The sequence below is a fragment of the Diceros bicornis genome, chromosome 7 (genome assembly GCF_020826845.1).
Source record: "Diceros bicornis minor isolate mBicDic1 chromosome 7, mDicBic1.mat.cur, whole genome shotgun sequence".
NCBI lineage: Eukaryota > Metazoa > Chordata > Mammalia > Perissodactyla > Rhinocerotidae > Diceros > Diceros bicornis.
In genome coordinates, this window is record NC_080746.1 from 61,080,666 (window position 1) to 61,152,754 (window position 72,089).

General features: G+C 35.7%; 3 protein-coding genes and 2 pseudogenes across 3 annotated transcripts; 2 read left to right on the forward strand and 3 right to left on the reverse strand.

Annotated features, from left to right (window-relative positions):
* The first annotated feature begins 9,014 nt into the window (after positions 1–9,014).
* LOC131409051 (olfactory receptor 51I2-like) lies at positions 9,015–11,540 on the forward strand. Its single transcript, XM_058546252.1, is given in 3 exon segments — positions 9,015–9,038; positions 10,547–11,022; positions 11,024–11,540. Coding segments are annotated over 3 exon segments (1,017 nt in total).
* A 5,231-nt stretch (positions 11,541–16,771) lies between these two features.
* LOC131409052 (olfactory receptor 51E1-like) lies at positions 16,772–28,517 on the reverse strand (annotated as a pseudogene).
* Positions 28,518–33,962: 5,445 nt separating this feature from the next.
* Positions 33,963–34,847, forward strand: LOC131408016 (olfactory receptor 52A1-like). Its single transcript, XM_058544588.1, has one exon. It carries the CDS (start codon positions 33,963–33,965, stop codon positions 34,845–34,847), a length of 885 nt encoding a protein of 294 aa, XP_058400571.1.
* An 11,545-nt stretch (positions 34,848–46,392) lies between these two features.
* Positions 46,393–47,337, reverse strand: LOC131408017 (olfactory receptor 52P1-like). Its single transcript, XM_058544589.1, has one exon. The coding sequence runs from the start codon at positions 47,335–47,337 to the stop codon at positions 46,393–46,395; it is 945 nt and encodes a 314-aa protein (XP_058400572.1).
* A 7,406-nt stretch (positions 47,338–54,743) lies between these two features.
* LOC131408018 (olfactory receptor 52M1-like) lies at positions 54,744–55,688 on the reverse strand (annotated as a pseudogene).
* Between the last annotated feature and the right edge of the window lie 16,401 nt (positions 55,689–72,089).

Here is a 72,089-nt window from a genome sequence, read left to right on the forward strand (position 1 = left end):
ATAGATAACAAACTAACAACAAAAAAACTGATTTGCAAAACACATGCAAGAATTAAATAAGTTAATGAACATTTCTTTAAGTTCACTCTGTGTATAGTACTCTGCTAAAGAAGGAATCAAATATAAACCAAAAATATCTTCTAGTTCAAGGATCTCCTAAACTTGTGAGAATCATGAAACATGGACACAAATAACCCCCCATCAAGTCAGATCAGGATAAGAATAATGGGAGATATTCAGTCACATAGGTAAAACACAGAAGAAAGATTACCTTTAACTAGAGGATGGTGCAAAGATTCACAGAGTTGCTGTCATTAGATCTTTTTATCAAAAAACTTTAGGGGTCAGCCCTGGTGGCCTAGTGGTTAATTTTGGTGCCTTCTGCTTCCGCTGCCTGCATTCAGTTCCTGGGCATGTACCTACACTGCTCTGTTAGTAGCCACGCTGTGCTGCCAGCCCACATACTGAAAAAAAAAAAAGAAAGAAATAGAGCAAGATTGGCACAGATGTTAGTTCAGGGCGAATCTTCCTCAGCAAAAAAACAAAATAATACTTGAGGCTTTCAAGAGACTAATTGGAAAGAATAAGCAAGACAAGTAAAAAGCTAAAATAAGAAATGTAAATAACTTCAAAAATCGAGTTGTTTAGCATATTGACATGAGACATGAGAAATATGACCACACAAGAAGATTGTACCTTAAAGATTCAGAGTTTTAACAGTCAAGCTGAAGGCTTTGGGTTTAGTTTTCTATACTAAGAATCAGTTTATTATTCAACAACATTTACTGAGTCTCTAATATTTACCAAAGTTTAAAGAGAAGATAATATGGTCAAAATTTTAGATTTATCTTTTCAGAGAATTTTTTACTGATGGGTAATATGTATATATTTTGTTCTTTATTTCTCAATAACACACCTATATGTTTCCTAATTATATATTTTATATTATTCTTCACCAATATGTCTTAATTTCTATGTTGGTTATGAGTGTATCTTCAGCATCTAGTATAAACATTTTTTTGAGTAAAATATGGTTTAAAAGACACCAAGATGGATTGAAGAGAAGAAAGACAACTACCTAGAGTTGCTCTAAGAAGCTTTTACAGCAGACCAAAGCAGACCAGGAACATGGCCTTAACTGTGAAAACAGTGAATAGAAAAGAAATGTGTTTAAAAAAATAAACAAAATAGAGAATTCTAGTTGATCAGTTAGATGAGGGATAAATGAAAGGCAATAAAATATTTGAGATGTACTGTCTGGAAAAAACAGTGATGTCACTAAGCAATATAAGGAATAGTATAGGAGATGCAGAATTCAGAGAAAGTTAATGTAATTGTTTTGAAACTATTAATATATCACATGTCTATGGTACTGCTAAGGAAATAAATTTGACAGACTGTCTCAAATCTGCATAATGCACTGGAAAGAGAAGGGGACTAACTATGAGGCACAACCTGAGCTGTAGCCTCAACCGACTAGGAACATGGTAGAGACATTTCACCACTCTGAACTGTCTATCCATATAGGTTGTAATGGAATTAGTACATAGCTATGTTCTCTTCTAGATAGTTAAATCTAAAATTCAGTCATGGACCTGGGGCTCAAAGCAAAAAAAAAGGCAAAATATATATACATCAGGCTGTGCATTTTAGCTCTACTGTAAGTCTATCTATTAGATTCAAAAAAAGAAAAAAGAAAAGAAGAATTCTGCGTATTAAATCTTTTCCTTAGCTGTATCTGCAACACATAGTCTATTTGATCACAGTGACAGCCTTCAATCACCTAGGTTTGCTAATCCAAAGGACACGTTTTAGTTCTCATATTACTTATATTATTAAACTAATATTTTTGAGCATTTATCATGAGCTATATCCTGTGTTAACCACTTTGTATAATTTAATTCTCACAAAATACTATTTACTTATAATAATAACCCAGCAAAATGGCTACTAGTATGTTCTCCACTTCACACATTAGGAAACTATGGCATGAGCAGGCGACTAACTAGTCAAAAGTCACACAGCTAACCTAGCAGAGATTCAAACTCAGCTCACCTTGCTCTAAAACCCAATGCTTTTAATACACTTTTTTCATTTGCTACACAGGAAGCAAGCCTTTCTTTAAACTTGATTCTATTTGGTTTCCTTTTTCTTATTATATTATTGTCTTTCTACTACATTTTCACAGTTCTGAGTATTTTTTCCAGTGTTATTCTTCTTATTATTACTATTTCCAGTGTTGTTGTTGTTATTATTATTATTATTATTCAGTGCCATTCTCAATTGTCGTGCGGAAAGTATTATGTGAAATTGAAGTATTAGACCTTCACTAGTGTCTAGTACAATTTCAAGGATTTAGTCAGAGTGAAGTCTGATTACAGATTGCAAAATGTTGGATGTGTAACAGCTGAAAACAGCAGTGGTAAGCAACTCCTGAGAAGGCTGGAACTGCAGGAAAGAAAAACAGTACCAGAAGGATCAAAAGGTACTGGGAAGTTTTCTTTTGAATGAAAGTGAACATGTTGGTTTAGGTCAGAGGAGTTTGGTAGTCAAGAAGAATTTGAAGCAAAAAAGTGAATAATTTTTGGAATTAAGTCTCCATCATGACAAAAGACAGTTCAATCAGGTTATTATATGGATGCTCTGCTTCTTCCTTGGAGGAAAAGAAAAAGTCATAAAAATACTAAGGGGTACATGGAAGATTTTCAAGAGACTCTTATTTAATCCAGATCTTTATAATAAAATAAAAGGCAATGCTTATTAGCGTTGGCGCCAAAGCTCATGTGAAAAAAAAAGAGACACCCAGAAGAGATATCATTGAGAAAAAGGTGTCAGACACACGCAGTCCAACAAGACTCATGGGTTTGCTACTTACCAAGAAGCAAGTTTCACTAAATGCTCTCCTTTGAAGTTTTTTCCTCCTTCTTCCCAACCACTTAGATATCTCTCTTTTTCATACCCTTGGATTCTGATTTATGTCACATTTTATCATTTCCATTTTCTTTACCACTTTAACTCCACTCTGCCCCAAATAGATAAATATTCTGCCCTCCAAAAATGAAAAAAAAAAAAACAGTAAGTAAAAGCCTCCTGATATTCCAGCTCTTGCTGTCCTGTGAAACCGGCTTTTACACCCACTACACCTGCCTTTTGTCTTAACTCTTTCTCGGTTTTAGACAAAATGAGGTAAACACGTTCTGCCCTAAATTGCTCCAAAAAGACTTTTAACCAGCAAGCTGAAAGTAAATGAAGAAAACCACACAGAAACCTGTGAGGTAGAACCTAAAAAAACTCAGTGATCTCTCTTCACCTATAGGAAATCTTACCTGAGACTGATTATATTTGGGCAACAAAACCCCAGGCCTTTTTCTTCTGCTGAACCCCATTTGTGAATCATCTCAACTTTCACAATCTGAAATAATTCTTTCTCATAGAGATTGTCTGTTTCAAGAGCCATAAACCACCCTTCAATGAACGCTTCATTGGCTCAAAAGGGCATGGTGTGGTCAGGTAGCCAGACATTCCAATTAATAAGGTGACAAATACAATTTCACAAACACCAGACATGCCTCCACCCTTAGCCTGGATCTGCTTAAGCCATAGCCCTGGTCAGGTGCCATAACATCAGCATATATGGCAGAAGAAAAGTCACTGGTCCTTTCCTCTGTGCCAGGAATGCATCTAATCTGAAACCTGAGACACTTGGGGCACCCACTAAATGCAACAGTCACCTACTGTCCCATATGGAATAGCAGGGTCTTGTTACCTTCTCTATTCTGCAACTGTAGACTCAACTGACGCCCCACAAGATAGGCTGTCTCTTCTTGGTCTAGGTTTCAATGCTGGTCTACGTTTCAACACTTCATGTGGGCGCATGAATTTTGTATTGCATTTTTAAAATCAAATTGTTTATACCATCAGAGCCCCACACAAATAAAATATACTTTCCTATCGACTTTTATATCTGGGAGAGGCCCTAATGAAGACTATCATTAGGGGGTTTATACTAGCCTCCAGTGAGAACCAGGAATTCCCTGGACAGGATAATTCTTCTGTATAGTAAGGCCAGATACATTGTGTGATCTGCTTGGCTCCTGCTCTGCTGGCATTGAATATTCTCAGATAAAAGATAAGGCTGTTGAGATGCCAGATTAAGGTTTAATTAAGCATAGAGAAAGCTCTGAGTCAATGACACAAATTTTTTTATTATCCTTGGACAAAAGACACAAACTACGGAAAATTCCATAGTGGATGCATTTAAGGATCCAAGGAAGCATCAGGCAGTAAAAACAGTATTTTATTTTTTCTTTCAGTGTCATAAAATGTTTAGATGGAAAAAGTTTCAATATAGGAATTCAACTTTGAGTTGATTGAATATATTCATAGTAAGACTGTATAAGATAAACACAAGTCCCTTTTTTAACTCAAGGGACTTGATTTACCCTTAAAAAGAAGATTATTTCACGAAAACCTCCACTTGCTTTTGCATACTTATGTGCTGCCATCAACAGTGACCAAGATGAGAACAGTATTATAAAATTTGAAAGAAAAAAAGGCTCTTTGTAACTATTTGACACGTAGTTGAACATTTTTAACACTATTAAATATAGGAATTTAGCTTATAATAAAATTGATATTAAGCTCTTAAATAACTTGCTAAATTGGTAAACTGTTTGAAAAGACTTGTGTATAAATTAAGATTTTAATTTACAACTTAAACAAAAATGAGAATTAGATGCAGTTACAGGGACAGAATAAACCTAAGAAGCAGAACATAATGGCTATGAAAGCTGGTTTTGAAGCCAGACTGCTTGAGTTAATATTCCTTTACCATCATCAGTTAATAAGATACTTAACTTACCTAGCCCTCAGATTTCTTTTCTGTAAGGTAGAAATTATACTAGTACAAATTCCATGAGGATAAAATGAGAAAAACAATGCAAAAAATTATAACAGTGTCTGATACTTAAAAATCACCAATTGATTTTTACTATCAATATTAATATAATTTCTGAACACAAAAGTTAACTATAAAATCAGTGGACTGTGTTGGAGTTTAGTTTTATAACTATTGAAAACCCCTTTCACTTCATGATATAAATCCGTCTGGGAAGGGTTACACTTCAACAGCAATGAGCCATTTAGAACTCAGATTTAGCTTATAAATTCTAATCTTGTCTAAAAACAGCCAGGGCTTTCTAAATAAATGGGTGATTTTAGGGCTAGTTTAGGGAAAGTACAAGATTACATGGACTATCTTGTTGTGACAAAAAGCAAGGGAGTGTACAAATAATGAGGGGCATATGTCAAACTATGGGGAAGCCAATGAGGGAATTCCACTGTCCAAATCTGGTTCAAATAAATAGAAAAAATAATGGTATTCATTGGTAATAAAACAGAATAAAACGGTAATGGAAAATAGGATACTTACATATTATTTTATTACATCTTGAAAAAATAAAATATTCATTATAAAATCAATCTTTCCTTTGTGTGTTTTTTACCTTTTCATCTCTTGCTTTATGAAAGATTTGTTTATTTCAAATATATGTTGATACATTGTTCTTTATAGTGTCTTATGACCATTTCTTCCATTTCATTTCTTGTATTGATTAAACTTTTTAAACATTCGTTTCTCTTCACAACAGAATCTTCAGAATGTCTTAATCCTCAGAAATATTTTGCTTTTGTTTTAGAATTTATGTTCTTCATAAAATTGCTTTCTGTGTTATAAAATCTGTCTTGCATTATTTCCTTATTCTATTTGCCCTCTTAATCTAACCCACCTTGAAAATCTCTTTCAATGACACTAAATATTACTGTTCTTTCAACAATCTGGGGTATTTTTCTTAAAATTTCTAAGGCATTTTCTTCGTGCCATGTTTCTTAAATGTAGGCATTTCTCTTTGTTCTAACATCATTCCCTTCACTATAGTCCATCTTTGAGTGATCCCCTTTTCTCTAATGCGATTTCAACCATTTATAAGCTACCACTTCTGTGTTAATGGTGGATAAAATTTAATTCCAGAAATGATACAGAATTAAGTCTCATATATCTCTGGTAAATGTGCCACAGCCATGCCAACTTGGCATGCTACTCTACTCTGAATTGGTTCTTCCTTATTGTCTCCTTTACTATATACACATATACATACACAGATTAGAATATACATATATATATATAGATATAATCACAGATATACATATTCATTCAAGATAACACTTTCTACCTTTTCATAAACTTTTCTTTGTTTGATATATTACTCTCACTCTGAATGAGCTTGATACATGATGACTCCCACATCTATAATTCCAATTGAAATCTCTTTCCTAAGCTAAATACAAATAAAGTTACCAAATGTATCTCTCCATTTGTCTTCATATGTCCATTTCAGACTCAACATCACTTTCACGTCTCTATTTAATTTTTTCACATATGGAACACACTTATAACAACTGTTTTAATGTCCTTGTCTGCTATTTCTAAAATCTATGTCAGTTCTGGGTCAATTTCTATTGATTGACTTTTCTCTTCACTATGGATCATATTTTCCTACTTTTTTGCTTTCATATTTTTGATCAGATGGTAGACATTATGAATTTTACCTTGAGTATAAATATAATTTATATTTAATGTAAATTATTCCTAAGTACAATTATTCACATACCTGTTAATAGCCTTCAGCTTTGTTCTCATATTATATCTAAATTACTTGAAAACAGTTTGATCCTTAAGGATTTGCTTTAAAAATTTATTAGGTATGACCAGAGAGCATTTACCCTAGGACTAATTACTAATTACTGCCCACTAAGTAACATCCTCAACGCCCTGTGAACTATAAGTTACTCCAATCTGTCTGGGAACAGACATTTATTCAGGCCATGTGTGAGCACTGGGCCTGTTTCCTCTCATTCTTTTGGATGGTTGTTTCTTTGGCCTCAGATGGTGTCCTTACACACATGCACCAATTAGTACTCTGATGAATATTTTAGCGGGCCCTTTGCAGATATCCAAGGCCGTCTCTTTGTGTAGTTCTTTTTTCTCCAGTACTCTGTCTCATGAACTCTAAACACCTTGGTCTCCTTGGGTTCTCAACAATGGTTCCTCAACTCAGGGAGTTCACAGGTTCTGTCTGGGTTTCTGCTAGCTTTACGGTGGCCTGGAAACTATCTCAAAGTAGTGACCTGGGGCAATTGCAAGATTTATTGTGTGTGTTTCCCTGTCTCTCAGGGATTACAGTCCTTTGTTGCCAGATATTGATTGTCTTGAAAATTGTTGTTTCATACAGTTGTCTAATCACTTTGGTTGTGTTAGACTGAAAAGTAAATTCAATCCCTCTTAATCCGTTTTGTCCAAAAGCAGAAGTTCCTGTCACCAATGATCAACTATATGTTGAATGTCTTCTAAATATTAAGTATCATCCTAGGCATCCTAGGATAAAGTATGAAATAAATTCAAAATTTTTAGCGGAGAGGAAATGTTATAACCACAGGAAAGACATAATAAAATCTTAAAAGGAAAGGAAATGACTTACAACTAACAGCTCTACAGGAAGAAAAGGAAGATAAAACTAAAATTATAATAAGGCCACTCTACCTCAGACTAGCATAAGTGATGCTATATCTCTCAAAAAACTATCAGCATTACATGTTGTGAAACAATATAGTAATGGACACTCATAATAATGGTAAAGAAAGAAATAGTTTCCAATTCTCAGATTCTCAAAAAGAAAGTAGAGAATTACATTTCAAAATGACTTGCCTAAAAAATGATCCAAACTAAGTCTGGATACTTAAGACTCACTTATCAGGAAAAATCACTTCTAAAGAAGAGCTTATCATGTTTGTGGCGAACAGTCAAGATACAACTGTCTTCATGCTTGAATGTATGATTAATTATAAGGACTCTGGAGTATTGAGAAAAGCAAGTTTGGCATGGCCTGCTTCCAAGTAATTTGTTTTGAGAGGTGTAGTGTGTAGAATATTGAAACCACTATCTCATGAGAATATTTTGATAATCTCCCTCTGGCACTTTCCATCTAAGATTCTCTATTTGTTACAATAAATAACTCTGGTGCCAGGCAGATACATCTATGACAGGTTTCTAACATCTCATAAGAAACCGTCCACTCTCTGTCTGTGCCAAGGAGACTGAGACTAAAACAGAATTGTGCAGCTGAACTTCTTGTCAATCTGTACTGAACGTTTCTGGTTTCATGGTAAGAAGTTTGCACAACACATAAAAATGAATGTTGAATTTATTTTCTTTAAAAGAACAAAGACGCAGCTTCATCTTTAGGAGCTGCTTAACCGAAGATTTCCATAGATTCAGAATGAAAGTCATGGAAGTTCAGTGTCCTTAGAAAAGGAATAAAAAGGAGAGTTGGGAAAAGCTGTGAGTACAGACACCTACTTGAGGAACCAAGAAAAGTATTATGGAGTTCAAGGTTAATTGATGGGGATTCATAATACATAAGTCAGAGACCAAGGTTTTGTTTTGGGCTCCGGGGAAGACTGGAGAGATAATGTGTCTTAAAATGATTTTTTAGGAGGTTGAAAGTGGGACATACTTACTAGGAGAAGTAAATTTATTTTGGATCTCCAAGAATAGTCTATGAAATATCTTTCTGGCTAGGATGGGTAATCCACCACAGACAAATTGAAATCCAGTACTCATTGGTCAGTGCCAAAAACAGAAGGGAAAGACGAGTATAAAGGAGAGGAGACTGAATTCCAAGAGATTATGGAAGATAGTTGAAGCAAAGGGAGGACTGCTGGCTATATGTGTATATATGAACCTGTGGTATATGAATTTGTGTATGTTTAAATGAGGTGCATAGTGTGTTGGGGACAGTACTCAATGTCTTCCTCATGAATTTTGTATTTATTAGAGTCTCACGTCTTAGTGTCGTGGAATGCAGTGTGTTGAGTGACTGTGAGCGTGGGTAGTGTCTGTGGTATGTTTGGATGCTGCAGTCTCTTACGAATCATGACTTTCTTCTTTTTTTTCCAACATGAGTGACTCTGATACTCCACATGTACAGCTGAAAAAATTATACAGAACTTAATATTCTAAGTCCCTAAGAAGTCAACTTCCTTATTAGGGACCCCTCATGAGGGCTGACTCAGTCCCTTAACTAAAAGGATGTGCTTGGTAGAAAACTCTTTACTAGGCATATTATGAAAGAATGTAGTAGTATATAGTAGACATTCACAGCCAAGGGTATGTGAATGGACAACTGAACAAGCGTAAGTCTTGACATCAATGGATGAAAATGTATACATTGTGATTTATCTAGAATCTGCTCTTCAAAGATATACTTATATTTATAAAAAGATAATTTTTTTTATTTACACTTACCTGATTTTAAAACAGCACAGTAGTTCTAATATTGATGGAGGGCAAAAAAGAATAGTATCTTGTTCCAATCCTCCCTGTCTCTAGCCTTTTTCCTGAGCAGGAATCCTTCATTAATTTCTGTTTAATTTTTCTTCTGGTGTTTTTATTTTTGGTCATACTTTTGAATAATATGATTTTACAAAAGATATTGTGTTTTTATTTCATGCTTTTCCAAATAAGAGTTTAGGTCAGTTATATTATCTCCCCTCCTACCCCTTCCCACATGTCCAAATATAGTGGCATCACTATCTTGTTTCTGCTTGCAATTTTTAACAAGACACTTAAATCTAATTGTATTCAATAAATCAAATATAATCTCTTCCTACCTTTGTTTGTAGGACAAAGATATAAGTGCTAACACCATTTCCTACAATTATGCCATTTTTATTTACAGAAGTATTGGTATTTATTATTTCCTAAGACATTATATTTGTGTTTTGTAATAGAGATATTTCAAATTTTATGTAAGAAATTGTTAATGTTTGATACTATTCTAGTACCAGCGAAGATGTAATGCCAGTACTTGCTTTAATGATTAATCTCTCATATTTTGAATAATCAACATATTTAAAAAGAAAACATCAAACAACATAGAAATTAATTGTAAAGATGATGGTATCATATGAAGATTTTTTAAAATGACTTGGAGTGTATGTGGGTTATTGAAATATCTCATACTTTATTTCGGCAGGTGTAAATAACAGGGAAAATGCCCAGGTTTCCAGATGCCTGAATATTTATAGGTATGACGTTGATGCAGGGAAAGTGCATGAACTTCTTTCAGAGTTTTGGCTAAGGTTATTAGAAATAAAAGTAGATGCAAAGGTGATGAAATAAATTGTGAAATAGAAAGAGTTTTGAGAATGAAATTTTTCTAAGCATTGAGATAAAAAAGAAAATTATGTGCTTAATTTTTATTGCTACTTGATCAATGATTAGAATGTTCTAGGCCAAAAGATCTCTAGTAGCTCTTACATTTTAATAGCAGTTATCCATTGCCCTAACTCCAGATAGTTATTCAGATAAATTTGGAAATGTTCTAAGGATCAATTCCTTGATGTAAAGATGCCTAGGATTGGTGCTGCCCCAGAGGAGTTAGACGCATTATATTCTCCTATCTTAAAATCTATATTTTTCTGCCAATAGGAGCATTTAGAAGCTGCTCTGGACTGGATCCCAAGAAACATCTTTACGGGGTTTATAAACAGTAGCTGGCTCCAGCCACCCACTCTCCTTCTAACAGGCATTCCTGGACTGGAGGCTGTACAAATATGGATCTCTGTTCCACTGTGTATCATGTATCTAATTGCCCTCTTAGGTAACTGCACTATCCTCTTTGTTATTAAAAGCACTTCCAGCCTTCATGAGCCTCAGTACATCTTCCTGTCTATGCTGGCAGGCACAGATATGGGTCTGTCTTTATCAACTCTACCTACAGTACTCAAAGTCTTCCTCCTGAATCACAGAGAGCTTGAGTTCCACTCTTGCCTGACACAGATGTTCTTCATCCATACCTTCTCCTCAATGGAGTCAGTCATCCTGTTGGCCATGGCCTTTGACCGATTTGTAGCTATCCCCAACCCACTGCTCTACACCGTGGTTTTAACACCTCCTCGGATTATTGGGGATTGCAGCCGTGGTTAGGGGTGTGGTGTTGCTAGTACCCTTGCCAGTCCTGCTTCAGCGATTATCCTTCTGCAAAGATGTTATTCTATGGCATTGTTACTGCTACCACCCTGATGTTACGAAACTGGCCTGTGGCCCTGTCACAGTCAACACCATCTATGGGTTGTCCATTGTTCTCTGCTCCTTTGGAGTTGATGCTATGTTCATTGTCATTTCTTACATCCTTATTTTGAAAACAGTGTTGGGTATTGCCTCAGAAGATGGTCAGCTCAAGGCACTTAATACTTGTGCTTCCCACATTTTCACTGTCTGCATCTTTTATGTGCCACTCACTGTGCTGGCTCTAATTCATAGGTTCGGTACATTCACGTCGTCTCTTCTCCATGTCACCATGGCCAGTCTCTTTCTTTTCTTAACCCCAGTGCTTAATCTCTTGGTTTATAGCCTAAAAACCAAACAGATAAGGTCTGCAGTGCACAAGGTATTCAAGGGCAGGAGAAACTTTCTCAAGTAGTCAAGTGTGGCTTCGTGAAAAAGACACCCTGACTCCTACTTCCCCTTTCATCAATTCCCTCTAGGGAATGTGTCTTCAATTCAATATGCCAGTTTTGTGAGAGTTGAGGCATTTTCTTCTCTTCTGCCAAGAAGATGGTGTTATTTTAGTTCTTGTCTTGATCTAATTCATTATTCACAGTGTTGAATGTGGGATCTTACTGAAATAATTTTTTTCATGTCTCTCTTCTTTTTAAATATTTAAGTTTACGTAATTAAGTGGTTTACAAACAGCTATAGGATAAAGGTCAAGTTACTAACCTATTTTAGAATTTTTTCTGTTTTCTTATCCCTGCCTTTCTCTCCAGCCTCAACTCTGACTATACAATGCCAGTTTTCTTCAAACTGGATCATTCAATACACATTTACACATGTATTCCTGCCTTTCTATGACTCCAAACTTTACCAATTACTTGGCTTCAAATCTCAACACCAATCTTAGACACAACTTCCTCTATTATGAAGTTTTGAACGTTTTAGTAGAACTGGCACTCTCCTTTTTCCCTGAATCTACCCCATAAATAATTTTATTATAATACTCACAAGATAGTTTTACTTACATTTTCATGTCCGTCTTCCTCAATTAATTAAGAATTGTTGTGAGAAGGCACTGTGTTGCTTTATCCTAAATCTCTGGTATATACCCTATTCAGAGGCACAGTAAATTTCAATTGTTTTCTTTAATAAATGAATAAATATTCATGGGCCTAGATAATTGCACTTGACAATCACAATTCTTACCTGCTAACAAAACTACTGTTTAATTACCCTTCCCTTCTAAATAATCAGGGACCAGCTCTGTTGTCTTTGCCTTTGCATCTTCAGTACCTTTTGGAGTATCTGTAATATTGTATACAACAAGTATATATCGATTGATAAAAGCCTAAATTAATAAATATGTCAACTGATAGATATCATTGGTAATATGTTGTACCTGGAAAGTGTGATTTTTCCACATTAAAATGTAACTATAAAGCAATGAGGGAAATAGTTAAAATACTTTATTCTTAAAAGGAGAAAGGACATTGAGTTTTGAATGTCTACCTCAAGCTCCAAACTTTAGTAACATTACCAAAACTAGCCTCTCTTAAACCAAAGGAGGTGAGTTTTATTAGCTTTACTTTTAGGGAAAAGAGATAGTTAAAAGATACTGAGTAATTTGTTAGTATATACCCAATCAAAAATGAATGGACTCAGGATTAAAAACCACCAAATATTATATATAAATATACATAAATTCTAGCAAATCCAGCCTTTTTTTGGCCCCATTTTAGATTTAAAGATATGTAAACACATAGTAACCTTGACTACTGTGAAATATAGTATTTTAATCAAATTTTACTTTTTATTCATGGTCACTAACATTAAACACATTATGAATTCCCTGATTCCAGCAAATAATTGTCCTGTTCAAAGATATAATCTTTTGATTATCAACCTGTGTCTGCATGAGAAATACAGTACCCCAAAAAACTGCTAGTTGTAGAACTAAGACTTAAATTCATATCGATACTCCTTCAAATGTCATGCTCTTAACTCTACTTCATATTTCACGCCTGCGAAACCTGAGGTCTAAGAAGAAAATTGTCAAAACGTGTAGCTTTAGCACATTGTGAAATGTGTAGAGGTCAATGTGGAATACATGTATTTTTATTTTGTTTTCTTTTTTAAAGAAATGTGGAATAATCAAATTCAAAGTCTGTAGGGACAAAGCAGTTAACAGTTATCTTCTAGAAAATAAGAATGCAACCAGAATTAACCAACCCCAGGGGAAAAATGATCTCATTCTTATAAATTTCTATTTATCTATGAAAAGAATCATTCACTGAGACAGAAGATTTTACTTGGGGGAAATACAAGCAGTAGAATATGATAAAAGAAATATTTTGGAGGAAGGGTGAAAATGGCAAGGTGATATTAATTGAAATATTAACATATTGATTCTATTAATTAATTAAGATTACTTTGTCTTCTATTAGCCAATTCAGTATTTTTCCAGGGCATTGAAATGCTGTGCTTAGTGTAGGCTAATACTGTCCTCGCCTCATACTACAGTAATACAATAATTAACTATTTTACAGTAGTCAAGGTTACACTGATAATCTGTTACACACACATCTTTTTGAAATTAATCAGCAATCAGCAGTTAGCAGAGTTTTCATTTTTTAAGCCCCTTGCCTTGAACTGGAAACTATTTCATTTTGTTATTGTTTTTTTATGTTATTTTTCATAAGTCTTTCTCTCTCTCTCTCTCACTCACACACACACATACACACCATGACATGATGCCCCCAAATGGGAATTCTTTATATTCAGTATGGCCAATGCATTTCATTACCTCACTATTACTATTTATTTTCTATAAATTTTATTTGGAGAAATTAATTTATGCAAAATGGATGATGGATGAGTACTGTAAATGTATATAACAATATTATTCCTTCACTTGTTTTAGATATTGTTATGGAGTAAATAATGAGTCAAATGTAAAACACCCTTTTTTCACAGTGGACTGGATGATTTCAGGCAGCATGGCAGAGAAGATGTGCCTTAAAATTTTATCCTCATACTGGACTTAAGCTGAGAATTTTCCTTTGTATTATACAGATTTTTTCTTTAACTGTATTTCCTGTCATCAGTATAGAGCTCTTTTATATGAACTCTACCTACTGAATCCTGCCTTAAGTTTTCTCTGTTTCATTCTTCCATAGTTTCTTCTAATGAAATACGCCTCAAGTCCATCCATACGATTCAGAGGCCAAAACCTGATGAAGTGATTTACTGTTTCTTGTTGCTGCATGTGTACATGCTTGTGTATCAGTTCTGCATGTACATATCTCTGTTTAAGAATCCAGCTGCCCCTGTACCATTAGTAAATACATGTACAATGAAATAGTTTGAGTAAAAAAGACTGCACATCCTTAAAATCATAATTAAGCTACCTTTATATCATCTTCCACATCCCATTTCTGACCAAATTATTCTTTATTGCTGATGATATTGCATTATTTAAGGCTTTTTAAACTCTAACCCAGACTTTATATTTACCATGTAACTCAACAGTGTCCCAGAACAAACCCCTCAAGTATTTATAGAAATACAAAAGTATACAGTAGCCAGATTTATAATGTTTGGCATTCAATAAAAAATACCAGACAAGGGCCAGCCCCATGGCCCAGGGGTTAAATTCGGAGCACTCCTCTTTGGTGGCCCAGGTTCAGTTCCTGAGCATGGACCTACACCACTTGTTGGTAGCCATGCTGTGCCAGCAAACCACATACAAAATAGAGGAACATTAGCACAGATGTTAGCTCAAGGTGAATCTTCCTCAAGCCAAAAGAGGAAGATTGGCAACAGATTTTAGCTCAGGGTGAATCTTCCTCAGCAAAAAAAAAAATAAGTACCAGACACACATGAAACGAAAATATAGCCTATAATAAGGAGGAAAAAATTAATTGAAACTGACCAAGCTGGATAACCAACAGGATGTCATAATAAAATTATGCTTAGTGGTCATTGTGCCAACAAAGAAGTTGGATTCACTGAAATTTTGGATGTTACAGAAGGCATAATATAAGAGGTCATGATTAATCTAGTTATTAAAGACAAGCAAAAATTTTCTCAATGAGGGATCAAAAGTGCATATTAGATACAAGAACATTTTTGAACTAACATACACTATTCAGAGTACTGAAAATTGTTTAGTAAGACTGGGGTATGGAAGAAAGGTAGACAGGTCAGGCCATGGAGAGTCTTGCATATCATATGCATTACACTAAATTTATCAAACACTGATTGTATTGCAAAAATTGCAAATAAAGTTTCAACATGATCGTATTTGTTTTACAAATTTTATTCAGTAGTGTAATCAATAGTTGGGGCATGGGGTAACATTACATGATGAAAAATCAGCTATTGTAATAGATAAATAGGGTGATAATAAAATCTTGAATTAGTGAAGGGACTATAGAGATATAGATAAATGAATCCATTTAGCACACATTTAGGAGATATGTGAATAAAATTAATGAAGACTAAATGTGGGAAAAGGTAAGAGAAATATATAGAGATAATAGGATTATTTTTTCTCTATAACAACATAGAAGATCCAATTCATGTGTGGAAAGAATTTAGAAGAAAGAAGAATTTGGAGCAGAAGTTCATGAATTTGAGGACTGCTTTCATAAGAATATATCTATGAGCACATACCTATCTGGAGATCAAAAAGAAGTAGAAAACTTAAAATGATTATATAAAATGTACTCCCTAACCGTATCAAAGGCAACATATAAACTAAAAATGCTATAATCTATAGGAAACTGGCATAAATATTCTTTTCTGAAGAATATGGCTTTTCATTTATTGGGAGGGAGTGGGAAGAGTTTTCTTGAATATGACTCAACTCTTGGATAAAAAAGCATAATACAATAAAAACTAATTTAATAATTTACTACTATGACTCAGGCAGTCTGCAATGATATGGGTAAACTAGTGTAGAAGATGTAAATGTTTGTTCTCATGCAGATTTTAATGCAGGAGAGAAGAGAGACAATTAAAAAATAAAATAAGGCCAACTCCAGTGGCCTAGTGGTTAAGTTCAGTGCATTCCACTTCTGGGGTCTGGATTCAGTTCCCAGGCACGAACCTACACCTCTCTGTTAGCAGCCATGCTGTGCTGGTGGCCCACATACTAAAAAATAGAGGAAGATTGGCACAGATGTTAGCCCAGGGTGAATCTTCCTCAGCAAAAAAATAAATAATATAATAAAACAGTGAAAAGAAGAGAAATAAACTAGAAAGTTTGAGAATGGGGTAAGAGATTTTTTGAACTCCTTGGACTCTTTGCAAACTTTCTGAACTACAAACTATATCTGGAAAGTTGGAAGAATACTATATCTGAATATAACAATGGGATTATTGTAAACTCTCTCTCCAAGGATCTCTCATTTGTCCCCTCCCCCTTTTGTTCCCAAGATGTCTGAAACCACATGTTGAGAAAAAAGTGGGAACAAAGAATATATTATGAATACATAATTTATATATTTATTCATAAAAGCCATAATTTACAACATTTCATCCTATATCCATATCTTACCTCTAAAATGACAACAAAGCTCAACTATTCTTAAATCAGTATAGAACCGGGAGTTCAATTTTACCCCTACCTAAATCTCCACTAACTTCTATAATTCTTCATCTTCTCTGGATCTTGAAAGATTTCCTCAGGGACGCATGCATCTCCTTGGTCTTTAAGGTATACAAGATTGGGTTAAGCATGGGGAACATAAAGACGTATATATTTCCCAGTACAGTGTATGCTAATGGAGAGCTTCAGTGGCTGACTCGTTGCATGACAGTTATTGCCAGAAGAGGCCCATGATAAATTACACCAATAAAGATATGAGAAACGAGTGTTGAGCGCCTTCACCTCGCCTTCTCTGGAAGCAATGCCCAGCATTGCTTGCAATATCAGAACATAAGAAATGGCTATAAGCAGAGAATCAACCCCAAAAGAAAAGATAACCAAAACCAGCCCATAGAAAATGTTGATTTTGACTTGGCCACAAGCTAGCTTCATGACATTGGGATGGAGGCAGTAAGAACAGGAAAGGATCTGGCCCTTGCAGAGGGGCAGCCTCTTGAGCAGGATAGGCAATGGAGGCATGAGGGCTACCCCCCTCAGCAAGGCTGCCAGGCCCATTTTGGTGACTCGTGAGCTGGTGAGTATGGTGGTATATTGCAGGGGGTTACTGATGGCCACAAAGAGGTCAAAGGCCATGGCCAACAGGATTCCTGAGCCCACGGAAGAGAAAGTATGGATGAAGAAGAGGTGAATGAGGCAGTCATCAAATGCAATGTGATAGAGGCTAAGGACAAAGACCTTGAACACAGAGAAAAGTGTGGAAACAGACAAGACAATATCTGCTCCAGCCAGCATCGACAAGAAAAGATACTGAGGCTCCTGTAGACTACGCTCAGTCTTCACCAAGTATAACACTGTCCAATTTTCCACCATTGTAGTGATGTACATCGGGCACAGGAGTGGTCCTAGCCACAGGCGGGCACCCACCAGCCTTCGGAGGCCAGTGAGAACAAAGAGAAAAGGCTGCAATGTTGTGGTGTTGGACTCAGACGTGGAAAACTGTGAGAAGTCCTACTCGAAACAGTTTCCCAGATATGGATCATAAGGAGGAAGAGAAAATGAAATGTCAAATTCAGGAGACTCCACTGATTTGGCAAAATGCTCCCAATGTGTGTTAAAGACTGACAATGAGGGGCTTACCAAAAGGAAAATGACATTAATAACTTTTACGCCTGAAAATGAAAGTTCTCTTTTTCTTCCGAGCTTGTGTGGTATCAGGCAATTTCTTAATATTATAATTAGATTATATCACTCTCACTCAATGGTGTAATTAAACTCTTTGGTCCTTAACAACATTTGATCATCTAAATTATTTTGTCCTTGGAAAGTTATCTTTCTTTGATTTCCATAAAATTACACCTCTCTATCTTTTTCTTACTTTCATGGATATTCTCTAGACGTTTTTAAAAGGTTTGTCATTCTCTGTGTATCAATGAATATTAGTATTATACTGTCTCACTCTCTATGTTCCTCAGGATTGATTATATTTATTTTTGTATTTTCTTTGCTTTTAAATATGTATCTTATTTCTAGTTCTCTAACATTAACTCCACATACCTCAAGCTTAACATTTCCAAAACTAAACTCACTTTCTACACATAGTTAGATGTCTTAAATGTCTCTGTTAAATATCCACCCAAAAATCTCTACATGCTATCCTGAGAAAATCATTTTATCTAGCCTAAATTAATTAAATATATTACTTCCAGTCCCAGATCTATTTAATCTGATAAGAATAACAATCTCTATAAGCTTAAAAATATGCATAACATTTGATCTTTAAACTTCCACTTCATTCTTTATTAAAGAATAAGGTTAGTGCACACAAAATTCATCAAACAGTATTGTTTTACTATAGAAATAATCTAATTGCTCAAAAGTATAGATAGATTAATAAAATGTTGTACCTCCTAATACTAGAACACTAAAGAACTTTAAAAATTGATATTATCAAAATTTGTAAATCTAGAAAATTGTCTATACATAAAAGTCTTTATTTCTTCTTAATCTCTTTTATGACTGTATATAACTCTTTGTTTTTAGTCCTTCCCAAGATTCCAATAAAATAAACATTAACATATTCTAAAAGTTAAATAAAAAGGGGAAAGTAAATTAGTTGAAAGACCAAGTTCAACAAACGTCTAGGGCAAAAGTAAATAAGAGATAAAACTTAAGGTACAATGTAATCAGCTTTGTTTATTTTTTCTATTATTTGTCTTGCCCAGTCAGACATGGTGCTTGAAAATATGTTGCTAAGACTAATGTCAAAGAGCGTACTTCCTATGTTTTCTTCTAGAAGTTTCATGGGCAATGACCATGCTCAAATATGTATGAAGAAATTGCTGTTAAAAGATGAGATATCTACTCCACAGAGTCTTAGAGAGTCCTCAAGAACAGAATGGCATGCACAAAGATTGCTGAGAGCAAGAAGAGAAAATAGAATCAAAGACTAGGAGTATTTGAAATTCTGTTTACTAAATATCTTTGCCATAGACATACTGTATTAATTTCCATCTTCTTAGCTTCCCATATTTCCCTTAGTCTATTCATCTAGAGATATACAGAATATAGACAGGGATGGTACTGAGGTCTCTTCCTGAAAGATGTTAAAGAAAATACTTGGAGAGGATTAATAGCACTGTCTATTCTGTCATTCAGGCATAGTGAAGAACTTATCCATAATGGATAACCACTTAAAGTCAATTTGCACCCAGGGAACCCTCAAATTGAACACTGTCAATGGACTAGATCTGCCCTGACACAAAAGTTTCCAATATTGCCTTCTATCCTTGAAAGAGAAATGTCAAATTAGTAGTAAAATAAAACAGAAATAACAGAATAAATCTATATAATCTACTTAGAAAACATAATCCATTAATGATAAATATAAATGGATAATAAAGTTTACAAATCTATGAATGAAACAAAAAGCATAGACTAGCAAATCGACTAACTCTTAGATAAAGATAATTTGTGTACTAAAAAATAAATTTGGGCCAGCCCAGTGGCATAGTGGTTAGTTAGGTTCATGCACTCTGCTTCGGCAGCCCAGGGTTCTTGGGTTCGGTTGCCAGGCGTGGACCTACACACCTCTCATCAAGCTGTGCTGTGGCAGCATCCCATATACAAAATAGAGGAAGATTGGCACAGATGTTAGCTCATGGACAATTTTCCTCAAGCAAAAAGAGGAAGATTGGCAACAGATGTTAGCTCAGGGCCAATCTTCTTCACTAAAAAAGAAAATAATAATAAATTTAATGTCTAAATTAACATACCTTGAAATATTTGGGAAGTTATTGCCTTTATAAAACAACAAGTTATGATGTAAAGCAGGTATTCTCAAACTTCAGCTTCCACCAGAATTGCCTGCAGTGTCTGTTAAAACATCTATTGCTGAGCCTCAACCCAAATTTCTGATTCAGTAGGTCTCAGGGCGTCCTGAGAATTTCTATTTCTAACAACTTCCTTGGTAATGCTGATGCTGCTGGCAAAAGGACACAACTTGGAGTACCATTGATGTAAGGGACTAATGTGAAGATAAGAAAAACTCTTATAAATTAATCTTTGACAATCATAATAAAGAAAAATAAAATACAAAGAAAAACCACAAGAAAAAGTTAATAAGTATTTATAGGAAAAATAAATAAAATGAAAATCAAACAGATAATAACATGGAGGATCAATTAAAGAGATACAGTATATGACACTTGAATTTCCAAAAAAACAAGAAGAGAGACATTGCGGGAAGAATTATATAAGAAATTATGTAATGTCTTATCCGAGTGGGGAGCCGAAAAGAGATTGTTGTCATTAGTTTGAAAGAACACATGGGGATAACAAAGAGAAAGATTATAATAAACCCACCCTTATCACTATGTCATTTGAGAACACAGTGGAAAATGAGAATACCTAACTTCTTATTGATAGACAAAGAGAAAAAACAAAGAAAAGGAAAAAGTTTACAAAACAGAGAGGACCAGATAGGCATTACATTTCTAATTGTTAAACCTGGAATGAATAAACAGTGAAACAATGCTACCCTGTTATTGAAGAACTGTTTTTTTTTTTTTTTTTTTTTTTGTGGGGAGATCAGCCCTGAGCTAACATCCGCCAATCCTCCTCGTTTTTTTTTGCTGAGGAAGATGGCCCTGGGCTAACATCGGTGCCTATCTTCCTCTACTTTATATGGGACGCCGCCACAGCATGGCTTACCAAGCAGTGCGTCGGTGCGCGCCCGGGATCCGAACCAGCGAACCGCGGGCCGCCGCAGCGGAGCGCGCGCACTTAACCGCTTGCGCCACCGGGCCGGCCCCATGAAGAACTGTTTTTTATTCTTTCTCTTTTTGAGTATCAAATTCTAAAGACATCTTAACTAACAATTAAGTGCCATTTACAATAGTAACAAAAAGAATAAAATACTTAAGACAAAATTTAACCAATTTAATTTCATCAAGGATGTGAAAGATCTATACAGTGAAAACTATAAGACTTTGAAGAATGAAATTGAAGAAAACACAAACAAATGGAAAGATATCCCATGTTCATGGATCAAGAGACTTAATATCTTTAAAATGTACATACAAAGCTATCTATAGATTCAAGGAATACCTATAAAAATTCCAATGACAGTTTTCACAGAAATAGAAAAAACAATGCCAAAATTTGTATAAAACCACAAAAGACCCCAGAGAGCCAAAGTAACCCTGGTAAAGAAGAACAAAGCCAAAGCTGGGGGCATCACACTTCCAGATTTAAAACTATACTACAAAGCTATCATAATTAAAACAGCATGGAAATGGCATTAAAAATAGACAGATAGACCAATGGAACAAGATCAAGAGCCCAGAAATAAAGCATGACATCTAGTCAACCAATATTTGACAAAGGAACCGAAAAACCTCAATGGAGAAAAGATAGTCTCTTCAATAAACGGTGTTGGGAGAACTGGATAGTCACTTGCAAAAGAATGAAACTGGATTCCTATCTTACATCACTCAAAAATGAACTTGAGGCCCCATGGCATTAGCGGTTAAATGCCAAAAGACAATCCACAGAATGGGAGAAAATATTTGCAATTTATATGACTGATAAAGGATTAATATCTAAAATATATAAGGAACTCACACAATTCAACAGGCATAATATTTGATTAAAGAATGGGCTGAGAGTGCCGGCCCGATGGTGCAGCGTATAAGTGTGCGCGCTCTGCTATGGCGGCCCAGCGTTCGCAGGTTCAGATCCCGGACGAGCACAGATTCACTGCTTCTCAAGCCATGCTGTGGTGGCATCCCATAAAAAGTAGAGGAAGATCAGCACAGATGTTAGCCCAGGGCCAATCTTCCTCAGCAAAAAGAGGAGACTGGCATCGAATGTCAGCTCAGGGCTAATCTTCCTCACCAAAAAAAAAAAAAAAGGGCTGAGGACTTAAATAGATGTTTCTCAAAGAAGACATACAAATGGCCAAGAGGTACATGCAAAGCTGCTCAGCATCACTAATCATCAAGCAAATAAAAAAAAACACAATGAGTTATCACCTCACACCTGTTAGAAAGGCGATTATCAAAAAGACAAGAAATAATAAGTGTTGATGAGGATGTGGAGAAAGGGAACATGGGCACTGTTGGTGAAAATGTAAATTGGTACAGCCATTACGGAAAACACTATGGATGTTCCTCAAATATTAAAAATAGAACTACCATATGATCCTGTAATCTCACTTCCGGGTATGTATCCATAGGAAATGAATATCTCAAAGAGATATTAGAACTCTCATGTTCATCTCAGCCTTATTGACAACAGCCAAGATACAAAAACAACATAAGTGTTCATCTACAGATAAACGTATATATATACACACACATACACACACACACACACAATGAAATATTATTCAGCTGTGAGAAAGAAGGAAATCTTATCATTTTCAACAATGTGGATGGAACCTGACAGCATTATGCTAATTGAATAAGCCAGACAGAGAAAGACAGATACCATATGATATTACTTACATGTGTAATCTGAAAAAGCTGAACTCATAAAAACAGAGAGTAGAATGGAGGTTGTCAGAGCCTGCGGGGTGGGGGCAAGAGGGAGTTGTTGGCCAAAGTGTACAAATTTGCAGTTAAAAGATGAATAAGTTCTGAGGATCTAATGTACAGCATGGTGATTATAGTTAACAATATTGTATTATATATTTGAAAGTTGCTAGGCGTAGATTTTAGATGTCCTCACCACATGCAAAACCCTATTATGATAATCATTTTGTGAGATATAAGTGTATCAAATAAACTCATTGTACACTTCAAACTTATACAATGTTATATGCCACTGTATCTCAGTAAAACTAGGAAAATTTTGTTTTTTTGTTTTCAAAAAGAAGAGCTAAAAAATGAAACTTAAACAGTAGAATGAAGGCCAAAACTGGCAGAGAGCATCAGGGTCACGATAAAGAAAGTTTATGTTTCTTCTTCAATAAGAAAGGAAATATTCAATTTGAAACTCCTCATAAAATAAATTTTAAAGTACAGATAAAGTCAATGTTCAAATATGAAGCACACTAAAATATGCCATGATTTTAAGCAACCATTGGAATGCAACAAAAAGGGATGATTTTACCTGGACATTAGAGCTTTCTCCTTCTAGTGGCACAGTGATTGTCACATTAGAACCCCAAAGAAGAAAATGTGTTCCTAAATAAGATTTGGCTCTATCTAAAAGTAATAATGTTTTTAAATGTTGACTCAATCTAGAGATAACACAGAATATTTCAAAAATATTTATAAAACAATGTAAATATCAGCATTAGCAATGTAAAAGTAAGGTTAAAAAATAAGATGAGGGGGAAGAAGGATGAGCAGAGGAGAAATTCAGGGAATTTTAGAGGTGAAAACCTAATATATCTTGATGGAGAATTAACATATACTATTACATAACTAGAACAAGAAATAAAAGTTTACATACATTATTTAAATGTATGACCAAATCAATAGAAAAAAATAAAATATTGAGTACAAAAATATTTTTGAGAGAAGCAGAGAGAGATAAACCTATGTGTCATAATTTTATGATTGCCAAAGGCTGCAAGGTCATTCTTCTCTCCTTTCTTCCTTTGTCCAAATGGAAAATTCTTAAATTTTTGTTTATTTCAGCTAACTACTACTTATAGGTTACTACATTAAAAGAATGATATTTTCCAATTTATGAACAGGGGAAAAATGAAAGAAAGGCAAATTGTTGAGCTGGAGATGTACATTTCCTTAAGTCCTGTTAAGTAAACTTTCACTTTTTCAGAAATAAAAGATATGAGCCCCTCCCATGTTCTTCATCCTATAAGAAACAGGTTGCACATTTTTTCTCATGCATCCCGATGGCCCACGCATAATCCCTCTCTTGTAAACTCTATGTGTCTCTTCTCCTTTGGAATCCATTTATTCATCATTTCAATCACTCAATAAATATTTATCGGACACACTCACTATGCAGGGGCTTGTTCTGTGCTCTGGGGATGCATTAGAAAACTGTATTCTTTGCTTCTAATATAGTGTATATAGCATTATAAGTCTACTTTAACTTAATTTCATCAAAACATTATTACTGTAAATAATTTATATTAAAATCTGGAAGTATAAAATATCACAGCTTGGTGTGGACTGTAACCATCAACTGCCCCAAGGACATTATCATTCACATTACCCCAGATATATTTATGTTTATGGGCAGGCCCATTTCATGGTCCATAATAGGAGAAGATAATTCTTTCTCTCAGCACAAGTTTCCTTCTTAAATTCTTTCTCTAGATTTATATCCTTAGATGTGAGTAATAGCTAAACCATAGTGAGAGGAATGATGTCTGCATCATCTTTCCAAGTTCACCAGCTTAGTCATTTGGTTGTACACCCGAAGTTATTTTATATCATGGTGCATTATACTGTTCTGTTCCGGTAAAGCATTGTTCCTGACTCATGGATGATACAGCTGTCATTACTGCCTCACTCAGATAGTCAATTGCTTCAAATAAATAGTCAAGTTATCTCTTTTCCTTGTATTGTTACAATAAAGCCTTAAACGGTGTATGGGGGTGCTTTACCCTTTTATCTGTCTTGGAATTTTCTTACCTTGGACCTGTTCATCTGTTCTCTTCCATTAAGTCAGCCACATTGCTAGATCAATTCATAACTTTGCTAAATGCTCCAAGTGTGGTAGATCATTATCACGTTTCCAAACGTCTGTGTGAAATGCATTTTTTAGATAACAAAGAGTATAAACACTTTGAAGAGGGTCAGATTACCCAGAATGCTTGAGGAGAAGTTCCCCAACATAAATATTTCTCTCATAATCTTTTTTGTCAATTATATTTTCCCTGAAGTTCTCAAATAGAGATTGCACAGAAGATGCCCATGAAAGCCCTGGGTAAGTTGTACCAACTAGCAAGAACAAGCAAAAATTATGTCATGCTCTTGTGACGTTTTTATCTAAGCGAGCATTCCGTGTTCTGCATATAGAATATCTGTATCATGTGTAGCTGTGCACCTGCATTGCAACATAGCTCAGGGTCCTCAGATGAGTAATCAAAACAATGTTCTACTATACCTAGTAAGCTACACTAAGTCTAGCACATGAAGTTATGTTCATTCTTATACTTGACACAGATAAAAATAGCTGACCAATGTAAAATGTATAAAATCTAGAATAGATCATACATGAACAATCTTCTTTTGAATATGACAAAGATGCCACAAAATCCATTACAGTATAATGCTTTTTTCTTTTCAACATGCGACATTGAAAGTAAATGTAAATTAAGTACTCGTTTGCAGAAAAATAAACTTTGACTACAACCTCCTTAAAAATAATAGTCAATTCTAGATTTATTTTTACCTAAATGTGAAAGATAAAATAATAAAGCTATACATGAAAATATAGGGGATATCTTCACGACCTTGGAATAAGCAATGGATTCTTAAATGGAATACAAAAGTCTAACCTTTGGGAAAATATTAATAAATTTGATTGTATTAAAATTAAGAATTTCTGTTCTTTTAAAAACAATATTAAGTAAAGAACAAGACAGAGAGAAGATACACACATTAAATTGCATTAAATCTATAGATCAATTTGGAGGTAACTTAGACTGTAAATATATTGAGTTTTAAATCCATGGACATGATAAATCTCTCCATTTATTTGTCTTATTTCTTTCATTAATGTTGTATAGTTTTGAACATATACATTCTACACATTTTTGTAGATTTATAACTTTTTTTAGCTATTGAAAATGCACTTCAAAAAACTTAATTTTCAATTGTCCATTGATATCGTATGCAGATATACTTGATTTTTGTACACTGATCTTTTACCGTGGTATCTTGATAAGCTCAATCATTAGTTCCAGGAGGATTTTATAGAGTCCTTGGTGTTTTCCATGTAGATAATCATGTCATCTGCAAATAGGGATAGTTTTAGTTCTTTCTTTCCAATCTTAATGCCCTTTATTTTTCTATCCTTATAGCACATGCTAAGATGTCGATTATGATATTAAATAGCAATGATGAGAGTGAACATCCTTACCTTTTCTTAATAATAGACAGCAACCAGCCAGTCTTTCACCATTAAGTGTGATGTTAACTGTATGTTTTTCCTACATGCCATTTGTAATTGAAGAAGTACCTATTCTACTCCTATTTTGCTCATGATTGGATATATATTTATTTATTTATTTTTACCGAAAATTGGATATAGAATTTTTTAAAAATTATTTTTCTGCAGTTTTTTCTCCTGGTTAAATCTCTTAATGTTTAGAGTTCCTAAACATATCCAGAACAAGTACTTCTTGCCACCACATTTCCTAACTTCCTGATAGAAACCATTAACTCTCCCTGGATATTTGCAGTGACAATATAGTGGATTGTATTATTAATTCCTAATATTTACTAAACTTTCCTAATAGTGTCATCTATATCAGTCCTCTCAGGTGGTCAGTGTCATTTTTCCATATTAATCACATCAGTCTCCATCATGGACTTGCTATGGCCAAAGAAACAGAAATGGAAATAACTTATGTCACTTGTGAACTAATGATTTATGTCATCATTTACTTTCATAGGCTCTTTTTTGCTAGTGATACAACAACAGCAGTTGTTCACATAGGTACTGCACCTACAGCCTAGTCCCAGAAGAAAGTGGCAAAGCTAAAACATAAGTGAGAAATATACCATTGTTATAAATTCCTGACATTTAGAGAATTTATTTTACTACATTATTTAGTCTATGTTAACTGATACAGATTATAAATAGTTCCCTGCCTCAACCATTTTTCTCGTAGGCCAATTACCAAAGTGATAGCCTGTTATCTTCTTTAAATAAAGTTCAGAACATTAGCACTCCTCTACTAGTAAACCAACATAGATTTCTCATTTTATTTAAAGTGAAAACCTAGTTTTTACTGTTGCTACAAGGGCACGCACTCTCTGCACCCCTGTAATCTCTCAGAATTCATCTTTTATAAGTGAATCTCTCTTGCTTATTCCTTTCCAGTTACCTAAGCCTTCTTACAGTTACTCAAACATGCATAGCATATTCAACTTCAAAGTCTTTGCACTTTCTGTTTTCCTTGACTGCCACACTCTTCTCTTGATATCCATGAGGCATTCATTTAGTCAACTTTGGAATGCCTTATTCTAACTCACCTGTTCTCTAATAGCTGTGTCTCTTCAATAAAAAAATATATATGTATATCTTTATATACACATCTATCTCTCTATCTATATACACACACACACATAGAGAGGGAGAGAGAGTGATTGAGGAGCGTTGGTTCTATAATTCCAACTGTCATCACTAGGAGAACTTAGTATACATTTTTAAAATTAATCCATGAAGAAAGGAATGATGAGAGAATTAAAGGATGAAGCATTTCACAATGGTAGCATAAAATAAATATAGTAAATAATTTCAAAGTTAGGTATCAATCATGTAAAAAATTATGAACATGATCACTTCCATGGAAACAAGGAAGAACTTAGGTTGCTAATTATAGACATGGGTGACCTCAACAAGGTGAGGTGAATAGATTTAATATAGAGAAAGGAAACAATACAATGTTATGGAGAAAAAAAGAGCAATTGGGAAATGAAGAAAAGAGCAAATTAACAATTGCCTATTTCAAAATATTTGCTTCAGTAAAAAGGGTGAGATAGTTCTCTAGAGTTCTTATAGTTTCAAAAGAGGTTATTTTTCATATAAGACTGGAGCATACTTATCTATTTAGGGAAGGAACCAATAGAGAAGATACACTTATAGATGAAAAGGCAATTGATGGGGAACTAATCATGAAGTAATTGATACAGAAAAAATGAAAGAAAATTAAAGAAGAGATATCACAGTGTAGGGGAGCAGAATTTGCCACCCTAAAATGCGTCTCTGCCTTGAGGATTATTTGAGGCTGATCATTTTTAACAACAAAAGACTCAGGAAGAAAGTTTGACCTTCTCCCTAACTGCCTAAAAGAATTTAACATAGAAGGCCTGTTTCAGGAAGGAGCTATCACTGTAGATAACTATAGCATAATAATAGGTGTGGTAGACAGGGAGGAATCTGGCAAGGCCCATCTGATCAAAGTCCTCTCTGTGTCCCACTGTCTCGACATGGCCCAACAAACATTTGTTCACCAAACCTTAACTCTTCATCTTCCTGTAAATTGCCTCCTTTCCCAATGAAGGCCCAGACCCTGTTTCCTTCTCCTTAGTCCACAGTGACATATATACCTCATTTTACCTGATTGTCTTTGGAATTTTTCATGCTTATGTGAGTTCCCTGTGTGCACATATTAAACTTTGTTTGATTTTCTCCCGCTAGCCTGCTTTATGTCATTTCAATTATTCAACCAGCCATAAGAACCAATGTGGAAAGGGGAAAATTTTCCCCTCCCCTAGAATAGGAACAAAATGAAGGAAATCAGATATTTGCAGAACAGGTTTAAAAAAGATGGGTAGAAAGGAAAACAAATTGATAAACTTTAGAGCCAATTTTGGAGAAATTGCTGTCCACAGGTCTGGTAGGAAAAACAATGAAAAAATAAGGAAGCAAATAATATGGAGATATTTTATTCATTTCTTTTAATTCTAGTGAATGTGGAATGTGTAGGCTATATATTTTTCTGGGAAGTACAGTCAAATATTTCTTACACAACCCCAGAAGTCTGATCATAGAACCAACAACTGATATGTGACCTGATGGTTAGAGTTGGGGAGTGGTTCATACCTAGTTAAAAACCTTTACATGTTAAACCCTACATTATCAAATATCGTATTATCAACTGACACACCAACTCCTGCATCTGGGAGTAAAGGAAAAGAAATGAAATTATCTAACATAATTTTGCATGCAATTAATGGTGTCCTACAGCACATAAATGTATTAGAATCACTTTGTGATTAGAATACCAACCTTATATTTGATATATTTGAAATATTCCCCAGGATTCTATAAAACTCATCGCCTGGAGATTCTGAGTAGTCTACTACTCTGCAAGGAAAGCCTGCGGGACTTTTTTTTTTTTTTTGGTGAGGAAGATCGGCCCTCAGCTAACATCCCCTGCCAATTTTCCTCTTTTTGCTGAGAAAGAATAGCCTTGAGCTAACAGCTGTGCCCGTGTTACTCTATTTTGCATATGGGATGCCACCACAGGATGGCTTGATGAACGGTGTGTAGGTCTGTGCCCGGGATCTGGGCCGGTGGACCCCGGGCCTCCGAAGCAGAACGTGCAAAGTTAACCACTATGTCACTGGGCCAGCCCCTAGCAGTATTTTTTTTGACACTAAGATAAAAGTTTACCGTTTTTGGTTTTGTTTTGAAACTGCAAAGTGCTATAGTTGTTTTAAACAATTTTATAATTTTATTAGTGGTAATAGCGGTAGGAACAGTAATAGAAGTTCTTGTAGCTATATGAGTTTCAGCTGTAGTAACATTAAAAGATAAGCATCTATTTTTTTCCCTAAGCTGCAAGCTTGAGAGTGGACTAAGTTCTATCCTCATAGGCCAGAAAGTGGACTAATTAGCGTCTCCCATCTTTCCAGTCTACAAATTCTCCATTTTTCATATTTTTTTCCCTCACATAGATCCACCATGCTCTAAAATGCCTTGAGATTTCCTGGTTCTCATTCCTTGAAAACAACTTCTCATGAAGTAACTGAGTGTTTTCTGACTCTGTGCCCTCAGGAAAGAGACATCTTTCTCCTGAAAAATAGGGCTGAGTTTCAGAAGTGTAATGACCTCTCTTGGGCCAGGTTTTAACACTACCCTGGGATCGACGGCAAAGAAGAGCAACAGCTAATGACAGATTACAAAAGACTCTATTAATACCTTTCCAAATCCAAAGCCTGGCAGAAAAGAGCTGTTCCATTCTAGCCTCCTACCTGTTTTTATGGGTGAGTTTCTTCTCCTTATACTGGGACCTGCGTATAGCTCAGTGTTTCTAATTGTGCCAAATTTTGAGAGGAAGTGAAATGAATAGGGAATCATCTGATTTTAATCTCATATCTCTTAGGAAAGTAACAAACTTTCCTTTGACATTTCACTTTTTTAAATCTGACCCAAGTTTATTTATCAATAATATGAGAGAGAGGTTAGGTTCATGTCATTTAGAGATAGAAGAGATGCAAAAGTAATCTAGTGCCATCTTCTTAATTACATGTGAAGGAAACTAAACTGACACATCCCGGTTAATTAGTGGCAGAGCAAGATAAGAATAAAGTTTTCAGGCTCCCCTTCTGGTGTTTAACTACAAAGTGGTTTTAACATTGCTTGGTTTATTAAAATAAGAAGAGATAGTTTGTGGTTCGTGATGTGTGTGTGTGTGTGTGTGTGCGTGTGCATTCACAATTTCAGCAGGAAAGCCTGTAAGATATGGAGAGAAGGTCAAAGATAGAAGCACCCTATTGCCTTTAATAGCTGTAGTATCTGGTCTTGCCACAGTGACTACAACTATTATCCCCTCCCCTGAAATACAGTCTTCTCTTTACCAGGGGCATTAAAATCTTGTATTTTTGTCTCCTGTTTCTTACACTTTACACTACCTCAATTTAAGATATCTTCCTATTCTTTTCTCCTTCTCTTTCACTCAGAGACCAGGAATGAACATTTTCTGATCTGATTATCATAGAAAGATAAATTGCAAAAAAAAAAAAAATAAGCATGGTTTTGCTGTCTTAGAAACTATTTTTAATGTAACTCTTTCAGAAAAGTGATTTTCCTATGCATGCTTTTTCCATCTGCCTAGTAAGACTTTAAAGGAGGGTACAATTATTTCTCAGGTGAAGTGGCCAAATCAATTTAAATAAGTGAAATTTATTGACTCCATCAAGGTCTGCACGTGACTGGGAAGTCATTTTTCTGTTGTGACAATGATCATTTCATCTGCTTACATGAATATTCAATCTTATGGATTGCATTGGAGAAGGTTATTCTGCTCTAAGAAATTCTTCCTCTCATGGAATTTTAATCAATTTTTCTTCAGAAAGTTTCTTCATTTCTATATTTTTAAAGTACATTTCCTCAAGAAGGCCATAGTGGGTCTCTGTCTTCACAGATGTTCTGTACAGGTTTTGACAAGCACTAGCTACCAAACATTGAGTGCTTATGTTCTTCCATGCTTTTTCCTGAGTTCTTCACATAGATGTATTCAGCCCTTCCAATAATTCATTGAGTTAAGTGATATTATTACTCCCATTTATAGTTAGAGCAAATTTAAGGAACTTGGACAAAATTTCACATGAGGTAAATAGTAGAGCCAGCATTAGATGATATATTTCTAAATTCTTATCCCATGATTTTACATACTACTTTTTATTATTTTATAAGTGATCAGTCAGGTGTGACCACAAGAGGAAACAGAGGAGAGACTCTGGAAACAAAGTTTATTATACCAACAAGTTCTACAGACAGCAGGCACAGCATGTCTTACAGGTACAAATGAAAAAACACCAGAGTGATCAGAAGGCAGAAGACAGGAGGAGGAGGTTGGGAGAAGGGTAGTGCTTAGGTGCTTAAGCCAAGGCCTTTACTAGGGTTTTGACGAGAAAGGCAAGGCAGGGAAGGGTGAGCAGTTAAGGACTGACTAGTTGGAATAATTTTGGCGGGCTTTGAGCTATAGGGGTCACCCTGGGACAATTAAGACAGAGGAATATTGCCTCCAGGGGTACATGGGCCAAATAGAGACATGACTCTGGACTGGTTAGTTTGCATATAAAAGGCTTGCTCCTAGCTGGGTCCTTTGCAATCTCTTAAGAATTGGCTAGTCCTGTCAGAGATGGGTAGTCTCTCCCCAGCCAGAAAGGTTTTTTAAGAAGTCAAAACATCATATACTACAGAAAATTTTATTTATACATGTATATTATATAAAATAACATATATTTATACATATTTTATAAAATTATATATATATACACACAAAATACTGTGCTATACTATAGCATAGTACTTTTCTAAGTAGTGTGATTAATTCGTTATCACCTATAATAGTGGGTCTGGAGCTAAATTTTACTTTTATCCTTATATTAACAGGCAACTTATAAATAATTATCTAGGATGCATTGTCTTATACAGCTCCTTTAGGCTCTGCCTTTGTCTGCTCATGTCGCTTTAACAGGATAAATTCATATTCATCACCAATCATTTCTAGGAAATCCACCACTTCCCTCACCTAGCCTCATTTCATATAGGCATTAAAAGGAATTTTTTTTTACAAAATTTCTAATTGTTTTAATTTATCTCTTTATTGCCTTGGTCATAGCCTACTGATGTATGTAGCTACAGGTGCTCATATAATAAGTAAGATCTCCTACTATTGAAGTATTTTATATTTTGCGACACTGGGGACTTTATAGTTATATCCACATATACATTTCTACTGACTGTGAACCAGTCTTTTTTTTTTTTTTTTTTTTTTTACAAAAGTAATCCCTTTAGTTTCCCTTCAAAAAAAGAAACATATAAAATCCCATTCAGAGTGGTATTCCCTATTCAATGTATTTGGCCATAACAAAATCATAAGCAAGATAGAATAAAACTTTTGGATGATTTAAGCTTTTGAATGGTTAATGAAAAAGAAAAAAAGGGTACATAAAGTTATCTTAAGTTTTAGAGAGTAGATTTCTAAAGAAAGAGAACAGGCTAATTATAAAAATATCAGAATTTTAGGGTGGGTGTGAAGTGGGACAATGTAATCAAAAGTATTAGAAATTATTTTCACTGCCAACTGGTAATATAAGATGAAAGAAAGCCCCTAGATTACATTGAGCTCCATCATAAAGAGTAGAGTAGCCCACAACCAAACCTGCTTTTTACACCTGAACCACATTAACATCATCAAAATATTTTGCATGTTACCATCCTACCTTAATTTGTAGTGCCTTTTTATTCAATTGGCTTTGTATTTATCTTCTCAATTTTCTGTCCCCTCTAAGATCTATGAGTACTCACATTACCTTCTACCCCATTCTGGTTACACACCCACTTTCAAAGCTAACGGGCCAGAATTACTTCAGTGAGTCAAATATGCTCCGCCACTACTGATGAAAAAACAGTTCCTCCACATTACATCCAAGAACCTGGATAATGGGCCTGCACACAAGGAACTCAACCAATATTTGCTGAAAGAACAAACCTCCTCACTCTCCCGTCTCAGAGTCAATTCCTAAGATTTGTGGGGATATATTTTATTCCCTAAACCAGAGAAAATGAGAAGATTGGGAAAGGCTGCCATTATCTGGAGAGTCTGAGCTTGAACAGAAATGCACAGGGCTATGGGATTGAGGATCTAGTCTATGACTTCAAGTGTCACAGAGGACATTCATCTAATTTGAAATGTGTCTGGAGTTTGGAGGTGGATATAGACAAAAAAAATTAATGCTGTCACCTGTGGCACCATCTGAGAACACTTCAAAAACTATCAAGATCAATGCTCTTAGAATCATAATGTCCATTTCTACAATTTCTAGGTAATAAATACTGGATTCATTTTCTTCATCCACAAACACCTATATTGATTTTTGGAAAAGATATCCAAGAATTCTATTCTGATACTGACAAATTTATTCCCAAAGATTCAGTCACATGGACACATTTCCATCCATGTTTTTCATGCTCTAGAAGAATTGGTGAGTATGATTCCCTCCTTCCTTACCATCCATAATTTTCTCTGAATAGGTGTCAGAATCAGTGGTGAGGAAAGGATTTACCAGCCTGATGGGATCTATTAACATGTCATATCTGAACCCAAAGACAATGACCCTGATTGGAATCCCTGGACTAGAACATATGCAGTTTAGGATTGGATTTCCCTTCCTTGGAGTGTGCCTGGTGGCTCTGATGGGGAATATCTTCTCGTTAATCATCATCCCTACAGAACGCAGTCTTCACCAACCTATGTACATCTTACTGGCAGTGTTGGCAGCCACTGATCTAGGTCTCTGTGTAGCCATTGCTCCAAAGACGTTGGCCATCTTCTGGTTTGGCTCTAGCTCCATGGCTTTTGATGCTTGCCTCACCCAGCTTTTCTTCATCCACGCCTTGCAAGGCATGGAATCTGGCGTCCTATTGGCCATGGCCTTTGACTGCTATGTTGCCGTCTGTAATCCTTTGAGGCACACGTCCATCCTCACACCTCTCTTCCTAGTTCGGATCATAGTGATAGTGGCTATCCGGGCAACAGTACTTGTTGGGATTTTATCCATTTTACTTAAACAACTGCAGCTTTTCCAATCTGTGGTTATTGTCCATTCCTACTGTGAGCACATGGCTGTGGTCAAGTTAGCTGCAGAAGATGTCCATATTAACCAATCATATGGGCTCTTTGTGGCATTTGCAATTCTAGGTTTTGACATGATCTTTGTCTTCATGTCTTATGTTCTGATTGTTCAGGCTGTTTTTCATCTTCCCCAGAAGGAGGCACGACTCAAAGCATTCAACACTTGTACTGCCCATATTGTTGTCTTCTTGGAGTTTTACATCCTTGCCTTTTTTTCCTTCTTTAGCCACCGTTTTGGACATGTATCACCCTATGCCCATATCCTCCTGTCTACCATCTATCTGCTGTGCCTCCTGCACTTAATCCCATTGTCTATGGTGTGAAGACCAAGGAGATTCACAGGCGGGTTGATCAGATTTGTATTCTGAAGCCAGACACCCAGCAATAATCCAAAGATAATATGACACAGGGAAAATATATATTTACTTGTTTAAGATAGAAACTCCTTGTATTGCGTCTATCTTGGTGAGATTTTTACATTGTAATGATCTCTCCTAAAGAATTTATATTCCTAAAACAAGAGCAATCAGAATCTGAGATAAACTGGGGTGAAAAATATATGTATATATGTATCTCATAAATTCCTATCATCCCATATCTCCCTTCCTTTCTTCCTTTATCTTTTCTTTTTGCCTTCCTTCCTTCCACCACTCTTTCTTGTTTTCTTCTTCCTTCCTTGTTTACACATCTATTGTGTCTTTATGAAATGCCAAGAGTCAATTTATCCTCTGGATGTGTAACAGTGACAAAGACATATTCCATGATATCAGAAGATCATAGTATAATGATGATATAAAAGTAATAAGCAAGTGTAATTTAATTTTATTTAGGTCATGGTAAGATAAGAATAAAAATTTATTTTCGCATATGAGAAGCAAATAATTTAGATTTTAGAAGGAATCAGAGAAAACCTCATATAGGACGTCATATAAGATTTGAATAATGCCATTTAGTTAAGATGATGAAATGGTATTAACCATAATTCTGAGTTTTTAAAACACTATCATCATAACTCATGTGGAGTTAGCATGTGGATGTGGAGAAGCATGTACAAATGTGTGTGAATCTGAACTCCCTAAGCACTCAATTCATGAAAATCAGGCTCATCTGTGCCTTTATCAGAGATCAAAATATACAAATCATTCTGCGGTAGAGAATTATGTATTAATATCTCAATAATCTGACACTTGGTCTTATTTAACTGAACAAATATAGTCTTTTGATTGGGTAAGTGAACACTTCCACTTTTCAGAGATACCATTGACAAGCATTGCCTGTGATGGCCTTGGAAAGAGTTCACTCTCTCTCTGTAGTTGTAGTGTTGCAACTCACTATGAACTTTCTTTTCCCCAAAAAGTCATTAGGGGATACTTTGAAAAGTTTTGAGATGTAATCCATTAATTTGAGCAAGTTCTGTGTTGAGGGACATGAAACAGCTTCTTTTCTCCCATTCTTCTTATCCTTACAGCCCAAAAGGGCTTACAAGCTAATGAAGAAACTCCAAGACTTGGAAGTTCAGCCATATCTCCCTTAGTCCCCTTTTCATGTCAGAGTTTCCTGTCTCTATGACTTGAGAGCATATGCACAACCATCATTCACCACATGAACACCAATAATCTTAACTCTGTTAGTTACTCCATTTACTACAGTGGTTTGTATTCCTCCCCTCAACAGCCACGCTGATGACATATACTATTTCTTAGACTAGGAAGGAAAGATTAAAGTTTACGTTATGATGATCTCAATCTATAAACATGGGTATGACATAAGAACATCATATCAAGGGTTCTCCCAAAAGCAAACCAAAACAAGAATTTTAGTGTATGTAGTATATTTGGGAACTGATCTAAGAAAAAACTTGTGAGGAAGTAAGTAAGACAGTGAAGGGAAGAAAGCCTATAAATTGAGCATGACTGAGCAGGTTACTACTGCAGATTACCAGAGCTCTTTCCTGAGAAGGATACTTGGAAAAAATGTAAGAAACGTATCTCCAAATTGTCCCAGTGAGGGGCTAGAGATATTGGGTATTTATCCAGCAATGCTCATCTCTTATTGTTACATGGAAACTCTTGAAATATCACTTTCCTAACAATTCTCATATGTTCCACTCATGGACAGAGCACGCCCTCCAGGTCAGAGGAAAGTCTCAGACAAAGAGTCACGGGAATCCATTGGAATGAACAGGGTCTGTCTACAGGCAATTTATGGAACAGGTTAAGGGTATATGGGCAATATTTTAAAAATGTAGCTAAAAAGGAAAAAAATGTTTTATTGGAGATGCAAAAAGTAGATAGACAAGAGAAGGCATATTCTAAGTTCCTTCATGATCTCACAAAGAGGTAGACAGTGTACAGGACACTGGTGGATGCACCATGCACTGTGTTCCAGGGAAAGAATCCCCATACCCTATGAAATCAGCCTTGTAAGAGAATTAGTATATTGGCATCAGGTACCAAGCACTGTAAGATTTATGGCAAGAGTTCTAAATTAAGTGCCAACTGTTTAGACAAGAAATTGGAAACACCAGCTTTACAATATGTGGATACCTTGCAGGTTACCTGGTCTAATGTAAAGTTGAGTTTGGTGGTAGCCTTTTCTACTGGGAGGAGGGGACATCCTTAGTTTCCCAGGTAGACAAGATACTGCTCACAGGATCATTTTTTGTCTAATCCTGCCTGTCTTCACCAGAAATACTGATACATATTGGATCAAATTCTTATCCTATACTAAAGTAATTTTTGTAGTAAAATTATTCTATATATTAAAATTCCATCTAGAACTCCATTTTATTTTAAGAGAAATAAACACAAAAGATAGACCAATGGAGTTAGATTTCCAAATATATAAAGTAGCTGTTTTCAAACAAAAGAATGGACTAACAAGTGGAGGACACTTTCAATCGTCCTGCCACTATCTGATCTAGATCCAAAGAAAATACGAGATCTATTGATCTATTTATCCATTTGTTATTCATTCATTCATTTTATTTTAACTCAATATCTATACTGTCCATGTAGGATGAAAGGCTCTGAAAGACGAAAATAATGTTTATGCAGTCCCTGCCCCCAAAATTTCTCTCAAGGAAAATAGTATTGTGAAAAGATTAAAAACCTGGATATTGTGATCAGGCAGATCTAGGCTTGACTTTTGACTCTAGTATCTTTCAGCTTTGTGCTATAAAAAGAAAACTAAAAATGTTTAAATTATCTGAACCTAGTTTTCCTTGTCTTTATAATTGAGATAGTAACGATTATACCTAAAAGAACTGTTGCATGACGTAATTTAAAATGCATTTTATGCATAGCACATTATAACAAGATGCTTAAAAGATAGTTATTATCATTATTAAAATTGTTAACAACAATAATGAAGACAGGTATAAAAATTATAATATAAAATGCAATGGGATAATTGTTATGATAGCTACCTGAGATGAAGGAAAAAGAGAGGGAGCAGGGAAGCATTGTCTGTATGCTTTTTGTTGCTTCCATTGTAAAAGTTTAGTGTTTTAAAGGAGCTCTTGCTATATTAAAATTTATATTTCCTTTCCAGTTCTCTTGATACACAGCCTCTTGTTTTGAAGTGAAATAAGAATACCTATTTTTTTGTGTGTGTGTGAAAGGAAGATCAGCACTGAGCTAACATCCATGCTGATCCTCCTCTTTTTGCTGAGAAAGACCAGCTCTGAACTAACATCTATTGCCAATCCTCCTCCTTTTCTTTTTCCCCAAAGCCCCAGTAGATAGTTCTATGTCATAGTTGCAGATCCTTCTAGTTGTTGTATATGGGACGTGGCCTCAGAATGGCCGGAGAAGCAGTGCGTTGGTGCGCGCCCGGGATCTGAACCCGGGCTGCCAGCAGCAGAGCACGCGCACTTAACCGCTAAGCCACGGGGCTGGCCCACCTATTTTTAAAAGGAGTACAAATTTAAAACATCATAAAATAAAATATTCAATAGATGGACACTATCGCTTCTAATTTAGATTAATTTTAAATTAAAAACTGAAGTTAAATTCTGTAAAAAGTCCAACTAATGTTCATGCCTTTACAATCATGGGATATTATGTGTTAATAGGGCTTCACATACCAATGCACAAGTGAGAACAATTAGAGAGAAAATTCCTATGTCTAATCAGACACAGGCACCTACTTCATAACAACAGCACAATTAATTTAATTCTATATTATATTTATTTATTTATTTTCCAGCTTTATTGAGATATAATTGACATACAACATTGTGTAAGTTTAAGATGTACAACATGTTGATTTGATACACTTATATATTACAAAGTGATTACCACAATAGCATTAGCTAATTCCTGTATCAAGCCACATAGTTACCATTTATTTTTTGTTGTGAGAACATTTAAGATCTATTCTCTTAACAACTTTCAAGTACATGATACAGTATTGTTAACTATAATCACTATAATGTACATTAGATCCTCAGAACCTATCATTTTATAACTTGAAGTTTGTACTCTTTGACCAACATCTCCCCTTTTCCTCTGTCCCCCAGCTCCTGGAAACGGCCATTCTCCTCTCTGGTTCTATGAGTTTGGCTTTTTTAGATTTCACATATAAGTGATATCACACAGTATTTGTCTTTCTTTGCCTGATTTATTTCTCTTAACATAATGCCCTCAAGGGCATTTGTTGTCACAAAAAACAGGATGTCTTTCTTTCTCATGGTTGAATAATATTCCATTGTACATATATATACCACATCTTCTTTATCCATTTATCCATTGATGGACACTTAGGTTGTTTCCATATCTTGACAATTGTGAATAATGCTGTACTTAACAAGGGAGTGTAGATATCTCTTCAATGTCCTGTTTTCATTTCCTTTAGATATATATCCAGAAGTGGGATTACTGGATCAAATGGTAGTTCTATTTATATTTTTTGAGGAAACTCCATAGAGTTTTCCATAGTGCCTATACAAATTTATATTTCCACCAACAGTGCATATTTTCATTAAAAAAATAACAAAATGGTATCATACGTATTTTGATTTTTTTTCCTTTCTAGTTAATTTTGATCTGTTTGAGAGTCAAAATGACAGTGTCCCAGATGTTTAAATATTAATACAGTGTTGTGCTTGGTTGATAACATTAGTGTAATCAAGGTGTCTTACATGTTAGCTGTCCTTGGTACAAGGCACACCATAGCTAAATGATAATGTATGCAGGAAGGTCAGTTGGTATAACTCAAAGATCAAAGGCTTTGAAGTACTGCATATCTGAGACACAATCAGAACTCTACCACTTATTAGATGTGACTTTGGACAAGTTGTTTTAAGCTTATTTTTGTGTGTGAGGAAGATCAGCCCTGCGCTAACATCTGCCAATCCTCCTCCTTTGCTGAGAAAGACTGGCCCTGGGCTAACGTCCGTGCCCATCTTCCTCCACTTTATATGGGACACCGCCACAGCATGGCTTGCCAAGTGGTGCCTTTGTGCACGCCCGGGATCCGAACCGGCGAACCCTGGGCCGCTGCAGCAGAGCACGCACGCTTAACTGCTTGCGCCACCGGGCCTGCCCCAAGTTGTTTTAACCTTTATGCTTTAATTTCCTCATCTGAAAAAAGGAGATAATACAAATCTTGTAATTCTAATGTAATAATTAAATAGCATAATTTAGTCTTCTACCTAATTGTTGCTAGAAAAGTGCCAATGTTCTTTCTTTCTTATGGGGTAGAAAACTTTGTGAGACATTTACAAATTAAGCATATTTTTGTTTGCTCAATTAAAAGTGACTAAGATTATTAAACAACTTAGAATTCTTACCATTATGAATATAGAATTTGAAGGTTCTGGTAACTGTCCCTTTACTTATAAGAAGACCGTACTAGACAAAATATATTTCTTTTGTGGCCACCAAATTTTGTATATTTTAGGAGAAGATGATAAGCAAAATGTAAATTTTAGCTCACTATTGCTAAGAACTCTATGGAAACACACTGCCCTCAAAATAAAAATGCACTTATGTGAAAAAAAGCTCTCTATCACTGGAGATTTTCAAATTGTAAGTGAATAGTCCTCCATAAGGATGGACATTCTTCATGTGGTAGATGGGATTAGAAGAATATCATAGCAGCTGTAGGAACCACTGGCTGGGTTGAGTCTGATCTACCGGGAATATTCGTCGGAGGTAAATTTATTTCCATTTCTTCTAAGTACAGACACTACCCATACACAGCATATAAAATGGAAACACATCCCATTCCAAAGAAATTTATTATTGGCAGATGCCAACTGTGGGTGTAATTATTTTTGGTATGTGGGAATGTGAACTGGTGAATGAATGGTTGTTGGAGTATTTAATTAGTTAAAATATCTGAGTACTTCTCTCCTCTATATGACTTATCATTCCATACCTGTGCCCAATCCACTTTTTTTTCTGAAATAGAACCTGGAGTGGATTGAGATTCTTTTCACAGTGGTGCAGGGGTCAGAAGAGAAGCTAACCTCATGAGGTATGGGAGGAAACTGCTGTCGTGCAGAATACGGCATGTCTTGGAAAGGAAGAGATGTGTGCTGGTGTGTCCTGGCTCTCATGAATCCCTATGAATCTCTGTATACATAAACCAAGATGTTTTGGCTATCCTGGAATCTCTAGAGAAAAAAACTAATTCCCAAAATTGAGAGTAGACTATATGTATGTGAGCTAATGTGGGGAGAACTAGAAAATAATCATTCGTGAACAATGATAGAGATGTTTAGGAACACAATATAGAACCTTAAGAAAACAGATGGAAACTGAAGAATCACTTATGATGGAAGTAAAAGAAAGTTGAGTGTGGCAAATTGTATTTTCCAAGCATGGCTATAACTGTATGTTCCATATCACATACGCTTCTGTTATGTGATCTTGCCACTCCTCCAACAAGAATGGACTCTTCTTTATACCTTTCAGTAAATTTGAGACCCTGCAACTATTATGAGTACAACAGAAGTCAATCTGTGCCAGTTCGTGGCAGAGTCCTTAACTGATATCATAGCTTTTCTTATTTTCATACCACCATGTAGGAATCCCTTGGGTTCTACTCTGATGGAATAGGAGTCAGTGTGGAGATGGACTCAGGTGCCTGACATATGAGTGAATAAGAAGCCTTGAGTGTCCAGCCCTAGGAGACCACAAGTGAGAACTACACAGTTGAGTCCAGGCAATGAACAGAAACTTGATAAAAAAAATCATAAAATATTGTTTAAAGCCGTTAAGTGTTGGGGTGTTGTACTACACAACAACAGTCAAATGTAAGGAAAAAAATGGTGTCAAGAGTTAGATTCTGTAGTAACAGAAACATAAAACATGCAGCATTGGCTTTGAGAGTAGATGGACAGAAGCTTTAAAAGTACCAATAAGACTATTAATGAAGACTTTAAATAGTGACAAAATTGTTATTGTGTACTAGAAAAAAAGATATCAGTGCTTTGTGATGGTGGAACAACTGACAAAATTGTCACTTTTGTTAAGGTAGAAAATAAAAACATATACCTAATAAACCAATGGATTTGATGAAGGGAATTTTCAGAGAAAATATTGAAAGTGACACATGTAATAAAATATATATAGAGAAAGATGAGTTTAAAAAGTAAATGTTTAATTTTCAAGTAGAAGCCATAGAAACCATGAAGTCTTCAGGTATTTCTGAATTTGAATAAAATCTCTTTCTCATTCACTTTTTCTCTAGACATTATTAACTCTTAAAGGAAGAGCTAGCCTCTGGACAAAAGTGTGTATTTTTAAGACCCTTTATTAGTCAGAATCACTGCCAGGTTAGACTGAAAAGGACAGAGACAGCTCAAAATAAAAAGAATCATTAGAGCCTGGCCCGGTGGCACAAGCCATTAAGTGCGTGCGCTCCACTGCGGTGGCCCGGGGTTCGCCGGTTAGGCTCCCGGGCGGGCACCGATGCACCACTTGGCAAGCCATGCTGTGGCGGTGTCCCATATAAAGTGCAGGAAGATGGGCATGGATGTTAGCCCAGGGCCAGTCTTCCTCAGCAAAAAAGAGGAGAATTGGCAGATGTTCGCTCAGGGCCAATCTTCCTCACAAAAAAAAAAAATCATTGAAGGTTCCAACCTATAGCCTTAGAAAGAAGAGATTAAAACTTGGGCCACTTCTTCTAGAAAATGAATGATGACTCACAATACAGATCCTAGATTCCAGGGAGTAAAGCCAAAAACTATGGGAAAACAGATTATTATCCTCAAGGAGCAGGATAGGGTACTAATAAAGTAGCTGGCAACACGTGCCTACATAGATTTCAGTATGCTATGGACAAGTAACTACTATGTTCCATCTTTCTCCCTCTTTTGGAATGGAAGTGTTGTTGCAATTATCCTAGTGCTGTATTAACCTTGTATGTTGGCAGTGTGGGAGGCAGATGACTTATCTCTTCGGTTAACAGGTGTTCAGAGAAAGAGGAACCACACTCAAACTGTATCCAAGGAACCATACCCATGAAGCCTCGCCTTCATCTGGACATAATTCAGATTATGAAATTCTGTACTAATGCCATAACGGATGAGACCTGGAAGTTGGAGGGGATGTGAGTGTATGTTGCATATGAATGGGATGTGAATTGTTGTAGCCAGAGAGAGAACTATGCCACATTGGATTTGTCAAGCATGACTATAACAGCATCTTCCAAATCCCATGTTCTTTTGTAATGTAACCATCAGGAAGTGAGTCACTTCTCAACTCCCTGAATTTGGTAAAACCCTTTGATTGCTTTCAGCAGTAGAATGCTATAGAAATGATGCTGTGTGAGTTTTGGATATAGACCATATACGGCCTAGCAGTTTCTGCTTTTTACCTCTTGAAGCCCTGAAACACCACGTAAGAAACCCAAGCTAATTTTATGGAGAAAGAGCCCAAACAGAGGAGCGCTGGGGCACCAGACTTGTCAGTGAAGAAGCCATATGGGATGTTCATCCTTACTGAACCTTCAGAGGATTCCAGCCCCAGCTGCTTTTTGTCATGCAACCACATGAGAAACTTGAAGTTAGAACATTAAGTTGAACCCAGTCAACCCAAAACTTTAAATTTTTGAGTCATTTTTAATGTAACAAAAGATAACTTTAATAATTGGGGAGAAGAATTATACTTGAGGGAACACATTGGTCCAACGAAGGTGAAAGAACACGCCCTACATAATGTTTAGAAATGGACTTGAAAAGATTGCATTATGAAAGGATCCGCAAGAGAGGAGTGTCGATCAGGCAAACAAAACATTTATTTTCTCCCTCCCTCCCTTCCTCCCTCCCTCTCCCACCCTTTGCCTCCCTCTCCCTCCCTCTCTTCCTTTTTCTCTCTCCCTCTCTTCTTTCCTCCGTCTCTTTCTCTCTGTCTCTTTCTCTCCCTGCTTTCTCTTATTTTTAATGGATGGGCTGCAAGTGTAAGTCCATGCATTCTTTTCTGATCTTGTTACTTCATCAGTGATGCTATCTGAAATGGATAACCTATTCAACAAAAATTTATTAAACTCATATTATAAACCATGGAGATTCAAGATATTATAAAAACAAGGATAGACAAAATATTCATTTTAATATAGAAAAAGATCATGTAAAGAGGCAATTATCATATTGTGTGATATGTGTTATGATTGAGAAAGGATTAGGAGACACTAGAGACCATTGAAATGAACTTAATATACAGTGGAGAAAAAGAAGAGGGGGAAATCAAGGAAGGCTTAAAGAGGAAGTATTGCATAAGATGAGTTCTAAAAGTTGATAAAAAGCGTGTGGTAGTAGAATTCTGAGAGGAGTCATTAATTTATTTGAACAAATTTATGTCTCTGAAAACTGATGCAGGCAAACTGTGAGGAGGTTAAGAGTGGTTTTGCATATTTATTAATGTAATTGATGTATATCAGATATATGTGCATATATACGTTCTTGTGAATGTACGCATATCTCAGATGAGGTATATGAACGTGTATAAATATGACGGCATGTTAGAGATTGAGAGAGAGAGATGTTTATAGATAAATAAGATGATTGGAAGTATATATACAGGAAAGAAAAAGTGTCTATATTTGTACAGGTTTGTGTGAAATAAACATCATCTGTGTGATGTTTGTTCCATGTAGACCTGGGGATACTTAAACTATGAACATTAGGGATGAGAGAATGGTATGATTTACATATCTAGGTCCCTTGGTTTACAATTTGGTATTTAATAACATTTTTTAAAAACTAGGGTATGGGTATAGAGCCTATTTATGTACAGTGCAAAATCCAATTTCTGGGCATGGCTTTTGCCCTTGAAGAAATGTCAGTGTAAGAGTAACGACAAGGCATGCATACTAATATCTGAGGTTCAGGACAGATCACAGACAAATGAATATCAAGAAACCTAAAGTGTCTGGCAGTATAGACAAGGTCTGGTTGATATTGTTTGAGGACAGACATTAAGGAAAACAAATTGAAGAAAATGTCTCTTGAGGTGGGAAGGATTTTGACTAAAACAGATTGAGAGAAAACACCTCCCAAATAGCACAAAGAATGAGCTAAAGTGGCAAGGAATGTGCCATCTCTTTACAAGCAAAGCAGTCAGGTTTGCCTGGATTGATGCCTATACTGTGATTTAGTGAGAATAAAGCACCTGTCAAGGTAGACTGGAGTCAAGTTATGCAATAACTTGAATGCCATGCTATGGAGCTAAGACTTTATCTTGAAGTACAGGCTGTTGAAGATTATAAGTGGATAAAATGAGATATCTGTTTGGGAAAGAGAACTCCAGTTGCAGTGTTAATGACAACTTTGAGTATAAGAGATATTTGCTATAGAAAGTTTAGTTAGAATAATTTTGCAATACAGAGATTGAAAGTGATGAAATCTGAGGTAGAAAATAGTGAAAATTTACACAGAAATTTCAGTGATGGGTTGCATGAAAAGAAGGAAATGAAAATAATTCAATAATTTGAAAGTTTTAAATTTAATTCAAGTCAAATGTACAAAAATAGGGAATATAGAGGGACAATCTACTTGGCAAGGAGATTGAGTTTAGTTTGGAAAGCCTTAAGTGTACATGAAAAATGGTTCACAAGGCTGTTGCAATATGTTTTCTGGAACACAGATATAACTTATGGTTTAGGATACAGATTTAGGCATCTTAAATTTGTGAGAACATATGAGGTCAGGTAGGTAGAAGGAAAAACATGAAACTAGAGAAAAAATAACTTCTTTAGGTTATTATATTTTAATTTTTAAAATGTTTACCTCTCAAATCCAATCTACTGCATTTTGGTTCCATATTCTGACACTAATAGTAACTCTCTAAAGATGACTCTTCTCTATTAAAACCCTTCAGATTGAAAAGGAGCTCATTACTGATTGATATCATTGTGGATATTTATACGTTTGTTTCCATTAGGATTATTTTCAGTGATATATAGCTCTGTGTTAGTGACATATCTGAAACATAACTGTGGAAATAATTCTGTGTTGTTGAAATTTCTAAAACATAAATGTGGAAGAAAAATCATTAAATCAACAAATATCTTTGGATAATTATTTTTGCCCCTAGGTCTTGAGAACATATACCTAAATTCACTTTTACTTCATTTGAAAAAATGTACTTCCAATTTACATTATGTGATATGATTAGATAAATAATAAAATTAACAACAAAATGTTCTCCTGTTTTATTACTTGCATAGGCATTTGGGTAGGGTTCTGGTCATGAGGGTTTTATATCTTGACGGAAAGAACATGCCCCAGTTATATTGGGACTTGGTTATTCCTTTCCCCACGAAGCCCTGAATCTGGCAGGAATTATCTCTACCTCTAACCTAACATGATTTCCAGCTCCATATTCTCAGGTCTCCTGTCCACCTCCGATTTCAACCTCAGTTTCCACGACAGTGGAAGATCCGCAGCACACACTCCCGCATTTGCTTGGTCCGGGCCCCATAAATTAAGGAGTTGACCATGGGAGGCACCAGGAAATAGAGATTGTCAATGATGATCTGTAGATGGGGAGCCATATGGTAGCCTAAAATCTGGGCCAGGACAGAGAAGACAACAGGAGAGTAAAATAGAGCAATGACACAAAGATGAGAGCCACATGTGCTGAGAGCTTTACCTCGTGCCTCCCAAGAGGGTATCCGAAAGACAGCAAGGAGGATCAGCCCATATGACAGAATGATAAAAAACAGATCAAATCCCACAGATGCTACAATAACCATGAGGCCATAGACAATGTGGTCAGAGCTGTCTCCACAGGCTATCTGCACCACAGCCATGTAGGCGCAGTAGGAGTAAGCAATGATGTGGGTTTGGAAGCTTTCTAGTCTTTTTACCAGGATGGGTGCTGGGGTCAGCACTGCCACCGCCCTTCCCAGGACAGCCAGTGCCATCTTCACAAGCTTGCTGTTAACAAGGATGGTTGCATATCTCAGGGGATACCAGATAGCCACAAATCTGTCAAAAGCCATGGCCAATAGGATCCCAGACTCCATGACATAAAAGAAAGGAATGAAAAACATCTGTGTGAGGCAGGCATTAAAGCTGATTTCTTTGGCATTCATCCAGAAGATACCCAGCATGCGGGGCACAGTGACACTGACCAGGGACAGGTCAACAACTGAAAGCATGGCCAGGAGGATAAACATGGGCTCGTGAAGACTCTTCTCCACCCGGATGATGCATAAGATGGTGGCATTGCCAATGACTGTAATGACAAATACCAAGAAAATAGGCACAGAGAACCAGCCTTGGGAAGATTCTACACCAGGAATTCCAGCCAGGACAAATATCAAGGGCTGAGAAACAGAGTTGTTGCAAGAAGACATCCCTAACCTGAGCTCCTCAAGGTCTGATTCCTATGGAAAAAGAAACAAGACACATTTTGAAATCATTGCATCATTTGCACCTAAAATGTTGAGTATTAGAGCAGTTCATGATGATAATCATGATTATATTACATCAACTAATGATCAAATGAATGATTCAGCTACTTGGGGTGAGGAGGGAGATAATCATAGGCTACTTTCTCTGCAAGAGAGAGAAGCAGTCTCAGGGATAAATTCTCAATAAGGACATATCAACTCCATAGTTTAGATTCTCCTATGGCTCTGATCCCATTTAATATTCAATTTGTGCAATTCTGTAAGATTTTTCTTAAATAACAGGATCTGGCAGGAGACTTAACATTTTCAACACCACAAGCAGGAACTAGGGACATGGACAAGCTAGAAAGCAGGATTTTCACTCAAGAAAAGTAAGTTGAATTTCACCATCCCAGGGCCCTCAGTTCTTGAGCTTGGTCTTTGTGCTTTGGGATTCTTCTCTGGAGTGTTTGTTGATTTTGACAAAGAACCTAGGAAATCTACTGATCTTATACTTGAAAAGCATGATGATATTCTAGAGAAATAACACATATTTTGGATGACCAAAGTGGAATCCAAAAATGCCTCAATAGATAATAATTTATTATTAAAGATCCAAATTATTCAATAAAGTGTGGCTGGGGACTAGGTAAAAGTAAAGGTAAATTAATGGTCTCCTTTATATATGTGTATTGATGTGTTTTTGTATCGTGAGTATAGTTGAGAGGTTAATTGTAATACATATTTCTATAGAAATAAGAATATTGTATTTGTTAAATATTTTAAACTACATAACCATTTGAATTGAAATACATTACATATTTACAAATTTACAAATTATTTGATGAAAGCTATAAATTAAAGAGTATACTCAATCAGTACATTAAAAGTAGAAACCAAACAAGTGTATAATAAAAACAAAAATAAGGTGTAGGAACAAGACTTTTTTGTTATTAATACATTTAAAATTATTTCACTATTAAGGTTCAGACTCCAGATTTTGTTAGAAACATTACAACGATATAATATTTGTAAAAGATAATGACAGAAAAAAAAGTTTCAATAAAAGTTTAAAATAAAAGAATGAGAAAATGTAACACAAAGCTGCTTTAAAAAATAAAAGTATAGTAATATTAATATTGTGTCCTTTTTTTGTTTTAGCTGTTGATAATCTTGCACTATTCTCTTCTTTGCTAATTAATATGCTCTAAATATTTAAGAACCCAAAACAGAGTGGCACATCTGCTAAAATATTACTGTAGCATTTATACATCATAAATTGAATTATTCAGATCTAAGGATTTCATACATCAACTGCATTTGGTAAAAGGTACACTATAGCTGAACGATAGGCAGGTCTTCTGGAAGGTAACTTGTTATAGTGAAAATAGCAAGGTTTTTGAGATAATACACATGTAGGATACAATCTTAGCCCTGCCATTTATTGTATGTGACTTGTCCGAGTTGTTTAAGGCTTTGAGCCTCATTTCCTCATCTCAAAAGTAGGATGAGGCTTACCTTTCAAAGCTTGCAATGAGGATTAAATTCATCATCAAATTCCAACATTGTATAAAACATGCAATGTTCCTGGCATAATTCTTTGAATGTTTGGTGAAAATTTTCTTCTTTTTCTATGAAGTACAAAGTTTGAGATATGCAAAAAATAATGTTGTTTTTGTTTGGTTTGTTTCTTGGAAAGAACTATAACTAAGATAACGAATAGTCTTGACACCACAAGATGTCCAGGGCCATTTGATGGCCCTGGAATTTTATCCTCAAGTATTTTTAGATTCATTATGTGCTAAAGGGAAAAAAAAATATTTAGCGTCAACAAAGATAGATACCTGGATAAATAAAAGATGCTAAAAAAACCTTAAAAGTTACGTTTTATTTCAATAAGGGAAGGGATCCCGTCACAAACTCAAACAAAAGACAGCCCTGTGAAACCAGAAGCTCACTATCAGTGGGAGTTTTCAGGTAGAAATTGAATGATCATCTATCAGGGATACCATAGATGAAAATTCTCCATGTGGTGTGGCATTAGGATCTTATTAGAGCTTGAAGCAGCATGGTAAAGTTTCATCTGAGCTACCAGGAGCAACTGCCATCAATAACTACATCAACATTAATTATAAGTAAAGACACCATCAATTTAGGTACAAAAATTAGAAAGATACTTATTATTTTCTAAAGCAAGTCACTGGGCATTCTAATGATTGTAGATGCAAACTGCGGCCTTACAAATGTTGGTGATTGTGGTATTTGGATGAAAAGATTTGAGAATCTTTTTCCTGCAAGACTTTGCATCTCAGGATTTTTCATTCTTTTCCATCCCTCCTTTTCTCCCTTTTCTAGAGTAATACCTGTAGATGGTTGTAAGTTCAGCCACAGTGGGGCTGGAGCCAGCAAAACAGCCATCAACTTGAGGTATGGGGAAGATCTGTTGATGTCCAGAAGAAGATGGAGTGCCTGAGCTGGAGGCAGATTTATGCTGGTTTGTCCTGGCCCTCCTGCATCCCCAGTGGCCTCTTTGTTAGGCCAAGTGCTTTATTTAGCTTGGATATTCTGGGAAACAAATCCTAGGGCCAATTACTGAGGATAGCACAGGTAGATAAGAGCAGATGTTTAGGAGTACTGTAAATCTAACTGTTGGTGTGCTGCAGGAGGTGGAAAGGTATGCTTTAGGAACTCTAGGGAGAGGCTAAGGACTGGGGAATAATTTAGAATGGAAATTTAAAAATGCCTGGAGCAACAGAAGGCAGAGCTGCTTGCAGCTATAATTAAATACAAATTACTCTAGTTTGCTTCAAAATCAATAGTTTAAATCATTTTAATTTCCAGTGCCCTCGGGTCCTCCATAAGCAAAACTTAAACTGAAAATAGGAGTCTTGATTTCCTAGATGCAATTAGAATCCACAAAAAGCTGGAAAAAAATGTATGCACTAAGCAAAACCTTAATTGACTAAATTAAGACCATTGTTTGGTAATAAGATACATAAAAAGAAACATAGAGTGATGAGATTAAAGTAGAAAAGAGAGAGAATCTCTAGAAAAAATTATTGCACAATGCTAGTTTAGGAGAGACTGAGTTTCAGAAAGACTCTTGGCAGAAGTCAGATGCTCTACTTGAGAGTAAATGTAAAAGAGAAGGAGAAACTTTAAGAATTATTTTGTTGGAGAGAGTGGTCAAATGTAAACATTTTGAGGATAACGCTTGGGGCTCTATTTGTTCACAATTACTTCCCCAGTGCCTGGCACATGGTAGGTCTTCAAATATTTTTATATGAGTAAATGCTCACTACACACACACGCACACACAACACACTCACACAAAGGTTATTCATCAATCATCCACTCTAGACTCTAGGCCTAGAATAATATTGCAAGAGTAAGCAACAGTCCTACAACCTGTGAGCTTGTCAGTCTTCATTAAGCCATGACCCAAAGCCTAAAGTATATTCATGATACTCAAATCAATTTAATTCTTTCTATCATGATTCCTACCAACCTGGATCAAGTTACTATCACATTGTCCTAGAAAACTTTTATAACTTCCTGAAAGGTCTTCATTTTTACCATTCTTTGTCTCAACCCATTTTCCCCATTGCAGCTACAATGGTCGTTTTAAAACACACCTGATCAAGTCACCCCTGTGCATAAAACTTTCATTGTCTTCTTTGTGTTTTTAGGATAAAATTGAGAATCCTTAGCATGCCCTACTCACCCTTGCATGCTACCATCCTACCCTTACTCAGCCACTCTTCACTCAGCTCTCTGTACATCAGCCCACACAATGGACTTCCTTCGGTTCTTTGAATGTACGATGCCCCTTCCTGTCTTAAGATCCACAAATGTTGACACATCCTGTTCTCTCTCCCTGGAATATCACCACTCCCACTTCATGACCCCTCTTTCTTTCCTCAGCTAGTTAACTCCCATAAAGCACTCAAATAAACGTCATTTTTTTTTTTTTTTTTTGTGAGGAAGGTCAGCCCTGAGCTAACATCCATGCCAATCCTCCTCTTTTTGCTGAGGAAGACTGGCCCTGAGCTAACATCCGTGCTGATCTTCCTCCACTTTATGTGGGACACCGCCACAGCATGGCCTGACAAGCAGTGCTTTGGTGCGCGCCAGGGCTCCGAACCCAGGCCGCCAGCAACAAGGTGCACGCACTTAACCGCTACACCATGGAGCCAGCCCAAATAAATGTCATTTTTAAGGAAGCTATCTTGATTTCCCAGACTAGATCAAACCCCATGTCATGTGTTCTTATAGAAATCTATGTTTCTACTCAACAGCACTTAATATCCAGTGTAACTATACATTTGAGTATCACTTGATTAAGTTATGTTGCCTCTGCCAGAATGTAAACTCCCTCAAATATGGACTTCTCTTTTGTTCACCTCTCCGAATAATCTAGCACAATCTGACACATTTTAGCTACACCATAAACAAATTTTTGTTCTATGAATATATGAGTAAGCTGTGTATCTTCTTTCTCTTGGCTGGAATTTAATACATGGTTTTTGGAGGTTTAGTTTTGTGCTTGTTGTTATTGCTGAATATTTCCAATTTGAGATGCATTGGTAGACAATCTGTAAAAACTAACACTTTAGTTCATATCTCCAAACCTACGTATAAACAACCCTGATACTTGTCAGGAAATATGTTTTAATGAAATTCTCTGATTCATGGTACTATAAATTAAAAAAAATTATAGTCCAAAGGTCCAGACTTGGCAATTCACCCTCAGGAAACATCCAACATAATGATAACGATCTCAAAGTTTACATTTCCCTAGGGATTCTCTTCTCTTAAGTCTGGGAGAGCTCTATCCCTACTATCATTGTCACTTTTTTCCATTATCTTACAAAAAGATCATTAAAACTTATCCTTATGGTTTTAATTTAGGTAACTTAATTGCAACTATCACATGATTAGGAATTCTACCTTATGCGACAAATGAATTCAAACATCTTATGGCTTCATTCATTCTTTCAGAAGCATTCATTGAACACTTATGTTTATAGGACACTATGAGGTGTTAGGGATAAAAAAGTAAATAAAGAATAGTGTTTAAACATGGGATTAACTACTTTGGGGTTTGTTTAAATCCAGACTGCACAACTCATCAATACATGATATTGAACATTTTTTTTTCAATAGTGCTTGGGAGAATTTTTAGTTAGTTTGACTTGAAGAAATAAACTTAATCTTTCTGATAAAGTGAAGGAGTTTAAACAGGAGCTGTATCTTGGAGGATAACCAAGTTCTTTCCAGGTAAGAAAGAGGTTGGGGCAGAGACAAATGTTCTAACCAAAAACATGAAGATATGAAGAGAACGGTTGTTCGAATGAAGGTGACAGTCCTTGTGAGTGGGACAAAGAGTGCAAGGGATATATAAGAACAATAAGAGAAACAGCACAAGAGGTAATTCATAAAGCTTTACTTTGCCAATCTGGAGCTTGCACGGTCTGTCTGACACAATCAAGTTTGGGTTTTTGTTTGTTTATTTTTTAATTTTTAGGAGAATAACTGTGATCTCAGTGTAGACAATGCATTGAACACACTAATTAAAATCTAACGCCTTGAAAATGTCAGTGGAAACTGTTGAAACTATTGAAATGGGAAATGATAAAAGCCTGAACAATGGTATTTAATAGAGTCTAAGGAAGAGGAATGGAGAGAAGAAGCCCAGATATTTACCTCTAAGAAGCTCCCAGATTAAATAGAAGGAACTAGTGAAAAAAGAAAGAAGATACAAATAATACTTTACAGATAGTAAATCACAAAAAGAGAACATCAATTCAATGAAACTCAGCATGTATTTATTAAGTGCCTCCAGAGTAATTTTCATCTTGTGCAAGGCAAGAAGTGAAGGAAGGAGTCATATTTTTTTTTTTTTTTTTTGTGAGGAGATCAGCCCTGAGCTAACATCCGCCAATCCTCCTCTTTTTTTGCTGAGGAAGACGGCCCTGGGCTAACATCTGTGCCTATCTTCCTCCACTTTATATGGGACGCCGCCACAGCATGGCTTACCAAGCAGTGCGTCGGTGCGCGCCCGGGATCCGAACCAGCGAACTCCGGGCCGCCGCAGCGGAGCGCGCGCACTTAACCGCTTGCGCCACCGGGCTGGCCCCTAGGAGTCATATTTTTAAGGAGGAAATATTTGTATTTCTTCCACTAAAAATCTATATCCTTTTTAATGATTTCATTTTCAATATCACCAGTAGCATAATCACTAAAAAATTTAAACCGAGTTATTTGTAATAATAAACTTTCTACTTTAGCAAGGACGTGTAATGTCTGAAAGTTCAACGTATTTGAATCTAGCTCAGTGTTCCTGCCTAAGCTCTGAGCAAACTCTCAAGTACGTAGCATCAAGTATAGAGCTATTTTTGTTTTCATGATACTCTGTGATGAAGGTTTAAGGAGACTTCATGTTAGTTCAGATCACAAAACAATAGCAGGCATAAGTTAGTCCTTGTGAAGAGAAAATATTCTTTGAGCAACACAGTGTTTAAAGTCAAATACCATATGATTTCCTTCATTAAGCAGTAGATAATAACAACAATAAACAAACACATAGGGACAGAGATTGGATTGGTGGTTACCAGAGGGGAAGGGGGGAGGGAGGAGGGTGAAAGGGATAATTCTGTACATGTGTGTGGTGATGGGTTGTAATTAGTATTTTGGTGGTGAACATGATGTAATCCATGCAGAAATAGAAGTACAATGATGTACACCTGAAATTTTTACAATGTTATAAACCAATGTTACTGCAATAAAAAAAAAGAAAAAAAAAAAAAAAAAGATCTATGGACTTGATTATTGCAATGTTGAACATTTCCACATTTCTGTTTGACATTTTGTCCTGTGTGTCAATTCTTATGACTACAACACACAAGTATTTGTTGTATTTAGAGGATATCCACCTTGTTATTTTGCCTCTTCTGTAGAATATTGACAGTGATCATTAAATTTTCAATTGCAGATACTTTCATGAGGAATTTTTTGAAGATCTCACGGGTTTCTTCCCTTTTTTAATGACTCTCTCTTTGAAAATAAACTACTACCCCCAGTTACACCACAGATCAGTAACAGCAAGGAGCAGAAGGGGATCTCTTTCCAATTCATCAAGTACTAAGTAAGCTCCCTAAAATCGAGGTGCACAGAAAATGTATTGTGCCTACCCGATTCATTAGAATTGAGGAATTTCTATTATGTGTGGTTACTCTTCCCCATTAAAATCTGATAAAATGTCTGATTTCAGTGGGAGAAAATTTCATGTCAGTTATGAGAAAGGGATCAATTATTTGCACTCTTCCTTTCCTATTGTGATACCTTCTCTGCAAACAATCTCAGCATAATCAAGCAACCTTTACCCTTAGAGAACTAAGGACATGAGCTCGAATTTTCTTGGTCCTAATACCATAAACAATGGGGTTAAGAAATGGTGGTACCAGAAGGTACATATTGGCAATGAAGATATGAATTTGGGGTGCCACACTGTGGCCAAAGCGGTGAGTGAGGAAGGTAAAGACAGCTGTGGAGTAGAATACAAGGATGACACAGACATGGGAACCACAGGTGCCTAGAGCTTTAAGACTTGCTTCCTGTGACGGAAGATGAAAGACTGCACGGAGGATTAGGACATAAGAGACAACAATGAAAAAGCCATCACAGGAACCAATGACAGATGCCACACTGAGGCTGTAATGCTTGGTGGCTCCTGTGTCCACACATGCCAGCTTCACCACAGCCATGGACTCACAGTAGGTGTGAGCAATTATTCAAGTCCTGCAGTAGGGCAGCTGCCTGAGCAGGATGGGATGTGGGGAAAAGAAGGCCACTCCCCGGAGTACCACAGAAGCTCCCATTTTGGCAATGCGAACATGGGTAAGAATGGCGGTATGGCGCAATGGATGACAAATGGCCACATAACGATCAATGGCCATGGCCAAAAAGAAGCCTGATTCCATAGCAGTAAAGCTATGGATGAAGAACATTTGGGCCAGGCAAGCATCAAATGTGATATCATGGGCTCCAAGCCAGAAAAGACAGAGCATGCGGGGCAGCGTAGAAGTGGAGAGGACCAGGTCAGTGACTGAGAGCATGCACAGAAAGAGGAACATAGACTCATGGAGGCTTCGCTCTGCCCTCACCACGGCCAGGATGGTCACATTCCCCACCACAGCCACCACGTACAGGGAGCAGAAGGGAATCCCGATCCAGACATGCAGGTGCTCTAGTCCTGGGATGCCCATCAGCAAGAAGGTGTTTGGAGATGCTTGAGATTTATTGGTTGGTCCCATTGTGCTGCTGCTTTCTGTCTTTTGTGGATAGAATCCTCCTTTTCAGGGCAAAAGGTTCCTGCCGAGATCATCACAACTAAATATGACAACAAATGAAAAACAAATTTGGAAGACTCCAAAATATCATGTTAAAAAACATTCAAGGGCCAGCCCCATGGCTTAGCGGTTAAGTGCGCGCGCTCTGCTACTGGCGGCCCGGGTTCGCATCCCGGGCGCGCACTGAAGTCTCGCTTCTCCGGCCATGCTGAGGCCGCGTCCCACATACAGCAACTAGAAGGATGTGCAACTATGACATACAACTATCTACTGGGGCTTGGGGGGGGGGAAGGAGGAGGATTGGCAATAGATGTTAGCTGAAGAGCCGGTCTTCCTCAGCAAAAAGAGGAGGATTAGCATGGATGTTAGCTCAGGGCTGATCTTCCTCACAAAAAAAAAAAAAAAAATTAAAAAAAAAAACATTCAAGATTGTAATGTAGAGTGAAAAAAAAAACTTAGTAACACTAGGCCAAAACTATGCAACCAGACACAAAGTATTTGTTTTAAATCAAGTCATGAATCTCACGGATGGGTTAAAAACAACACAAAACAAACAAAAAAAAAACAACTTTATTAAAATCTATGTTCAATAAAATTGAATAGCACTTTTTGAATTCACAGTTTGGTTTAATCATTAGGCCAAATTAGCTTTTGATAGAAAGGTCAGCTATTATAAGTAGAACGGATCTTACAGTTCATCTAGCCCCCACTTCCTTCTTAATGTCATCCTGAAATATAATTTTCTAGCTAATATCTGAATACTCTCAAATATGATTACTCATTTATTAGACAGTTCTTCGTACGTTTTTCTAGTACTGTCACAGAACCAGTCCCCAGGAGCTGTGAGACAGTACTGGATTTTCCTATGGAGCTCTACATCTAGAAGACATCTCACCTGTCTTCTGCATAGAAGTCTTCACAAAATCTGAAGTTTAAGTTATGATTCCACTAAGTTCCCTCTTTTGCATTGAAACATTCCCAACTTATATACCCACTTATTATAAATTTAGTTTTCAAAAATCCTAATTTTCTGCCTCAACTCTTCTGTACGTTCTGTGCCACTCTTCTTAACTTTTATTTCTTGTATCTGAACCTACTATTCACTACCAAGATCCATGTGCTTGGTGTCTCTTTTGATTGATACACTATTAGTGTGGTTTCAGTTCATATCATTTTTATATGAAATAAGGAAGGAAGATAATACTTAGTTGATCCTAACACGAAGAAGACATTGTTCTGGAATCTTCGTATATGTTAATTTTTAGCTGGAAAAGCAAGGCAAACAATTTTTTTTTTTTTAGATTTTATTTATTTATTTCCCCCCCCCCAAAGCCCCAGTAGATAGTTGTATGTCATAGCTGCACATCCTTCTAGTTGCTGTATGTGGGACACGGCCTCAGCACGGCCGGAGAAGTGGTGCGTTGGTGCGCACCCGGGATCTGAACCTGGGCCGCCAGCAGCGGAGCGCGCGCACTTAACCGCTAAGCCACGGGGCCAGCCCCAAGGCAAACAATTTTACCGATTAGGAAATAGAAGCCCAGAGGGTTACAGACCTGTGAAACAGTGGGGTCACAGAAAGAGTGACCGAGACACCAGGATTCTAACACAACTGTCCGTGACTGCGAAGTGTACACTGTTTTCATTGTCCCACACTCACTATTTCTTGTCACAGATGTTAAATTCATAGTCAACTATAACCTGCTAGTATTTTTCATAATTTTTAGATTTCTCAAGATTTTAAGCAAATGCTTAATATTTAGCCTTTTCATTTAAACTTGATAATCTTTATTGTATTATTTTAGATAATACTTTAAAATAATCATTATCATGTGTTTCTTGTATTATTATTATTAGGCATTTGTCAGTGTTCACATCCTGAATTCCATCAGTATTTTCTGCTGATATTAAAGGTATGTATTCTACATCTACATTGAAGCAATTGAAATAAAATTTTGAGGTAAGTAGAGGCCAATAACAGGATTATTTTTATTGTCCTAGAAAGTTGTGTTTATCCCTCCAACAAACTATATACTGTTCATTAATTAGAAATGGATCTGTTAAATATGATAATAATGAGATTACAAATACTGAACCCTGTTTACTCCATTGTAATTTATAGTCTAGTCAGGTGTCTCATTAAACTGGAGTATGAATTACATTATCTAGTATTTTGGGGGTAATATAGAATACATTAAGCTGACTATACATTTGATTAGAAATATTCTCAATGTTATTTGGAATTTTTCTTAGTCTGACTTGGGCTTCATAAAATTATCATTTACATAATACATTCAATTATTATGATATTTGGCTCTGAAGGAATAAAGTTCAATAAACTTTGAAATGTAATGCTGTCACTTCTGAGTTTTTTTCCTTCCATCTGATTATTTTTATTCTCATCACAGACTCTTCTTGTGTCCTTTCATTAAGTGCATTTATCTCTAAAACAAGGTTTAAGTTGCCTTACACATAATGATTCTATCATTTTCCGCAGTTTCCTTATTTGTAAAGTGGGTTTAACAAAAGGTTGTTGGGAGGATTAAGTTAATTTATACATGTTAACAATTTAGAACACCATCTTATACTGAGCAAGAATTTAAGAAATTGAGCATTGGGATTTGGTAATTATTCCACAGGTAATGTAGCTCTAGTAAAGCATCTATGCATGAAATAATCAGATATGCATTTTAGATAACAAAAAAACATTCTTTCTAACCTTTTCACCAGGTATTTTTTCTATACCCTCCATGAGGTAACACCAAACTTCGAACTATTCACCAAATGTGCCACGCTTCTTTGTAAAATTGTGCCTATTTTCACATACTTTTCTGATTGCAATTTTCCTCTCCCTCCCTTTTATTCATTTCCCTTTGAAAACTACCACTCTTCTTGTAGTGTCTAGGTCAGAAGTAATCTCCTCTATGACTTTTTGCTGGATTACCTCAGAGAGAAATTTGCAGGTTATTTTTCCGTGCTTTCATTGTATGTTTCGATGGTTTTTGTTTTACATTTAATTTTGATAGATCTTATCAAATTGTAGAATATTAGATTTATAAATATATCATTATCATGACTCCTGTCTCTCTCATCAGATTAAATTCTCCTCAGTATAGAATCCATAGCACAGCGAGGTATTACCATGACCCGGCCCAAAGACTGGCACTGGATGATGCTTAGGAATAGAATAACACAAGTAACTGCACAGTCAGTGGGACTTCAAAGCCATATTCTCAACTACAGCTCTATGCTCCTTCCCAATAGTTTCGTACTGACTGACTTGCTATATCATTTCTGATAATTGTTGAGATTTACGCAAGATGCCTAGATATCAGAGTGAAGACAAAGGAATTGTCCCTGCCACATTTTCCCATAGTGAAATAAAAGGGTGTCTGCTCTTTGGTAGATCTTGAATATTGCTTGGCTCTTCCATGATTTTAAGACAAGTCTTCAGTGTAGGGAGACAGAGCAACTGTCTCTGTCTTAATCAACAGTGGATTTCAAGTCAATTATTGCTTTTTCCAAGGGTTTGAAGATCTTGATTACCTAGATCTCCATTTCCAGAGAAACATAAAGCTATTCACATTTCCCTGTTGAGTCTCAATAGTTTTTTTTTTTAATTAATATATTCATTCAGAGAAGACCTAGATACCTGTACTCACATATGCCTAAAGAGGCAAACAACCAAATTTTTGCACATCTGAAGTTTTCTCATGTGTTCTCGTAAATTGTGGTATCCAGAGACACAAGCACACAGGGACTCTTTAATTTTTCAAGTACAATGTAAAGGATCCTTCCAGCACATGACTTTAAAGCTCAAATAAGTGCATTCAAATATGCATAGATATATTTAAAGAAGCTTATATTTAAAAGCACAAGCAAAATACTCTGTTATACCTATTAAAACACACTCTGAAATTTTTCCCAGTCTTTCTACACTTTAGGCCAGAAATCAAGGTGTGGGTGTGGACCCTGATGTCAATACTCTTCTTTTAGAAGATCGATTCAGGAGAAATTTTTATATCCCACAAAGTTTTAGTCTGAAAGAATTTCATTACTTTCTACTCTCTTTATCTGTACAAATTAACTGGTACAAAGATTAACCACATCAAAAATAACAATAATTAATGTGACTAAGAGAATGTAGTGGTCTGGAGTGTTTTGAAAATAAAGGAAATAGAGAAAAAAGGTTGATGATGGCTTGTTCTTGCCCAATTGATTGCCTCAATAAACAGATACATTTTTTCACCTTACTCTTAAACATTCTTCCTCCCACAATTTTTGCTATGATTGATCAACGTCTAATGTTGCGTGGGAGGAAACTGCGTGTTCTTTGCTCACAGCTGTCTCTGACACCAAAGCTTGTCCTTTGCTATTCTAATTCTAATTTGGAGTATCTATGACCCTATGCTCCCTATACTTTAGCTAATCAATAGTTATATTTACATCAGTTATGGGAGAAAGGGTCCACTTCGCCTTCTAAGTGTATTATATGTCTATGATATTTATTCCTTACTGAGGATATTTGAAGATCTAGACATTAATTTTTTGAAGATCTCATAATTCTGTAAATGCAGATGTTTGAATATAGTCCTCCCTTCTCTTTTCCTGTCCTGTACCTCCATCAACTCACCCAAATTAAAAGCTGAGTCGTCTAAATAGCAAGCTTCTATAAGGAGATGATGCTAAGAAGTGTGCTCAGGGAACACGAGCTGGATTATACCCAACTCCAAATCCCACTGGATTAAAGGATGTAGATGGCAGGGGAATCAGTGGGCTTCTGGGATATGAGCCTTTTTCCCAAACTACAAGACATAAATTACTTTCAGGTACAGTAATTATAGTTAACTATCTCTTAAGATAATAAATAGAGACATTATTATTTCCTAAAGGTCTGCTGAGTACTTTCAAATGGATTACATTTGAAGAATATAACAGGAAATATATTATAAAACCATAGAAGCAAAGAAAAGGATTTATGTACTTTATGTACTGAGGGGTCATAACTTTCTAGACCCCAGGCTTAGTGCTTAAAATCCCTTCTCTCACTGATCTTCAAAAGAGCCTTTGGACATAGAAAATTACCACTAAACAGATGAGGAAACAGAGAGATTAATGTACTAAATAATTTGTGTAGAATTTTACAGCCAATGAAAGATGACGATAGGATCTGAATCCAGGTGGTTCTGGCTCCACATTTCATTTACTTAATCACTATGTCACCAAGATTCAAACATGAAGTATGCCTGAATTAAAGTCTATATTCTTTCTCATACAAAGTGGCAAATGCTATGGATCGTAACTGACAGTATCCAAAATGACAAGCAAGTGCCTTTATAAGCTGCTCTCTGCTTTCCCTTTGGCATCAATTTCTGCCACACGGATCATCTTTGAGTTTTCTTGAGTCTCAACCAGTCTAGACTTTTTTTTACTGTCTCCTTTAAGATTCTGCTTCATGTTTTTGCTTAGACCTTTAATATTCTCCCCATCTCTCTCACCCAGGCCTTCTCATTTCCTACCTATTTTAAAGTTACAGATGAAATGTCACTGCCTCAAGGAGGACTTATTCTTTTTTTACATTAAATTATGTTTATGTGTCACATAAACACTTTGTATTCTTCCACTCTCTAGTTTATCATGTTGGTAAAATACTTATTAAATGACTATGACGCCAGTCTAGGTGTTTAGTGAATAGTCACACAGGCTGTAATCTATATAATCCTGGGGACATCAGTCTCATAGACTATGGTATAAATGGTGCCTTCTGGACTTACGGAGTGGAAACTATGTTATTAGTATCTAATATCATGCTTCACACTAAATAGCCACTTATCCAAATGTTGTTGAATGAATGAATGAAAGGAAAATACAAATCATTTAAAGTGCCCTAGGAAAATTCCAGGTTAACATTCTTTCAGGAAAATAGCTGCAACATCATCAGTGTAATTATAATCATCATCCTTATGACAAATATTCAACAAGGGCTTATCTTATATCAGGGATTTTGCTAAATTCTTCATAAATGTGGTCTCTTTTTATGTTCACACCGACAGAGATGCACACACACTCACAACCTTATTAAGAAGGTGCCATTATTTTCACTGTTTTATACTTTATAATCTGTCTTCCAGGTCTGAATTATTACATACTATATCTTCCTTGTGGATTTTAGTTGTTGGTTCATTGTATCCTCTCTGAGATTGTTTTTATCTCAATTCTTCGTGAAGTCAACAACCTGGTTTTTCAATTCTTTGGTCTCCTCTTCTCTAAAGGTCTTGTTCTTTATCCTACTTTTGGTAGTATCTCCGATTCCATACCCTAGATTTTATTACTAATAAACCCGAATCCTCCCACAACCTCAAAGTGAAGTCATCCATTCTCCACTTACTCTCTCATAACTTTCCAGCTCATTCTCTCCAGTATTGCATCTTCAGCGATCCGTTGCTATTGCTTGAAGGGGACGAAGAACTATTGCTCTAACTTCTAGGTCCTTCTGGATGGTCTAAGAATCATATTGACATGGGACAGAATAACAGGAGAAAATCAAAGTTTAATAACACGTATTCATGGAGAAACCCAGTAAAACTGAGTAACTTGCCAAAATAGCCAAAGCTACCACTTTAATACCGTCTTCAGCCATAGACAAAGGAGGATGTTGGGGGTAATGGTTTGGGACTTCAAAGGGGAGGAAGGCAATTTATCTGGAGATGGAAAAGCAAATATTTGATAAACAAATGTTTGCTGAGCCATCTACAGACAATGTGACTAGAGAGAAAGAGAGAGAGAGAGAACTTTGGAGAGACTTTGGAGAGAACTTTGATAAAAATCAGCTTAGCAAGGATCCTCCCAGTTTATTATAACCAGAGTTATCTATGGTGATGGCTTGTCCTGGGAACACGCCTTCTATCTCAAATTCTTTTAGGCAATTAGGGGGAAGGTCAAAGTTTCTTTCAGAGTTTTTTTGTCCTTAAAAATAATCAAGCCAAAGAGACATATTTTGGGGCGGCTAAGTCTGATCCGCCACATGCTCATCTTCTTCCAACCCTCGCTTCCTGATTCACTGGGCATAATATCCAAGGTCACACTCTTACATGTGGCTTAAACTCCCTTTTCTCTCTTGTAATCTTACCCATTGAGTATGATCAATCTTTATCAATTTTACCCTGAATTTGCATATGAGGAGTTCTTAAGCAGAGGCATACTTGAGATAGATTTCTTATTAAATAACGTCACAGTAAATAATGAGTGCATCAACTCCTACCTCCCCTCTTTACCCCAGAATTTAGTCTAGGGAGATGTGGTGAAAGTCAGGTCAACTGGCCTACACAAACAGCTGGACAGCCCATAAGTGACGGATATGGGAAAAAATTTATTTTCTCTGCTTAAAAAGGGAAAGGAGGCAGTCACACATACTTCTCCCCTTACCAAAAGGGTCTTCTTCTTACTCCAGCCCTTTTATATGTAAATACAGTCTCCCCAGGAGTCATACAGCCCAAGTTTCTTCAAGTTATTTAAAAGGGCTAGAGAAATCTCCAGGTTCTTAGGCCTCATTCCTCTGAAATGTAAATACAAAAGACTTTTGTAGCTCTAGTTTTCTTGGCACCTTGGGGGCTTACCTTAGTGACCTATTCTTGGTTACAACATTTTGGCATTTGAGATGGATACTAGAAATTTTCTTTCATATTAGAATACTTTAATAGATGAATGGCTAGAGATCTAATTCTCATGGTATGTGACATTGTAGAGGATTTGGGAATTTCGGGGCTGATCAAGGAAAAATATATGACCATGAGGTGGCAGTAGCACACAAAAATTTTATTTGAGTGACCTTTTTAACAGGTTTACTTGTGGGCTGGAGGAGAGAAGGGGAAAGCCCCTCATAGCATGAGACTTCTCAGTCTGGGGCCACCATCCTTAAGGGAGGAAGACAGAGGAAATCCCAGGAGAACGGGGCATCTGGGGAAGTCTTGCTTGTCTAGGTGACATCATTCAACAGCATTGGCAGGGAGTCTCTGGGTCAGAGAGGCCCATATACAGAGGCCATCCTATATATTACATAGCAGACCACTTCATGACGGTACCTGTGCTACCAAACATGGCTGGAGAAAAATATCTTCTACAACCAAGCTGCTGGTCTCACTTTAAATTCATATTCACTATATCAAGTGGGCACCTAATACTACACATAATTTTGAAATCTTTTAATTTCTCAGTGTCCTCAAAATTATTTCATATGTTCTCTCAACCCAAATCTCTGTAACTCTTCCCCCATCCCCAGTTTGATGATCTAGATTCCAATTTCACTGAGAAAAAAGAAAAGAAGATCCCATCAACACATCTAGCCACCTATCTGCCTCTGAGCTCATATATTACTACTGATTTCCTGCTACTATGAATGAACTGTCTTTGTCCTACCAAAAGCCAAATTCTCCACAGGTGTGATACATCTTATCCTATCTTGCAACCCAAATATTTTGCTCTGGCAATTTTGCATTCTTTATCATCAGTAATCATTGTTATCTTCCTGTTCTATCATTTCTGTAATCATATGAATAAGCTACCCTTAAACTTATCTTAAAACAAAGATATAATCAAATATTTTTATAAATAATTTTCATGAACTACATATCTGCTAGCTATTGCCCCATTTATCTCACTCACTTTACAGGAAAACTCTTGAAATAGTTGTCTGTACTCACTTTCCCCAATTTTGCTCCTCCCATACTTTCTAAAACATATTGTAGTCAGACCTGTCACATATGACAAGAGATACAACCATTTTACAACATCTATACATAACATTACTGTGTAGCTCCTAAGTGCAGAGACTATGTAAGTTTGCCAAATATTTAATCATCTCAAGTGTGTGCATGTGTATATGTATGTGTTGTGTGTTTTCTTTTTTCATCATTATTTAACTTCCTTTTTTTCCCTTTTGTTATAAATTTATACATTTTCTCTAAATTCTTGAGATTCTAGCTCTTTTATTTGTAGCCTGTATTTTTTTCTGTCATATGCATTTATTTTTTATTTTTTTAATTTTTTTGCTAGAAGGCAAATTTTTTTAAAATAATATTAAAATTTTTTAATTTAATGTGGAAAATAATTTAATTTAATGTGGAAAGTCATCACAGCACCCAGACGCCATACAGGAGTAAATGAAGGATTTGACTAAATACAAATGTCATATGCATTTAAATCTATGTTTTTATCTAAGCACAACTTTAACTACATCTCATAGGAATTATTCTATCCTATTGTGTTTTTATTTCCCTTTGATTTATGGACAGCTCAGAAGTGTAATTATTAAATTTTGGAACAAATGGAAATCTTTCACATAACTTTTTTTGATTTTTAATTTAATTCCATTGTAGTAAGATAACATAGACTATAGGATTTCAATCTGTTGAAGCTTGTTGAATACAAGACACAGTGTATGGTTCATTTCTTTAAATGTCCTATGTGTGCTTGAAAAAATAATATATAGTCTTTGTCATGATATGTAATGATCTATGTATCCATTAAGTCTAATTGTTAATCATGTTGTTCAAATCGTCTTTATCTTTATCAATATTTTTCTTATCATTTTGTAATTTAATGAGGTTGTTTAAATTCTCAAACTATGATTAAATTTGTCTATTTCTTCTTATAATTCTTTCCCTATGAGAGACTGAATAAATAAATGGAAAATGGCCACACCTTATATGACAATGAACTCTGACCCACATGGGAATTCCAAAAAGTCCATCCACAACCAATTAATCCAAAATGGTCAGCACTTGGTCAACGACTGCCAACTCCCTATTTTTTGTCTCCACTTGCAACACAGGACCAACCAGAGAAAGCCAAATATGTTCCCTAAACCAACCATGTAAGAAGCCCACTTCTAGTTAGCCCACTTCCAGCTTCCACATGCTCTGACATTCAGAGCACACCTCAAACCTTCTATTTCATCCCCTAGAAAATTTTCCCATTACTCTGACAGCCTTTGAATTTCTGCAAAAGGCAAACAATGATGGCTGATACTATTGCTAGAGCAAGCTCTGAACAAATAATCTCTGTTTGTTCTCATGTGTTTATTTCCACAAGTGTATGAATGTTTTAATGTTTTGCAGTGATTGTTAGTTGCATATAAGTTTTAAAAATTTATGAGTTTTGGTTGCTTGAAATTTCCTTGACTATCAAATAGCCATTGTTATCTCAAGTAATGGTAGCATCCTAAATACTATTTTGTCTTTTAGTAATGAAACTATGTAAGCATTTTTTTTCATAAATTTTTAGAGGGATGTATACAGTAATTTCATGGTCTTATACACAGTAAAATATTGCATGAATATGGGATATTCATGAAGTATAGCCATCAGTTTATTGGTGAGCCATGTTGACTGATATCAATTGAGGCATCAAATTCTAAGGAGAATTTCTTCTGTAAGAAAAACAATGCTTCACTCAGAAAATTGACTGCCATTAAAAATGTTGCTGCATTTCTTTTCCAAAAGATTGATGTGTGGATAAGAATTATAACATTTTAAGTTCCTGTTTAGAACATGGATGTTAGAATACTAACATTTTTACTCATTTGCACTGAAAATAAGGAACTCCACTTACAGTGAGCTTCAAGGATGCTTTCTATGAGAACAAAACGGCGGGTTCCATAAAGACAAATACTATATGATCTCACTTATATGCGAAATCTATAATTGTCAAACAATTGTCAAATTGTCAAGCATAAAATAGCCAGACAGAGAAAGACAAACACTGTATAGTATCCACATATGTGGAACCTAAAAAGAAAAATTTGATTTCATAGAAACAGAGAATAGAATGGTGGTTGCCAGGGGCTGAGGAGAGGGGGACATCGGGTAATGCAGGTCAAAGGGTATAAATTTTCAATTCTAAGAAGAGTAAGTTCTGAAGATCTAATGTACAGCATGGTGACCGTAGTTAATAGTACGGTATTGTATACTTGAAAGTTGCTGAGAGTAGATCCTAAGCACTCTCGTCACACACACCGAAAAGTTCACTATGTGAGGTGATACATGTGTTAATTCTCTTGATCTTAGTAATCATTCCACAATGTATATGTATATCAAATCATCACATTTATTTACACTTTAATATTTACAGTTTAATTACACATTTACACTTTAAATATATACAATTATATTTTTCAATTATTCCTCAATAAAGTTAAAATAAAATAGTCAAACTCATAGAAGCAGAGAGTAGAATGGTAGTTACCAGGGGCTGATAGGAGAGGGAAATGGAGAGATGTTGGTCAACGGGTGCAAAATTTTAGTTATGTAAGATAAATAAACTCTGAGATCTAATGTACAGCATGATGACTATAGATAACCGTATTGTACTGTATACTTGAAATTTGCTAAGAGGGTAGATCCCAAGTATCCTCACCACACACACAAAAAAAGTAACTATGTGAGGTGATGGATATGCTAATCAGCTTGATTGTAGTGATTATTTCACAGTATATACACATATCAAATCATCAAGTTGTACATTTTATATAAAATGAAGAATAGGGCACTTTATATAAAACATGGTAACAAAAAATAAATATATATTATTAAACATTAAAAGTGAAATTTAAAAAAAATGACAGATTCCAAGTGTGGTGCCCATTTGACATTGTGACAAATGAAACACTTTGAAATTTACACTTCCAAACATTGTTTTGAATAAATTTGAACAACAACCAGTGAAGATTTCCACTGAGTTAAGTGTTGATTAGGATCCCAAAATAATAGTTATATTACTTCTTAAAAAACGTTTGTATAGCATTAACTTTCCCCATTATTTTGCTTTCAACATCTCTATATGCTTCTTGTACTTCTTTTGTACAATATATGATTATTTTTAATCAGATTTATAACTTTTTAGCCTTTTACATTAAAAGTAATTGTTCATATGTTTATATTTGCTTTTACTATTTTTATTTTGTGTTTTAAGTTGTAAGTTAATTTTTTTTCCTTTTTGCACTTTCTAGATTTATTATTTTTGTTATTCCAGGTTACCTTCTATTAATTTAGTAATTATATTTTCTAATATTTGTTAGTGGTCTCCATGAAAACTAAAATATGACCAATCTTGAATTTAAATTAAAACTTCAGAAGTAATTCACAAAAAAATTAGAATTTATTTCTGCCAGTTATTTGTATTCTAAAGCTGGAATTTCTTTGAGCTTGTTTGATGAACGTGTTAAATCATTTCCTAAAAGGAGGGCTTTGGACTAGTTTGAAAAGCAGAGTTGGGACAAAGATTCTTCAAAATAAGACAGGAGTAATTTAGAGTCTTTCCTCAGAGGTTATGATGACACTGGGATTTAAAGAAAGATGTCTAAGTCATTGGAAGAAGACTAACAAAATACCTATTGTGCTTTTTTTGTCAGAATAGTATTTTGACTTTCTTCCTTTTTTCTCGTCCATGTTGCTTAATTTTTTTAAATATAGAAATATTTCAATTGTATAATCACAAATGTATAGTCATTTTCACTGTGAAAATATTAAAATAATCTATATCATATAAAGCCAATATAATACCATCTGCAACATTTCTCTTCAAAATTAAGTTTTGCGGCCGGCCTGATGGCGTAAGCGGTTAAGTGTGCACGCTCTGCTGCGGCGGCCCGGGGTTTACCGATTCGGATCCCCGGCGCACACCAACACACCGCTTGTCGAGCCATGCTGTGGCGGCGTCCCGTATAAAGTAGAGGAAGATGGGCATGGATGTTAGCCCAGGGTCAGTCTTCCTCAGTAAAAAGAGGAGGATTGGCAGATGTTAGCTCAGGGCCGATCTTCCTCTCACACACACAAAAATAATAAAATAAAATAGCCTTGGTGACAAAATTAAGTTTTGATGTTAACCATTTAACTCTAGTTTTAACCGGTTTCTTTGAAAATAATATTCTAATAGAATTGAGACTTTGTATGTAGTTTTTCAACTGATTGTCATAATTTTTTTCTGTTTCTTTCCTTTCATTTCATAATTTATCTCCAAACTAAGACTATCCAAAGGATAAATTATTCCTGAGGCAAAACATTTCCTAGCTTCTAACCGTGGCACAAACTGACATGTAAAACCTCTACATTAATCACACAAATAGGTTATCTTAAAAATTAATAAAAATAGGGGCTGGCCCAGTGGCATAGTGGTTAAGTTTGCATGCTCTGCTTCAGTGGCCGGGGGTTCATAGGTTTGGATCCCGGGCACAGACCTATGCATGGCTTGTCATGCCATGCTGTGGCGGCATCCCATATAAAGTAGAAGAAGATGGCAATGGCTGTTAGCCCACGGCCAATCTTCCTCAGCAAAAAGAGGAGGGTTGGAAACAGATGTTAGCTCAGGTCTAATCTTCCTTACCAAAAAAAAAAAAAAAAATTAATGAAACAAAGACTATACAACAAGTTAAGCCTCAATCATGTCTCCGATTTCTTTGTAATAGAAGGATACCATGATGTTCTGGTACATACTTCACCACTGATTATTCTGATAGTTCTTACAGATTCAGTACACTTCCCACAGAGAACAAGATATATATATGTATATATGTATATAAGTATATATATATGTATATATATATATATATATATATAAGATATATATATGTATATATATATATCTTATATATATATATATATATATATACATATATATATATACTTTTTTTTTATAGCTTTTTTTTAATAGCTTTAGGAGCTTTACATAGAACTTAGAAGCAAAGACAAGAGATTTGGACATATACTTTAATCTTGGCCTTCTCCCATTTATCTCAAGTACTGTTATGCCAAAATATATACCAGTTTTTTTGCCTATGCTAAAAAAAAAAGAAAAAAAAATGTAAGAAGGTATGACTTTATGCCTTTATTCTATCCCTTAGAGCTTCAAAGAGTTTATAAATATGTAAAAACAAAACTAGATTAATGCACTGGAATATTCTCATTTACTCATAGTGATGTATTAACCTGTTTATCGACCATATGGAGAACTTGCTGTAACATAGATAATGTTGTAGTGCTCATTAAATAATGTGAAAACGGAAAATGATTTGACAGTCACACACACACACACAAACACAATTTGAGATTTTGCCCTTTCCTCTCTCCAAAGTTCAGTTCATTACTCATTCATCTTTCAAAACTGAGTTCCAGAAGACATAATTGTCTGCCTTGCCCTAGATCCTGTATAGGAGAGGTCAACCTTCAATACACCCATTGGGATACTCTACTTTTTATCCCCTGACTACAATTAATTTATAAACTCTTTGAAGCTCTAAGAGACAGAATAAAGGCATAAAGTCATACTTTCTTACATTTTTTTTTTATCATAGGCAAAAAAGCTGGTATATATTTTGGTATAATAGTACTTGAGAAATAAATGGGAGAATGCCAAGATTAAACTATATGTCAAAATCTCTTGTCTTTGCTTCTAAGTTCTATGTAAAGCTCCTAAAGCTATTTAAAAAAAAGATACACACACACACACACACACACACACACACACATATATATCTTGTTCTCTGTGGGAAGTGTACTGAATCTGTAAGAACTATCAGATTATGTTTCCCTCATTCTTCCCTAGTTCAAACTGACAGATCCCTCTGCATTTCTCATGACAAGTAGCAAATCTCTGTTTTTTTCTTTTTTCTTTTTTTGGTGAGGAATATCAACCCTGAGCTAACATCTGTTGCCAATCTTCCTCTTTCTGCTGAGGAAGATTAGCCCTGAGCAAACATCTGTGCCCATTTTCCACTATTTTGTATATGGGATGCTGCCAACAGCATGGCTTGATGAGTGGGGCATAGGTCTGAGCCCAGAATCCGAACGTGCGAACCCAGGGGGGCCGAAGCAAGCGTGCAAACTTACCCACCACGCCACCCAACGGGCCCCTGCACATCTCTGTTTTATATGAGGAAAGAATGCTTAGAAATTCCAATGGTTCTTACCATTTCAGATCTGTGGAATCTTACTAGAACTGCCAAACCCAGAAAGAAAATTGAGGAAAGTGGATTTATACCATAAAATAACTCTATTGTCTTCTATCCTGGAATACATATGATCTTGGATGCTGAAGCTCCACTATCATCATCCTTTTTCACACATAGTGAGGCTTCTTCATACTTCTGGAGTTTTTTTCATACTCTCCACTAGTGGAATTTCTTTCCTCTCCTTTCTATGTATTCATTGCATTCTGTTCACACGTGCCTCTTTTTCTATGATCCCTTCCACTACGATTCCACTCACAATGATCTGGTGAAATCTCATACTAATTATTGCTAATGTTAATTCAAAAATATGTTGATTATTAGAAATGTTTCCTGAATAGGAACCTTCATCACTGCGTTATTTGGAAAACAATTGATTGATGCATATATTACAAATTTAAAAATTGGGATTCTAAGATTAAAAGTATCTTCTAAGTTTACTTAGAATGTGATTATGTGATCTGTGCAATTCAGACCAAAATTATGTAACGAAAATGTCTTATAATTATAGGTAGGTTACACAGCCTATATATTTGTTCAAACTTACCTAACTGTCTGCTTAAGGTCTGTTAATTTCACTACCCTTCAAAAAAATACATTCATACGTAATAAATGCAATAGTAGAAAATTTAAGAATGTAACAAGTCATTGTTGTCTTGACAGAGGTAACACCTTTTTCTGAGAAGAAAAAGAAAAGATTAAGAAAGGGATACTTGGTAATTAACCTGGGACAATAGGTATAAACTAAGAATATCTCTGGCAAGTGTAGGTAAATGGGGCATGAAAGAAAAAATTTTAGCATTTTTCAGATTGTCTTTATTTTTTTCATCATGCAATTGTTGCCTGAGTGAACTTACTCATAATAGACCCCACCACCATCAGGTATTTTGAAGATACCTGAATAGGTACCTTAGCTGAGAGCTTCTTCCTCAGGACATATACAATTTAATATTATACATGAATCTCAAACCTACCATGTCCAAATTACATTCATTATTGTAACCCTCAAATTTCTCCCAATCCTGAATTTCTTATGTCAAGGGAAAAATGCCAAATATGTCTAGTTTTCCAAAACATAAAAATTTAGATCTACTTATAGTTAAACTATGGACTGAGTAATTGGTAAATGCATATATATATATATTTATATATGGATATAAGTTCCTAACATAAATAAGCAAGAAAGGGGGAAAAGTTTCAGAGAGCAAATATCAAAGACTCCCTTTTTTGGATGGCTTCTAGAAAAATAAAACATCCCATAGTTCTTGGATAATGTTTTTTAAAAGAAGAGAAATACATAGCTGGGAAACTAGTGAAAGCTGAGGAAAATGAACAGAGAAAGAAGCTAGTTCTAGGTACTGGGGCAATAA

Bases quoted from the DNA above. Each gene is read 5' to 3' on its own strand.
- LOC131408017 (XM_058544589.1), bottom strand. From the start codon at position 47,337: ATGTCTTCTTGCAACAACTCTGTTTCTCAGCCCTTGATATTTGTCCTG.
- LOC131408016 (XM_058544588.1), top strand. From the start codon at position 33,963: ATGGGATCTATTAACATGTCATATCTGAACCCAAAGACAATGACCCTG.